At 44.3% G+C, this 72,089-nt stretch overlaps 1 protein-coding gene across 1 annotated transcript; it reads right to left on the bottom strand.

Moving 5' to 3' along the window:
• Positions 1 to 17,056: 17,056 nt before the first annotated feature.
• On the bottom strand, positions 17,057 to 49,835 carry CRYAB (crystallin alpha B). The gene is made up of 3 exons (XM_069225000.1): positions 49,580 to 49,835; positions 23,197 to 23,319; positions 17,057 to 17,420 (listed from the first exon to the last, which is right to left on the bottom strand). Exons 1-3 carry the CDS (start codon positions 49,775 to 49,777, stop codon positions 17,217 to 17,219), a joined length of 525 nt encoding a protein of 174 aa, XP_069081101.1. The 5' UTR covers positions 49,778 to 49,835; the 3' UTR covers positions 17,057 to 17,216.
• Positions 49,836 to 72,089: the final 22,254 nt, after the last annotated feature.

Here is a 72,089-nt window from a genome sequence, read left to right as displayed (position 1 = left end):
ACCCTATGGACTCTACATTAATGTTGGTGGTTGCCCTTGGGGCCTTGGTTGGGTGGCAGGATTGCTGATTGCTTCGGGTGGGTTTAAATATTTGGGTGTCTGCGTGTCCCTGGATGCGGCATTGGCGTAGCAGCTGAATCTGGAGCAAATATTGGTTTGTTTGAAGGAAAATATTAGGGTATGGTCGACTTTACCCTTATCCCTCACTGGCAGATCCACAATTTTTAAAACGGTATCACTGCCCTGGCTCTTTTACCAGTTGCAGATGTTTTCATACTATTGTTCACGGCAGTGGTTCCGTAAACTGAATTCTGTTCTCAGAAGCTTTCTTTGGGGTGGAGGAATTCCCTGCATTGCCCTGAGTAACTGTTTTCAGTCCACATACTATACGGGTTCACTGCAGCAGATATTGAAACCCACTATCAGGCATTCCATTTGCTGGTCATTAATGATTTGTGGTACGATCTCCAGGGGGATCCGGCCTATGCGTCCTAAAGGTGGGCAATGGGGGACTCTCCTCTTCTCTCATATTTATACGATGGGGACTTCTACAATGATCTCCCGCCGGCGACAAATAGTGGTTCTTAACTAATGGAAATATTGTCTCCAACAAATAGGGTGGTGGACTAGACTAACAGGGTGGGAGCCACTCTAGCGGGACAGACTGCTGCCTCAGGTTCCTGCTCTGGAGGGCTTTGGAAATGGAATCTGATCAGGATCTCCACCCTTTGCAATGTCATGTGTGGGACTGTCCTCAAATCCTTGCAGGAGGAATACCAGCTCCACCACAGTCAGTTTCATAGATACCTCGAGCTCTGCCAGCTCACCCCCTATATCGCCTCCCTGCCGGATCTCCCAGAGTTTCATGCCTTAGATGGTAAACTGCTTATGGGTGATCTGGGAGACCATAATATTACTAAAATCTACCATTCGCTTATCTCCAGTCATCCTGACCCCTTCTCCATTCTCTGTGGGGGGGTGGGAGGCAGATGTCAGGGTCCTGAAAAATGAGGACTGGACTGAGGATCTGGGGGCACTTCAGACAGCAGCCATTGTGGCCTGTCTTAAGGTGTACTTCACACATTGTAATCTATGGCGAATGGGGGTGATTGCCTCACCCTCATGTCCCCACTACGATGTGGCTGAGGGATGTTCTTACATACTGTGTGGCGCTGTCCTATACTTTACCGGTTCTGGTGTGGCGTGACGTCCTGTCTGGGGGAAGTCCTATCCTGGTTGATCCAGTTGGAACCCAGACTCTCTCTTCTCCGTGTCACTGACATACTGGGTGGCAGTAGGTATAAATTGTCTTTCTTATTCATGGGTTTGACCATGGCATAGAGAGTCATAGCGAGAGAGTGGAAGGTGGTGACCGCCCCCGTCTTTGGTGGTGTGGAAGAGGGGGATGAATCAGTGTATGGACCTGGAGGTGGCTGTGTACAGGGCTTGAGGCTGTCTTCAGAAGTCCTCCAAGATTTGGCAGGTATGGGTGGATTACAGAGACATTGAGTAAGAACCTGTGTGTTCCATGAGACAAAAAGTGAATGAGGAAATTTGTACATTCATGGAATTTGTACATTCATGGAATTCGTAGGGGCGGGTGGGATTGAATATTGCTTACACTCTCCTGTATCCTTTTTTCTGGTTTGTGGGTGGGGGTGGGACTGAAACTGCAGGTGTCCTTTTCTGTTTATGCTCATTTTGTGTTTCTACTATTCCTTTGTTTGTGTTTTTATCATGCAACTCAGCAAAAACTAATACAATTTGTTTAAAAAATGTATAACATAATATTTAAAATGTATTCTTCAGTACAATGCAAACAGGCAATAATGTATGCAGGCCTTGTGAACTAGGTTTGGATGGTTTTAACAATACAAATTACATGTATATGTTTGTAACTAAACTAGGTTCATGATTAAATGTTTCCCTTTAATTCACAATGTAAAGCTTTTTTTTTAAGATTGCATTACTTTTTTACACATGTACCTTTTATACGATGGCTCCATATTTTAAGTTATATGGTATGTTAAGTTTATATTTTGTTTACTAAAGAAAGTAAATGGAAATGCATTTTAAAAACGCACCAGGCTTTTGTCCCACTAAACTCTTGCTGAGTAACTTGGCAAGCAGAAATCATTATAATTATTTGCATGACTGTTCTTCGAGCCTGCGTGTTGAATACAGAATGTTATTGGAGTAGGCCTTGACTGAGAGCTACAATAACATGTAATATTTGTTAGCACTGAGGTGTGCTCGCACGCTCCCAGAATGACTCAGCATGAACCTTCAACGTGCCATGTATTTTCAAGCTCGGTTCACAAGGTGGTGTCATTGTACTGCACTGAACACTCTGGATTTTTCATATAGTTAAGCTTACAAATTTAACACCGGAAAGTACAGCGCGTTCTCTCCACTCCCACCACCATACGCAAAGGTATGCCGCCCTTAATTAAATTGCACCAGAGGGCGGGGCAGCTCTCCATCTATGAGCGTAACTAAGGCCCCCGCGGGAGATGGGGCGGGGGGGAGAGTTTCCTCACTCTGCACAGTACCCTTGGCACAGAGCTCCTGAGTGAGTCCGGCGGGGGATGGGGTGGCTCTATGTATTGTGCCTGGTGGGCGATGGAGGACGCCTGAACAACTTTCCTTACACCACTGTCTCCGAGCTGAAATTCATTCATTTGTTAGATCAGATTTTGAAGAGAGAACAAATCTGAAATAAGAATGAAGCGGACATTACACAGAAGATCTGAGGTTCCCCAAATACCATTGCAAATAACTAGAACACCGGTAAAGACACATTCACAGTGATGATAACAGAAGCACCTATAGACCAGCAATTTGGCTTTACTATGAGGAACCTAGATCCACCAAATGGTCAGTGGGGTAACAAAGGACCCCGGAGCCCCTGTGAGGCGTGGGGTGGGGCGAGCTCCAGAGGCCTCCTCTGCACAGCACTTGGCCTGAGAGAGTCCAGAGGGGAACCCCTACATGTTCTTTGCAAGGAGCTCCCCTCCAGTTTTGCTACACCACTCCAAATGCTTAGAGTGGACCGAACCATTGAGAATAGCTCCAACAACTCCAAAGAACTCTTCGCTGTGGTAAATGACTTCCCCTCCCCCACTGCCAGCTCCTCGACCTTCATCCGAATGCAGGAACTCTGCACCCAGCTTTCCCACTAGTTCAGTGGCAAAATCAACACCATTTACAGAAACTGTACTCCACAAATGGACCTATCTACCCCAGTGGCGGCCGGCAGCTTTAGGAGGGAAGGGGGCGGGCGGGAAGCACACACACACACTCTCATTCTTTCACACACAGACACGCACGCACATCCATGAACAACACTCATAACATTCAAACATGCACGCACGCACCAAACATTCATCACACACCCACACACACTCATTCTTTCACACACGCACGCACATCCATTAACACTCATAACATTCAAACATGCACGCACGCACCAAACATTCCTTTTAAAAGTTCACACACACTCATTCTTTCACACACACACACATGCACGCACATCCATTAACAACACTCATAACATTCAAACAAGCACGCATGCACCAAACATTCATCATCACACACCCACACACACTCATTCTTTCACACATGCACGCACACACATCCATTAACACTCATAACATTCAAACATGCACGCACGCACCAAACATTCATTTTAAAAAATCACACACACTCATTCTTTCACACACACACGCACGAACGCACATCCATTAACAACACTCATAACATTCAAACATGCACGGACGCACCAAACATTCATTTTAAAACATCACACACACACTTACCTTCATCCTCAAGGTCCCAGTGAGGGAAGGCAGCAGTCCCAGCCTCGTCACAGAGTGGGATGGGGTCAATGAGACTGCTGAACGCACCTCACTCTGTGACGAAGTGTCACTGATTGACACTTGCCCAGGGCGCATCATGGCTTAAACCTGAAGCGCCCAGGTCGAAGTCAATGGGTGACGCTTTCCTCGTCACCCAGGGGAGGGCCTCGAGGCACCTTTGCTGAGCCGAGGAGGTCACGCCCATAGGAGCTGTGACCTCCCCAGCCCAGCAAAGTTCAGCTCAGGCAGCCATGAGTCTGCGCAAATCACGCATGTCTCACTCCTGGCTGTCTGAGCTGAAAATGAAGAGTGTCTGTCAGGCTGACCTTTGTTCAGCCTGACAGACACTCTTCATGAGGGGCAAAAGGTGGGGGGGTGTGGCCCCTCCGCCCTAAAGGATGGGCCGCGCCTGATCTACCCACATCGTCCTCCAGCCCAATTAAACAAATATCCCAGTAACCATGATGACCTGCTAGCCCACGGGAAACATCACTAGCAACGCGGTCAACGCAATGCTATGTATTGACCATGCTGCCATCACCACGCATCTGCGTTTACTATTCATGCATTTAGCACGCATGCCTTTACCACACATATGCGTGGTAACGGCAGAGCGAGCAGTCCTGGTGGAACAGAAAGGAGCAGTGACCAGAGAAGAGAGGTCAGTGAGGGCAGTTTTGGGAGAAGGGGTGACGGGGGTAGTTTTTAGGTCAGGGTCAGGTTGTTTTTAGGACAAGGTGGCTTTTAGGGTTTAGGGTGGTGGTGGAGAGTTGTGGTAGTTTTTAGGACAGGACAGGGTAGGGATTAGGGTGGGGGTTCTGGGTAGTTTTTAGGACAGGGTGAGGTAGTTTTTGAGGACAGGGTAGGGTTTAGGGTGGGGCGGGCGGGTCGTTTTTAGGACAGGGCAGGGTAGGGTTTAGATCAGGGGATGGGTAGTTTTAAGACAGGGCAGGAGAGGTTGTAGGGTTTAGGGCTGGGGCAGGGTAGATTTTAGGACAGGGTGAGGTATGTTTTAGGACAGGGTAGGTTTTAGGGTTTGGGGTTGGGGGGTCAGGGTAGTTTTTAGGACAGGGTGGGATAGGTTTTAGGACATGGTACAGTAGCTTTTAGGGTTTAGGGTGAAGGTGGGGTGTCAGGGTATTTTTTTAGGACAGGACGGGTAGGTTTTTAGGTGCAGGGTGATGACGGGGGTTCGGGGTAGTTTTTAGGATAGGGTAAGGTTTAGGGCAAGGGGTTGGGGTTGGGGTAGTTTTTAGGACAAGGCAGGGTAGGTTTTAGGGCAAGGTAGCTTTTGGAGTTTAGAGTTGGGGTGGGAGGCGGGGTCGTTTTTAAGGAAGAATAGGTTTTAGGATTTATGGCGGGGGATCGGGGTAGTTTTTAGGACAGTGTGGGGTAGTTTTAGGACAGGGCAGGGTAGGTTTTAGGGTGGGGCGAGTTCATTTTTTAGGATAGGGAGTGGTAGGTTCTAGAACAGGGCAGGGTACCTTTTACAGTTTAGGGCAGGGGAGGGGTCGATATAGGACTGGGCAGGGTAGGTTTTAAGGTTTAGAGGGGGCTCAGGGTAGTTTTTAGGACAGGGTAGGGTAGGTTTGAGGACAGGGTAGATTTTAGGGTTTAGGACGGTGGGGTCGCGGTAGTTTTTATTACAGGGTGGGGTCGTTTTTAGGACAGGGTAGGTTTTAGAGTTGAGGTCGTGGTGCCAGGATAGTTTTTAGGACAAGGAGGGATACGTTTTAGGACAAGGCAGGGTAGCTTTTAGGGTTCAGGGCGAGGGGTCGGGGTCGTTTTTAGGACAGGTTCGGGTAGGTTTTAGGACAGGGCAGGGTCGCTTTTAGAGTTTAGGGTGGGTGGGGGTCAGGGTAGCTTTTAGGACAAGGTGGGGTAGGTTTTAGGTTTCAGGGCGGGGGTCAGGGTAGTTTTTAGGACAGGGAGGGGTAGTTTTTAGGACAGGGTAGGCTTTATGGTTTAAGGCGGTGGGGTCGGGGGAGTTTTTAGGACAGGGCAAGGTAGCTTTTAGGGTTTAGGGTGGGGGCGGGATACTTTTCAGGTCAGGGCAGGGTAGGTTTTAGGGTTTAGGGTGGGGTCGTTTCTGGGACAGGTTAAGTTTTAAGGTTTAGGGCGGGTGGTGGGTCATGGTAGTTTTTAGGAGAGGGCGAGGTAGGTTCAGGAGAGGGCATGTAGCTTTCAGGGTTTAGGACAGGGTAGATTTTAGGACAGGATAGGTTTTAGAATTTAGGACAGGGACGGGGTAGTTTTAAGGACAGGACAGGGTAGGCTTTAGGACAGGGTAGGTTTTAGAATTTAGGGTGGGGTCGAGGTACTTCTTAGGTCAGGGCAGGATAGGTTTTAGGACAGGGTAGGGTTTAGGACCGGACAGGGTGGGTTTTAGGGTTTAGGGCAAAGGTGGGTGTTTGGGGTAGTTTTTAGGACAGGGCGGGGTAGGTTCTAAGGTTCAGGGTGGGGGCGGAGAGTCAAGGTAGTTTTTAGGACAGGGTGGGGTAATTTTTAGGACAGAGTAGGTTTTAGGGTTTAGGGCGAAGGATCGGAGTAGTTTTTAGGACAGGGCAGGATAGGTTTTAGGACAGTGTAGGGTTTAGGACAGGGCATGGTATGTTTTAGGCTTTAGGGTGGTGGTGGGGGGATCGGGGTAGTTTTTAGGACAGGGTGGGGTAGTTTTTAGGATACGGCAAGGTAGCTTTTAGGGTGGGGGTAGTTTTTAAGACAGGATGGGGTAGGTTTTAGGTTTCAGGGCGGGGTCGGTAGTTTTTTAGGATAGGGAGGGATAGTTTTTAGGACAGGTAGGTTTTACGGTTTAGAGCAGGTGGTCGGGGTAGTTTTTAGGACAGGGCAGGGCAGATTTTATGGTTTAGGGTGGGAACGGGGTCAGGGTACTTTTTAGGACAGGGCAGGGTAGGTTTTAGGACAGGGTAGGTTTTAGAATTCAGGGTGGCGTACTTTTTAGGTCAGGGCAGGATAGGTTTTAGGACAGGGTAGGGTTTAGGACAGGGCAGGGTAGGTTTTAGGATTTGAGGCAAAGGTGGGGAGTCTGGGTAGTTTTTAGGACAAGGTGTGGTAGGTTTTAGGGTTCAGGGTTGGGACGGCGGATCGGGGTAGTTTGTAGGACAAGGTTGGTTCATTTTTAGAACAAAGTTGGTTTTAGGGCTTAGGGCGAGGGATCGGGGTAGTTTTTAGGACAGGGCAGGATAGGTTGTAGGACAGGGTTAGGTATAGGACAGGGTAGGTTTTAGGGTTTTAGGTTTTAGGGTTTAGGACAGTGTTTGGGGGTCGGGGTAGTTTTTAGGACAGGGTGGAGTAGTTTTTAGGACACGGCAAGGTAGCTTTTAGGGCGAGGGTTGGGGTAGTTTTTGGTACAGGGCAGGGTAGGTTTTAGGTTTCAGGGTGGGGTCGGGGTCATTTGTAGGACAGGCAGGTTTTATGGTTTAGGGCTGGGGATCTGGGTAATTTTTAGGACAGGGCGGGGTAAGTTTTAGGACAGGGCAGGATAGGTTTTAGGGTGTAGGGCGGGGTGGGGGGTCGGGTAGTTTTTAGGACAGGCCAGGGTAGGTTTTAGGACAGGGCACAGTAGGGCAGGGGGTTAGGGCTCAGGGCAGGGGGTTAAGGGGCAGTTTTAAGGGCTTGGGCGTGTGGAGTATGGTGTGAGGTGTATGGTGTGTTGGGGGGAAATTTACCACGCATGTTCCTTTACCAAACATGTTCTTACAATGAATGTTGTTGTAAATGCATGTGTGGTAAAGACGTGGTTGTTTTAGAGACTGCGTTGTAAAGGCATACGTGCTATACGCATGCATTGTTCCATCATGCATCCCTGGCCCACTATCACCACAGCAGAGATTACCACCACCCTGTGCTCCATTCACTCATGAGCCCTACTCTCTGTCTTCATCAAAAGATGCAACTGTTCTGTGCCACACTCACCTCAATACTCGCCAACCCCCTCACCATAACTTCTTTCCCATATGTCTAGAAATTTGCCACCATACTAGCCCTTCTGAAAAAACCCTCAGCAGACCCGAAGACCCTGGCATACTACATATCAACCTTCCTGCTCCTCTACCCAGGCAAAGCACTTGAAAAACTTGTGAACATATGGCTGACCACCTCATTGATAACCACCTTGTGGACCCTTCTCAGACCCAATTACAGCACAGAGATAGAGATAGCTGTCATCAATGCCACTGATTACATCCACATGATCATGGACAGAGAAAAGACTGTGGCACTCATCCTAAATTACCTCTCAATTGCTTTCAACACCATCTCTCACCACAACCTCATCCAATGTCTCCACGAAACAGGTATCTGAGGACCCGCCCTCTGATTGATTAGTTCCTTCCTTATAAGATGCTCCCAGTCTGTCAGCTTCTGCCAACTTGATATGCTGACTACCCCACAGAACCTCGCTTAGTGCCTCCATATTCCTTGCAGTGGCATAACGAAACCAGAGGGTGCCTGATTCACAGTATGTGGAGGAGCCCCTCCTCTCCAGACTCACACAGGAGCTCCGAGGCCACAGTATTGTGTGGAGGGGGTCTTCTGGAGCTCGGGGGCCTTTGTTACGACACTGATTCATGGTCTACATGGCACCACTGGCCAATATCGTCCATACACATGGCATCAAGATCATCTTATCTGCTGACAACACCAAGCTCATTCTCTCCCTCTCCAATGGCGACCCCCCCACCCAATTTATGGATGAGATTCATTACCTATATGTCTGAAATCACCAACTGGATGAAGACTAACTGCTTAAAAATCACCTTCTACAAGACAGAGGTGTTATCCTTTGGATAGGATACATCACTGTGGACCCATGCCTGGTGACCTGCCAAACTAGGACCAGCACCTAACCTGCCTTACCAAGCCGGGGCCTTTAAGATAATAGTGGACAACCAACTCTCAATGTCTAGCCTGATCAACAAAGTCAGCTCCTCCTGCTTCCCACCCTTCAAGCTCCTCAAAAAAATCTTCACATGGCTACCGCTCATCATCTGTATAATAGACACACAGGCCCTGGTTTCCAGCAAGACAGACTATGGGAACACTCTTTTTTCTGCATCACCATACATACCACCATTAGACTCCATATCATTCAAAACTCCCACCCATACTCACATATCCACACACCTATAAAAAAAACTCCACTGGCTCCCAGTTCTCAAGCATGCACCCTTCCAATTCCTCATGCACACTTACAAAGACCCACACAACCTTGGCCCAGTTATCTGAACAGTCACATCAAAAAACCTATAAGAAACCTACCCTCAGCTTGCCTCCTTCTCCTATGTCCCCTGCATCTGAAGAGACAGAACTTGTGGGCACACTTTCTCATACCTGGCTTCCAAAGCCTAGAAAGACCTCCCCATACACATCACAGCTGCCAGCTGCACCCTTAAATTTTGCAAGAAACTGAAAAACTGGATATTCCAATAGACCTCAACTAGGACTGCATAGTTTTTCTTTAAGTGCCAGAATACCTTCCTATGTGTGGATGAGCCACAACAATGCACATAACATTACATAATGTTTTGGACAAATCACTTAACCTACCAATGTTAAAGAAATATGTAATGTCTGGTTCTCATCCAAAGAGCTCCAGTGCCTTTGGGCTGCTGCAAATTGAGTTTGTAAAATTGCAAAAATAGGTAACCAGCAGGACACTAGCTGAATGGACAGTAACAAAAAAAGTAGAAAGAAGCTGAGTTTGGATTTTAGTGCATAAAGCTGTCACTTTACACCACAGCAGACTTCCTGCTTTTTGTGTCCTGGCAATTGTTATGCAGCTGCCCCACCCTCCTCCTCCTGCTTAAGTGTCACACAGCTGGGTACTATACATATGCCAAGTTCATGACCTTCACTGCTTGTTTCCCTTACTTCTGTTTTGCTTCGCTGTTCTTCTGTTAGTGGGTACTCATTAAGGCATGCCTTCAGCAACATAACCGGTTGGGGCTATTCTCACGCGAGTGACCTATAATTAGCCAACGAACCAGAAAATGACTTCGGTAAATAGTCGAATGAGAATGAAATACTTGTGGAATTGTCACAGTAATTAGGTACATTTTTCAGCAGCTGATGTTGTGATCCTTGCTGGCAAAAACACTCCTCTTTCTGGGTTTGTTTTTAGGTCGAACCTAGCCAGTGTGCATGCTCTGTCTGCAAGACATGTTGTATTCAGTCTATGGGCTTTAACCACTCCCACTATTGCGATTCATTCTTTGTTGTGCTTGTCTTAAATGCTTCCTTTTTATTGGTGCATTTTTCTAAATGTCCCTCTTTTGTGTCCTTAGTTTCCTCCCAGGCAATTTCACTAAGAGAACATTTTTGTTGGCCATCACATGTTGTATTCAGTCTATGGGCTTTAACCATGCCCACTATTGCAATTCTTTCTTTCTTGTGCTTGTCTTAAACGCTTTCTTTTTATTGGTGCCTTTTTCTAAATGTCTCTCCTTTGTGTGCTTAGTTTCCTCCAAGGTGATTTAATTAAGAGAACATTTTTGTTGGCCATCACACTACATTCACGCACTTTCACTCTTCCTCCTGTCAGGGCATGAGGAGACCCTCCTCCAGTCTGGGCATTACAGCCTTAGTGTTCTTTTGGTTGTCCATAGCAATGTGTTCACACCACGCCAGTGAATACACCATGTTTATAAAGGCACTTAAGGTTTCAGGTTTCGTTTGTTCCTCAATTTAAAGTCCTCTGAACAGTGCTGCTGCTGCTTCTCTGGTCCCATTGGTAAATCCTCATTCTTAATCCTACTGGCAGTGCTGCTAGCTGCTTCTCTGGTCCCAGTGGTAATTCCTCATTCTTAGTCCTCTAGGACATGCTGCTAGCTGCATCTCTTTTGATGTTGGTAATTTCTCATTCTAAGTCCTCTAGATATTGCTGCAAGCTGCTTCTCTGGTCCTGTTGGTAATTCCTCATTCGAAGTCCTCTAGACAGTGCTCCTAGCTGCTTATATGGTCCCAGTAGTAATTCCTCATTCTAAATCCTCTAGAAAGTGCTGATAGCTGCTTCTCTGGTCCCCTCGGTTAATTCATAGGAAGTGCTGGCAGCTGCTTCTCTGGTTCCAGTGGTAATTCTCCATTCTAAGTTCTCTAAACAGTGCTGCTAGCTGCTTCTCCGGTCCCAGTGGTAATTCTCCATTCTAAGTTCTCTAAACAGTGCTGCTCGCTGCTTCTCTGGTCCTGTCAGTAACTTCCCCATTCTAAGTCCTCAAGGCAGTTCTGCAGCTGTGTTTCTGGTCACAGTAGTAATTCCCCATTCTTAGTCCTCTAAGCAGTACTGCCAGCTGCTTCTCTGGTCCCATCAGTAACTCCTCCATTCTAAATCCTCTAGGCAGTGCTGCATCGGTCTCTCTGTTCATAGTGGTAATTCCACATTCTTAGCCCTATAGACAGTGCTGCTAGCTGCTTCTCTTGTCTCCTCAGTAACTCCACAATTCTAAGTCCTCTAAGTAGTGTTGCAGCTGGGTCTCTGGTCACAGTGGAACATGCTCGATCTAAGTCCTCTAGACAATGTTGCAGCTGCTTCTCTGTTCCCGTCAGTAAGTCCCCCATTCTAAGTCCTCTAGGCGGCGCTCGAGCTGTGTCTCTGTTATGATACTTCCTCATTCTTAGTCCCCTAGACAGTGCTGCAGCTGCATCTCTGGTCCCGTTGGTAACTTCTTAATTTTAAGTCCTCTAGGGAGTGCTGCAGCTGCGTCTCCTTTCATATAGCCACTACACTACAAACCAAAACACATAGAGAAAAGACTTTGTCATTTACAGGGCCAATAGCTCTAACTCTCACAAGTGAAAGACATTTGCATTGCAAATGCTTGTTTTTCTTTTTTTAAGAGGAGCTATGGGTATAGCAGGTGCGTGGCTACCAATGACACAACTAGAGCAGTGTCACTGAAGCATAGGGCTCTGAGATGTCCTCCGTAATTCAAGTTTGGACTCTATGACATGTTTTTATTCATTCATTGTCTGTTGATGCTGCACCCTGTCAATTGGAATCAGCATCCAGTCTCACCCAGGTGCATGCCTGATCTATGTGACAAAAGCAGACATTTTTGCAGTGTCCAATTAACTTTCAGTGTAACATCTACTTTGGAAACATTGTTGGCCACTCTATACCATAACTTCCAGCGTATTACCATGTAGGAGCCTGTGAGGCATGAGATCATGTGAGGGTGTCTGAGAAAGGCCAAGTCCTAATTCCGGCATAAATCCCACGTTTTACCCATTGCAAGGTAAGTCTGTCGTGCTCTGTTAAATTCGCACTGTACTACTCTTCATTGTTGACCTCTCAGCTCCAATTTCTTCAACTCTATTTTCTTGATCCATTTCTGGGCCTTTTCGTAATAAGTCTATTTTTGTTTCATTTTTTTCTCTTAAGACACATTTTGCACCACCACACAAGTTAGTAATGACATTTTTTTTACATGCAGCTATCTCAGATAACATTCACATTTTTCCTGTCCTGATGATGACCGTGTGATTGATCCAAAGAGGGTGAAACATCGAGTATATACAAGGGCTATTTGATTGTATTTTTTATTTTGAGTGATTTGCATGGAGTGGTTAGGTCACTTGCCATACTACTCGACTGCCATCTATAAATGACATTGGAACTAAATATTGTTTTATGTAAATTACTCATGCTCTATTGTTCCGTCTTATTTTTCATGTTACATTCACTGCCTGCACTTCTCTGAATCATTACGTATTTTCACAACACATGGGTAATTCTCCGTTCACTAATATGGATGCGTGTCCTTGCCTAAATGGGTATACTGTGATATCTAGTTTAAACTTGTCATATTGTTTCTGTGTTCTATTGCATCCACATTGATCCTAACCTCTTGGGTCGCCCTGTCCTCATTTACATTGCAGAAGTGCAAATGCAATGTATCCGTTGGCAAACGTTTGGCTACAGACTTGGAGTGGTATGCGCTAAGTATTGTACAAAAAATGTACATTTAAAATGTTTATGTGTGTACTTTGTGCAGTTGATTTTGTGGGTGTTCATATCTGCACCGAATACAAATATTCAATCCAGTGTAAAAAATGCAGTTTATCTTTAATCACCTACACACCCTCAATTCACTACCCCATACTAAGGATGTTTACTCCAATATCAAAGCTGTTGCATTTATACATATCTTCTTCAAAACATACACCTGCTAGCTTCAACAATTTCAAAGCAAAGCCTGAGAATAGAATCAAAGCCCAAGGCAGGCAACCCTGAAAAATGATTTCTTTACTGCATAATTCCATTCCAAGTTTTTTTTACTAAATTTAAAAATGAAATTGATTGGTTCCAACCAGTAGATGATAGGAAGGACTTCCATAAAGGGTTTAATTCTGACTGAAATACACAAAAAACTCTTTGCCTGAGGAGAGAGAGCAAAGAAACACACTAGGGCCAATTTATGAAGAAAAATATTTTTGTACAATGGCATGATCCATGAACCAACAAACTCCACAGTCTATTAGTGGAAACAGATTCAAAGTCTTGGCGTTAAGTTATTTCTCAGTAGTTGAAGGTGGCTTGTTGCTCTTTTTCATTTTTCTCGTACCTTGGGTGGAACTCGATTGAGGTTCATCTGTTATAGTCAGGCTCTGTAGTCACAGAGTGAAAACAGACATTGACAAAGTGCCCAATGATTCCACAGTAGAAGCATAGTACCCAGGACCACCTTCATTAATTTTCCAATATATCTGTAAATTGATGTACAAATGTTGGAAAGTTATGAAGCCAAGGACTTTGGTTCAGTTTTAGGATTGTCGACCAAGATAATGCACCTTTGCTGAAATAGGAAAGTTTAATTATCATATTGGCTTGATCAGTGCCAGATTTTGATGTTTGCCCATAAAATGTTGATCGCATTGTGAATGTGCTGGGGTGCCCCTGAAAATCTTTCAGGTGCATCTGCATCAACAGCTGTTGTAGGAAAAGAGGAACAAAGAAATCCTGATATGGGATTTTTGCCAACTGTGTCTGAATTACTTGTGGTAGTGCTAGGCCCTATATGTTGAGGGAGTTCGTCTTTGGATGTGTTGGAAAGATATCCACCATATAGCTGTTTACTTTTTTCTTACAAAAAAGAATGCTATTAAGGGCTATTTCCAGTCCCTCTTGTATCTTATTCATTGCCTGTGCCATAACCTGTAAGGTATTACCCTCAGTAAACATATTGTAGGACTGGCATCCTGTCTTGACCATGGCAAATCAGGCTGAAGGAATACAAAGTAAATGCTGCCTTTCCCTCTTCCCTGTGGTCCTCCTTCCTGTATCACACTCAAGGAAAGTAGGAAACACCTTATTCTGAAAAGAGCAGGATGGGTGTGGCATGGGTCAGAGAGACAACTCTCGTTTCAAGCAGGGTTGTTGTTAGAAGACCGGGACTGCCTCTCTAAGATACAAGATTTGACAGCACCACAAATGCACAATCCACCCCACTGTCAAGAGAGAAAACAGAAGACCGTGAGTGGTGTAGAACCGAGGAAGGATTCTTATAACAGCTACGTACTATACAAACACACGAGGCAGTCTATCCAGTGTGATACGAAGCCTTGATGTAACTAGCCCCCAGGCCAACCCGGAAAGACTCCAGAACTGAAGACGAGTAGTACTTCATTCCACTGGAAAGATGTAATCATAGTTGCCAAACCTAAAGGGAAATCCCAAGCTAGTTCAAAAACAGGTTCTAGTTGACTAAGTCAGTAATGCCAATGAGGTCAAAAAATAGCAGCAGAGTCAAAATACCACGGTCCACCCAAAAACTAAATCAGGGATTTGTACAAGGAAGCGGGAGAAGGGAGATCAAGAGAACCGACAAAGGGTAAAGAAACAAAGCTGTGGAAATGGATTTACGTGTGTAAATTGTAATATCAATCGATGAAGTCAAAACAACTGATGTTGCCAGACACAATCGTCTGTATTCCCTAACCCTCTATATAGCTCTCTTGTATCTGACCTGGAAGGAACTGCTGGCCCTCTGTTTTCTGGGGCAGCATGTTTGAGAGTCTACCCTGGAAGTTGTTGACATCCATGACTACAGTCTCCATTGCCACAACCTCCATTTCCTCCATGTGGTATGTTTCCCACCTCTCTTGTGCTATGTACTATCCCGAAACCTGAAAAAGTGCTCTCGCTTACCCTTGTCAGGAATTCGAACCGAGTCCTGGCATGCATTAATATTTTTACAATAGTGTATCTCTGCCATGTGTGTGTACAATTCTGCATCAGTAAGGTGCACCCAAGGTTTATGAAGTGACCCGAACAAAGCGTAGTTAGGCATGTAAGTTAATGAATACCCACAATTGTTGGAAATTTACTGTAGCTAAGGGCTTGGGACACTTCATGTCCAGGATAGGAGACGGTACAGATCAGTCCCCGATTCGGTGTGAGTAGAGAGAAAGTGCTTTTTCCACATAAAAGGTTTTCATTGCACAGGGGAAAAGAACCATGTGCTTTTGCATATGTACTGTTCCAACCAGGGAGAATAGGCAGCCTTCAAAAACTCAGGACAGGTGCAATAGTGCTTCTGGAACATGGATCATGGCTTTCCAGGCATACTTTACACGTTTTACTGATAATAGAACAGTGTAGTAGCACGTTGGAGCAGAAACGCCGCACTCACTTTTACTTCTGTTGAATGGATTCTAATTTGTTCATTAATTAGCATTATTACCCTTTCAAGTTTCCCTTTGCATGAGGGATTTGACCAGGACGCACTGAAGTCAGAAAACAATTTCAGTTTTTAACCGTTACATATGCTATTCCATTCAAATTCAAATTGTCTGCTGATGAAAAGCGCTACTTCCGAACTTCCTTCCAAGTAGAAAACAACTGGTTCGAAAGTAAGTGTTTTAGTCATATCCCATTCACAAAAAATAGTGAACGGGGGCGAGAATTTTCCCTAAACATGGTAAGCAGTAAGGAAAAGCAGATTAGAAGAAGGAATGTGCTCGCAGCACCAAGTGACAAAATGGTTGCCCTGCTTCTCCTCAAACAATGGGTGCCTTATGTGTAATTTCGAACCAGATTCATCAATCGACAGAAACCTTTTTGTATTAAATAATATACAGGTTTTCCACTTACGGCAATGGATTATTGCTGGTACTGCTGAACCTGCAAAGCATATGTAACATGCCATCGACCAGCTACATCCAAGTCACGTCCAGAATCAGTCAATAAGACTCTTAGGGACAGATTTACAAGAAAGTGGTGCATCAGCTGTGATGCGCCACTTTTTTGCACCCCCTGTACCCACAATGACACCGTGCGTGTGTGCACGTTAGGACAATAGCGTCAGAATTTATGACTTATTAGGGTACTTTGCAGGATTAGCGCCATAAATTGTGACGCTAATCCTGCAAAGTAAAGGGAGGCCCGTTGAAAGTAATAGGCATGTCATTTAAACGCCTGCTGTTAGCACGCCTTAAAAATTACGCTAAAAATGGCACACTGAAATGTTGTAAATTTCACTGCACGATTTTTATGGGCCTCCCTGTGGGGGAAGGCCCCCCCGCCTTGCATACATTATGCCTGGCGCAGGCATAATGAGGCAATGCTTGTGCCACTTTGTAAATACGGTGAAAGGGAATAGCCTCCTTAAAGCTACATTAGTGTAAAAAAATAATGCTAGTGTGGCGCTAAGAGATGCTAGGGCCGGGTAAATCTGGCCCTTACTCGGTATGGAAAACTGTAGCTCCTTATGGGCTTATTCATAAAGTTAAATGTACACTTCTGTGTGCGTTGATGATTGTTTCCTATCCACAAAGGTATTTTACTAGTAGTAAAGCTTTAGGACCCTGGAGTGTCCTCATATAAAAAGATAGGACAATTCTATCTTTTTATGTGCAGAGGCTCCACATACGTAAATATACTACTTGTAAAATGCCTTTGTGAATAGCAAACACTCGTAAGCTTACCCAAAAGCTGCAATTTCATATAGTGATATATTCATAATGTAATTATTGAAATCACACGAAGATAGAATTTCCACTGGGTTTTATGGACACACATCTCTGCTGTGGCTTTTCTCCTGGGTTTTCACTGATTTTAAAATGATTCCTTTTTTTAAATGATTTGCCTATCAGGATTTTAGTCATTTCACTGAGGCTTCACAAGTGCCCAGCATATCTGTCCCTCGTCCAGTGAAAGACAATCACAGCCAGAAACGGTACTATTCTATTTGATAACTTTATTGCGTTTAGTAAACCCGGCTCAAGACCCGTGCAGGGGCAGACACCGCACAAACAGAAGCAGCCCGGTGTTAAAGGTGCAACCGCCCCTTTCTGCAGATTCGTGCGCCCCAGCTTGACAAGGCTTGAAGTGGAAACGTTGCCCTATTTCTTTGGGATGCCGGCCACTGCCGGTTTCTCTTCGCGGGTCACCGGGATGACGCGCTCAGGCACATCGGCCAGCTTCCTCGGGCCTGTCACTGTCAGCACGCCATCTGACGACAGCGCAGAGGTGATCAACAGCGAATCCACGTCCAGGGGAATCTTGTACTTCCGGTGAAAGTGCCTGGAGACATAGCCATGCTCGTCCTTGAACAGAAACAAATGTTTATTAGCATCACTAAAGGTACATTTGTGCACATTTATAGGCAATGTACTCGTGTAAACACTGCAAGAATATAGGACAGGAAACCTATCGGTACATGGTGTGTAACAAAGTGAAACATTCTCAAGACAAATCTCTTGGAATGTTGTAGTGCATAGACAGTGGACGCATGTCTGACATAAAGTAATTTATTTTATTTAGCACATTAGGAAATTGACGTGATGTCTCGCCTACAAACTGACTTCTGCTCTGCAGGTATAGGTCATGTTGAATGCTAAGGTCTTCTCTTCTGGGACCATAGAGAAGCCAGTGTATCTAGAAATGGAAACAGATCCTTTGTTGTAGCAGCGGGAATCCCAGATGCCTACCAGATTCTCAGGAAAACTAGCACTTTGTACTTTGAAAACCAGCCCCATTTAGAATCAGAGGGTTCAATGTATATTTTAGGACAGCCTGAACATCTGTCCTCGTGTTGGCTCTTCCTGTGTCAGCTTGGACATCCCTGGTTTACAATGAATGTCAAAGAGAAAATCAGGGGTCAGTTCAACAAGGCTTTAAGAACCTGATATTAAAAACATGGCAGTGCACTCAAGAATTCAAAATTTTTCGGTAGAGAGTGCATGCAAGCATCTCAAGGCAAAATTAATGACATTTAAGCCCACAGGCTTAATTTCACTGGGTTGGAAACCATGGTGTACTCTCCAGCGGTCGTAATTTGCCATAGACTGATGTGACTCAAATTGTCATACAACCAGTGTCTTAACGTGCCCTGAGCATTCAGCAATTTAAAACATATAGGGCCATATTTACAAGGAGCTTGCGCTGTTGCTGCATCATTTTTTTGACGCAGCAGCAATGCAATCCGTGCTCCACACTGCTCCATATTTGCAAAGTGACACATTGGGCCCAATGCATCAGCTTGTAGAGGCCTGCGTCACATTGTACCTGTGCCAGGTTTAATGTATGCAGGGCAAGCATTCTCACATAAAAAGCCATGTAGAACTGATGCAGTGAAATTTACAACTTTTCCCTGCGTCACTCTATGTCTTCACTGCTTCAAAATCCTTATACCTCCTCAAACCAGGCATAAGGATTGACGCTGGGCTTTAAAATGGGACTCACCCCTGTGTTCTGACGCATTGATGGAGTTGTGTCAGTTTTACGACGCAACTCCAGCAATGCATCACGTTAGCGGCAACAGATGTGTCAGAATTTCAAACACATCCATGAAAAACTTGCACCATGGAGCGTTGCATTGTAAATACAGTGCATCCATGGCTTCGTTAGGGCATTTGCCGTAGGCGCAAGAAATCTGACGCATCAATGCTGATGAGTCAGACTCATGTAAATATGCCCTATTGTTCTCTGGAGAAGTGCAGTGAGAAGAAAAGAAAGAGAACAAAAAAAGTACCAACACTTTCAATGCCATATTCCTTATTCCTGAAAGCAAACATGTGTATCCATTTGAAAAATTTATGATTATTTAAAACTGGAGTCAAAGTGAGAAAATGAATGCCTGTTTAAACGCCGTTTGCGCATGATGACTTAATCCAGCTACTCTCACAACAACTCAAGCTAATCGCTCTTTTATCAATTCATGTCAACCACTCTCGTAAGAATGAAAGCCAACCACTATACTTATGACTCAAGCCAACCGCTCTCTGAACTACTCACTTAACCCACCCCAAGTGACTTAATCCAACCTCTCTCTTAACTGAAGGCAACCACTCTCATAACGGCTAACGCCAACCATAATAATAACAATTCAAGTCAATCAGGTCTCATAAAAACTCAAGCCAACCACAACCACTGACTCTTGTAATGACTCAACCCACCTTTCACTCTTTCTCTCACTGCCTCTGTCTCACTCTCTCTCGTTACATATCTCTTCCCTCTCTCTACGCCCGTCTCTGCCTCTTTATCTATCTCTCTCTTTATCCTCCCACACCCGCTTTCGTTACTCACTCTTCTATCCATCTCTATGCACCTTTGTCTCGTAATCTCTTGCGCTCTTTCTCCCATTCACTTTCACTTTTCTTCTCTTTCATATATTCTTTATTCTCTTTAAATACTTTATCGATATCCGATTACACTAACAGTAATCATCAATTTCAAGCAGATAACGTACAGGATGAGAACAGCATACACTTAGCATCAAGTCCCAGTTCGTGGGTGCCTATTATACTCTAACATGTCTAGCCTAGAACCTCCAAATGATATGCAAAATATTAACTATCATTTCAAGATTGCAAAATAAGCTGGAGTAGAGCTGTACATTTTTAACAATCAGCCAGTTTAACTACAAGGGAAAATGGTCAATTGTCTCATTAGAATCTTTAATGGTTTGGACTTGAATTCTTTAAAGGGTTTGAGGGTTTATCTGCTGGGTATTTTCTCAATGCACCACCCACTTGTCTATAGGTCTTTTTTTCTAGGCAATATGGACCAAATGCATCTGTCTAGTCACCGGAGTAGGCCATATCCGCAGCCATTTTTGGATCACTGGAGGGCCGATTCCACATTAAGCAAGAAGTAAGAGCATCACTGTTAATCTGCTGCCATGGAGAGGAAGCTTATACACGTATCCCAGCACAGCAACCGGTGCAGACATAATGTGGTAGTCAGTGAGTGCACTGATAGTTTCAAACATGGTCGTCCAAAACTCAGACATTATGGGGCAATACCAGGTCAAGTTAGGACATGAACAACTGCTGCAAAATGGCAGTAATATTTGGGTTAAGTTTACATATTTTTACAGATGTTATACTAAAAGATGGTTACGAATTTGTAATGCATGAGCTTGCGTCTATAATTTATTGGAAATAAGTTTGGTTTGTTTATAACAAAATGACCATGCTTCATCATTTACTGGAACATTGAGGTCTAAGTTCATCTGCTCCTGTGCAGGATGCAGATTGAAAGTATAGGTTTTGCTATACCTTTAGTATAACTGGAGTCCCAACCTCTAAGATTAGCAGATGCAATCATGTATTATAAAGGGGAAACATGTTGGTGGCTGTTTCCAGAAGGTGGGAATGTTGTTGCTTGTAGTTCAGTAAATTAGAGAATAGTGAAAGGAAATCCTTATCTACAAGTCGTCCAATTGAGATCAATTGACCAGTATTAAAGTAGGCATCCAGGTTCAGTAAGTTCGTGGCCATCCGTGCCTCTTTAATGACCTTCTCCTGAGTCAGTGACAACAGAAGGTTATCTGATAGCTGCTGGTTTGGGCCACATACCGATATATGCCTCACCATTCTGCTGATCTCCCATATGGTACGGCCCAGTGGGAAGTTTGCATCATGTGAATTTGTCATGTAAGTCTTGGAAGTATGATGGGACATAAAGTTTATAGTGTACATGATTCAAGCTGATCCCTTTCCATTGTCCAAAGAGGAGCATATTTTTTCTGTTTTCAGCCAGAATACTGCAAAGGTGGGTTGTGCAGCATGGAAATATCTTTTCATACCTGGAACAATAAAGACCCGCTTTTCAAACAGGATCGTGAGGATATCCCATCTGACGCTGGGATGCTCACCTGCTGATGCTAATCCATGTAGTAGGTTGGTAAGTATTGAGAAAATGGTGTGTTCAGTCTGATTTAGATACTAGTGAACATGTATAATAGTTTTGGATAATTACCATTTTGATGGTGCTAGTACGACCCACCATTGAGAGTGCTCCTACTGTAACTGCATTATTCTAAGCCTAATTCACCTCTTGATTTTGGATTCCCATTTGGAGGTTAAGGCCCATATTTAAGAAAAAGTGGTGCATCAGATTCTTGCGCCCCCCCCACCAGCACCTAACAACACCATGGTTGCGCCATATTTATAATATAGTGCACCATGCCGGTCATTAGCAAAATACTGTCAACATTTTTGTCTCTGGTAACTATAATACTAAAGAATTGTACTAAGCCTATGGCTAATTAAGATATTCAGAATTGATATCAGGTTTCAGTGAGGCCAAAGGAAAAATGTCTGATTTGTTCCAATTTAAGTTGATACCCAAATAGGCATCAAATGTAATCAATTTTCTGCATTCTGCAGCACCCATGGAAAGATAGAAAGATGAAAAAGCCTGCATTGATTCTTTTTTATGCAGGAAGGTGTCCCTTCCTGCACAGAAACAATCCTTTCTGTGATGCAAGCATCCTTGCACCTTGGTGCAAGTAAGCCTGCATAGGTGCTAGGCAGCCCACTGTGGCCAGCGCCAGGGGCAAAGGACAGAAATGGGCTGTATCTTGCAGATACAGGAATGGAATGGCACCTTCCCACACAAACCCCATCTCCGCAGTATTTTCCTCTTCCTATCTGTGCTGCAGAATGTAGCACACTTAGAAATAGAAAAAAACAAGGAGAAATAAACATATTTCTTCTAGTTACGCCTCACCGGGGGGGGGGGGGTCGGGGGTGGCGTAGCAGTTTTGGCATATTCCCAGGTCTACCACTTATGGTAAATCTGGGAATGTGTCAGAATCCATTTGTGTTGCATGAGAACACCAATGGGCCACCCATTGAACGCCTCCCTAGGGCAAAGTAATACAATGCAGCGATTTGTGCTGCGTTGCATTACTCTGGATTTATCAAGCCACTCAGGGCCACACAAGGGGGCCTAGCATGGCTTGATAAATCACACTTTAACAGTGGTGATATTTTTGCACCCTGTTGTGTGCTGCAAAAGAGACACAACCCTTTAATAAATCTGCCCATAAGTAAATAGTTTAATGTTATTGCTTCTCTCAGTTTCACAAATTAGACATTAGCTCACTTCTTGAGCAAGTTAACTTGGAAAGAGTTGAAGACAAAAGGCAGAAAGGAATTTCTTGAAATCTAATACATTCAATTACTACAAAGTGGTTACGTAATTACCTAACCCGTTTAAGACAAGTACATTTTGGGTGGCTAATATTGGAAGTACTGAAATATGTCCCCTTTCTGAATAACAGAAAACCAAAGCATAATTTGATTAAGCAGGTCAGGAAGTTAAATTACCAGCTTATAATAGCTGGGTAACACATCCCTGTATTTCATGTTTTAAATTGTAGGGGCATATTTGCAAGAAAGTGGAGCATCAGCTTTGTTGTGGCACTTTTTTCGTGTCCCCCTGCACCCTCCTAACGACACCATGTATGCGCCGTATTTACAATATGGCGCACCATGGCGCACGTTAGGACAATAGTGTAAAAAATGTTGATGCTATTGTGGCGCTTTGCAGGATTAGTGCCAAAAATTATGCCACTAACCCTGCAAAGTCAAGGGAGGCCCATTGAAAACAAAGGGTTGGTCACTTCAAGGCCTGACTTAGGGAGACATTAAAAATGATGCTAAAAAATGGCGCAGTGAAAGATTGTAAATTTCACTGCAACATTTTATGGGCGTCCCTGCGCAGGCGTAATGTGATGCTAGGGATTACAAAGTGGCCCAATGCATGTATTACGTCACTTTATAAATATGGCGTGGGGAAATTAGCTCCCTAACACCACATTAATGTAAAAAAAAATGATGCGAGTGTGGTGTAAGGAGGCGCAAGAGACTTGTAAATATGTCCCTATGGGTTTAAATTGTCTAATAGTTGGGAATTGATGACGACATCACAGTATTGGATTTTGGTAACATGGGTATGTTTCCTGTTCTCATGAGAAGGTAATATGTAAGGGCCAGAACTCTTAGAATTGTGGCTGTGTCCTGTGACGTGGCTGATGTCGCCATCCTTCGCCTGATACCAAATTAGTGACAGTCAGAAGCTCCTGCGTACCTGGCGTTCCTCGTGGTTCCCATGAATCTCAATGAAGTCGCCAAACACTTTCACCTGTAGCTCCTCGGGGGAGAAATGCTTCACATCCAGGTTAATGGAGAACTTGTCCCTGTCGAACCGCATCTGAAAAAGAAACGTGCACTTTGAAAAGTGTGTGTAAAACAACGCATGCGCGTTAGAAAGAACTATAAGTGGGTGACAGTAAGAGTGTGTGTGCGCCAGAAATTACCACAATTGCAAACATCATACGGCCACCACCAAATGGAAAAATATTACCCTTTTCTTTAATTAGGTCAAAGTCTTTATTGCTTTTTTTCTCTTCCTTTATTTTATTTTTATATCATAATACGCCACTGAGGGCGCCTTTATGAGGCGTAAACCAGTAGCATCAGGTAATCATATCAATATCTTCCTCATTGAGGTGACAACAGTCTCACACATACAGGGAGTGCAGAATTATTAGGCAAGTTGTATTTTTGAGGATTAATTTTATTATTGAACAACAACCATGTTCTCAATGAACCCAAAAAAACTCATTAATATCAAAGCTGAATATTTTTGGAAGTAGTTTTTAGTTTGTTTTTAGTTTTAGCTATGTTAGGGGGATATCTGTGTGTGCAGGTGACTATTACTGTGCATAATTATTAGGCAACTTAACAAAAAAAAATATATACCTATTTCAATTATTTATTATTACCAGTGAAACCAATATAACATCTCAACATTCACAAATATACATTTCTGACATTCAAAAACAAAACAAAAACAAATCAGTGACCAATATAGCCACCTTTCTTTGCAAGGACACTCAAAAGCCTGCCATCCATGGATTCTGTCAGTGTTTTGATCTGTTCACCATCAACATTGCGTGCAGCAGCAACCACAGCCTCCCAGACACTGTTCAGAGAGGTGTACTGTTTTCCCTCCTTGTAAATCTCACATTTGATGATGGACCACAGGTTCTCAATGGGGTTCAGATCAGGTGAACAAGGAGGCCATGTCATTAGATTTCCTTCTTTTATACCCTTTCTTGCGAGTCACGCTGTGGAGTACTTGGACGCGTGTGATGGAGCATTGTCCTGCATGAAAATCATGTTTTTCTTGAAGGATGCAGACTTCTTCCTGTACCACTGCTTGAAGAAGGTGTCTTCCAGGAACTGGCAGTAGGACTGGGAGTTGAAGGAAGGTGGCGTTTGGTCTCTTTCATTGTATGTTTGTACACAAATAGTGCAATTCTGTTTACTAACTTTGGACATTGCCACATAATTGATGTCCTTACCACATAAAATATTGAGCTAGTACCATTTGCCCCGTCATTAAAAAACAACAGTTAGCAACATCCCTTTATAAAACGAAATTGAGATCTATCATTAGAAAATAAGCAGTTAGCTGCAAATATTTGCACCTAGGTAAGTTAAAAGTTTTGAAATGCAACAATTAATGTGTTAATTAGAAACAAAAGGCATTCTGCGGCATTGAAGAATTTTGAGCGTACAAACTCCAATAACAAACATACAAATGGGAAAAGTGACATTGATCATTTTTTATTTCGTTATATAACATGAAAATAGACAATCTCATTGAAAATATTGTTAAGTATTTCACAGTTAGTAAGGATCAAATAAGTAAGAGGGTAAGAGATAGGGTTAGAGAACTTTTAACTGTTAAGATTAGAGTAAACAATACTTACAGGGAGGGGGGGGTCGTTGTTTTATGCTTCGCCTTAACATTAGGCTCATGTTAAGGACAGCTTTACGGTTATGGTTAGACTTGGGGGGCAATTTAGATCTTGGAGAGGGTCTCACCAGCCTGCAAGGTCATAATGTGTGACCGGATGCTCTATGTTTATTGATATTCCTAACTTTCTGGGATTGCACTGCCATCAATGCATCCACAGTGCTGTAGCTGAACAGTTTGCCAAGCCGATGCCACGGTTTTACAACCTTTGCCCTCAAATATTTGTTTCCATAAACAGGGCATGTACACTGTCCCAATGATCTGTCAGCACAGTGGTAGATGGGCAGTTAGGTCAAGGGTTTCCACCTGCGGGGCCAGCTGAAGTTCCACCTTCGGAATCCATGCACCTACAAACGGGTGGGAAGTTGTGACGGCTGGGCGAGCCATCTGTGGTCTTAGGGGCAGCACTATAGTGAAAGTAACAATCAAAGTTGGGATAGGGTTTATATTATGGCTTAATCTAAGGATGAGGTTAGGGTTTGGGAGCAGCATTAGGGTCAAGTGTAGGATTAATGCCAAGGCCAAGGTTTGGGTGAGGTATTGTTTGGGTAAAGGTGGTACTAGTGCATATTCTCTATAACAGAATTGTTTACAATGGATATGTTATAGTAGAAAATACAATGTTAATCCACATTTTCACAGCTCAGGTTTCTTCAAAGGGAGGGGCAGGAGTAGATCCTTTTAAGTTGTGTTCTTGAGTCCCACGTCAATTTGAAAATTAACACTTATCAAACCTATCAAAGTGCTCCTGAAACCTAGAGTAAAAAAACATTACCCACAGTTTCAAAAACCATATATATATATATATATATATATATATATATATATATATATATATATATATATATATATATATATATATATTCACTGAAAGAACCAAAGGTTACAGGGACGTTATACTTAGGCTCACATTTTAAACATACAAACCATAGAAATTCACCTGTTATAGTTAGAGTTATCTCAAGTAACTATAACTCGTGCCCTAATGTAACTATAACTCGTGCCCCTGTCATGCACAGTTTTTTCATTAAAAATATTACCGCAAATATTACATTCAGCCATGCACAGCAGCAGTTGGCGGGTGGGAAGACCCTGCGGCCAACCCCCCTAACCACTCAATCCCACACTGCGCACAGCCCTTTGGCTGTGTCTCTGGGTGTGAGAATAGGTGTGCCAGGGTGTATCTGGGTGTGAGTGTGGCCGTGAGAGCGTGTGTCTGGATAGGAGAGTGGGTGAATCAGTGTCTTAGTGGGTACATCTGTGTGGGTCTGTGAGTGGGTGTTTGAGCGTTTCAGTAGCTCTGTCACTAGGTGTTTAAGAGCCTGAGTGGTTCTGTGAGTGGGCGTGTGAGTGTCTCAGTGGGTCTGTGAGTGGATGCATAAGGGTCTGAGTCGGTGTGTGAGTGGGAGAAAGAGACTGAAAAAAAGAAATTGAGAGAAAGAGTGGGAATGAGAGTGAGAGGGAGATAGAGAGTTTTTTAGGCTTTGGTGATTGATATATGTAGAATGAGATATTTGTGGACAAATTGAAAATAAAAAATGTATTTGTCAATTAAAAAGAGTGAGTTCACCTTTTATTGTGAACCTTAACATTTGAAGTTGAAAAGAAATCATGGGAGAGAAATGACCACAGACACACCTGGACTAGAACGTTAAATTTTTAGTGTGAGAGTCTGTGACCTTAACCATTATGCCCCAGGGCACTCTCTACTAAGGTGTGACTTTATTTTAGAAGTCCTTGCATGGAGAGACCATTGTAATGACTCTCTCTCTCTCTCTCTTCCATCCAGTTATATGATGAAAGATAGAGAGAGAGAGACGGAGTGACAGCCCCCACGGTCCTAGCCAGTTCCCCACATTCCTAGAAGTAGGGAGCTGCTTTAAATAGCTTGTGGGAGCAATGTTATTATCAGTCTTCCCTGCACACAAGACAGAAGAAAACACTGCTTTCTGCAAGTGAGAGCTGAAAGTCCGAAACAGAACCTCTTTTCTTTTTATAATCTTTGCCCCGGGGATGTGGTGGTCCCCAGGGTTGCAGGGGGTGGGGGGGAAACGGGGGTGGTGAGCAACCCCACGCACACAATATACATTGCCCAGGGGAGGTGGTGGCCACCGGGATGTGGAGGGGTCTGAAATAGACCCCTCCCATCATTTCATTTTAGCCCCAGGGAGGTGGTGGCCCCTAGGGCTGCAAAGGTGCGAGCGGGCCCTCCACATCACATTTGAATAGAGCCCCAGGACCAGGAAGGTGTCGGTCCTCGGGGCTGCAGTGGGACTACGCAGACCCCTGCATTCCATAATTAGACCCAGAGTTAAGAGGTCCTAGCGCCATCTAGTGGCACATTAGCAAAATTGCTTTGATGCTAATGTGGCATTTAGATGGCCAAAAATGCCGCGCCATATTTACAAAGTGCCGCAGTGCGTGCATTGCACCACTTTGTAATCTCCTGTGCCACATTATGCCTGTACCAGGCATATTGTGTGCAAGAGGGGGCCAAAAAATGTTGCAAAAAGCATTAAAAGGCGGCATGCCATTGTTTTCAATGGGCCCCTATGTACTGTTCAGTGTACATAGGGGCCCATATGGTGCGCCGTATTTTAAATACGGCACACACTTGGTGGCAGTAGGGGGTTGCAGGGGCTGCAAGAAAAGTGGCGCTACATGCAATGTAGTGCCACTTTTGTTAAATCTGGCCCTTAATTTAGCCCCAGGGAGATGGTGGTCCCCGTGGTGCAGGGGGAGCCGTGCTTCCCCACATTCTAATTACTGATTACCCTAGGGAGGTGGCAGCCTCCGGGCCTAATGAAAGCCCTAAGTTGGGGCCCTGGGCACCCCCCATCATAATCAAAAGCCCCAACGCCTCCAAGACTTGCCCCATCAGGGGGTTAATTAAAAGAGAAGGGCAGGAGTCTGATCCGGATCTGTGGCATTTTCTGACTTTTTTTTTCCAAAAATGCTTTTTAGCGCTGGCGAGGCCCATCTGGGGCGCTAACACCAGAGCTAAGGGGTTAAGGTGTCCCTACACTGGCACCTTTTCTTTTTTTTTTTTTAACTTTTTTTCTGGGACTCAGCTGAAGCCGAGTCCCAAGATGGCTGCCAACACTTCCTGGTTGAAGTGCTGGCAGCCAATCAGATATCTGCTCAGGAACAAATGGATCTGCGAAGGATCCGCATCCCTAGATATCTATATTTTTTAAAGTCTAATTTCTCAGAAACTACTCAACGGATTTACACCAAATCAGAAAAAGCTTACTTTCTGGATCAAGCGCTACTTTTCTGCCAAATATGGTGTAAATCCATGGAGCGGATCAGGCTGTAGTCATGTTAAAAAAAAATTAAATCCCATTGACATAGAATGGGGAAAAAGTGTTTTGGGATTCCCTTTTTTTCTCGGCCCCCAATTGACATATCACCCTGAAACTTTCTAGAAAGCAGCTGAACTGACCAAAGTATAAGTTTGAAAATTTTGTGAAGATTCGTCAAGCGGTGCCAAAGTTACTGACAAAACTAAAAGTGCTTCGTCTATGGTAAAAAAAAAAGTCGTAACTATAACTACTAACCGCCACTAGCTGATATGTATAGAGAGAGAGAATCACTGTCTAGCTCCTGGTTTTTGATTAAAACATATAGTTGTATGTGTTTTCACAGAAAATGTGAACATTAGAAAATTATTATTGCAAATACAGTGGTGCTTTTAAGAGGCTGTGCTAGAAAATGTTGTATTTTTTTTTCAACTTTCTTCCCTTAGTGGATTTTGGGTACGTTATTCTTTCCCATTGTTAACATAGATTTGGTCACACGTTTACTGTACTTTCTAATTTTTAAGTACAATAAAATAATATTGTTTAGTTACTTTACTGGGAAACATTGCATTTTTTAACTTTATCTAAAATCTGGTATTTTTACAATTTGTTAGCTTTCATCCCTAAATTACCTTTGATACAGGGTACTCTAATGTGTTTAATTTTAAGAATATGGCTTCTTGAAGATGTATTGTACTTAAAGATTTTTTAGTACAAAAATACTGTTTACCTTTCCTGTTTTTTTCGATTTTAAGGTGATTTATGATTTTAATTAGTTTCCTTAAATTGTCTTTCCTTTAAAATGTTTCATTGAATGTTCAATTTATTTGGCTATTTATGTGTTGGTTTCATCGAAGGTGGTTTCTAATTTTTCGTTTTTCCATTCATTTGGATACCTCATAGACGTTAATCGGTTGATTATGGTACAATGAGAGGCTTCATAACTGGAAAATATGCGTGACCACTCAATGAAGGTTAACAACGGGTCTGCCTCAGTGCCCTGTGGGGGCTACTCAGTGCGAATGTGTCAGCAGATTTCTACTGCAGTCAGCACCCATATCCATGCTGTCACTGAAATACCGTGCATAGAATATTTTCTAATTAAATTGAGTTCTCTGACACTTATAACAAGCTTTTTAATCATAGTCAATGAATTAATCTAGCAAAATCCTGCATAGATATTATTGGATGACACCGGCTCACGTTGATAGCAAAGATGAATATGTTACAACAAAGACAATTTTGACTAGGTGGTGCCCCAGGTGACCATAAGAGGTGCCATGCTCAATATAAGTGCAGTCATTCAGCCAATGACATACTAACAGATAAAGCGTGCTCCGCAGGGACAACATCAGTCTTCTCTTTGTCACAGAAGCATGGTTGATACTGGACGACAGCCACCCACATTGGTATGATATGGAGTGGACTTAGCACATTTTCAAATAATTGCCTCTTGACAGAGCCGGTGCTTTACCACCTGTCTGCAAAGCACCTATTTATCTCAGGGAAATGCTTAAGGGCCTATCACGACTTACAGTCGCCTCCCTTGTCCAGGCTTCTTTTGACCTTTGTACTCTTGCAACTTTCATCTGATGACCACCATTTTGCCTTACTACTTAGTTTACTAATGCTTTATCCAGTTCTATCGAAGATTTGTCGGGCATAGTGGGCCTTTTCTAATCAGAGGCTTTAGCATCTGCATCAAGACGATTAAGTTCACTGAGAGTTGGAATTTTTCAGCAGACCTCAAAGTTCTCAAATTTCAGGTGGTGGCTAAGGGCTCCATCCACCCAAGAAATGGCATGCACCACCTCATTTTCAACAAAGACTGTGCCATTCCTGTTCCATCTCCTAAACGAATTCCACTTGGGATGAGGAACGCCAGCATAAATCTGTGTTTTCAGACTGATTTCTGCTAGTTGTTCTGAAATTGTAGACCATTGACTTGGGAAAATTCCTCCACGATTATCCGAGTGAATTGTCACATATGATGTAACCGGATTACTTGAAATACCAATTTGGGCATGAACTCCTGCTTGTGCCCACGTCGATTTTAAACGGCTGCTTTAAATGCAAGCTTATTTTTTTGACCCACTGATGGACGTCTATTGATATAGCTTTACTTTTGCACAGACAGGGATAAAATGATACTTTATTTAAACCACCCATGGCATTCACTAGCAAACTAACAAATCCCCAAGACTGTGGTAAACTGAATCTCAAGAATAACTCTTCAAAGTTCCTGAACATTAACCAATAAAAAGAAGAAAGGGCCCATATGCTGAACACTAGAAGCTAGTGTGTGATACATCTCTCTCATAAACCAATACAGAACACCAACTCCTGCATACAGCAAGCCAAACAAAACCCACAACAGGATAAATGAAACAAGCAGACAGGGAAAAAGGAGATAACACAAACAGATAACATAAACACAACAGCTATTAATCCTAAACAAGACAAAGGGGGTCATTCCGACCCCGGCGGTCCTTATGCGGGAGCACCGCCAACAGGCTGGCGGTGCTCCTCAGGACATTCTGACTGCGGCGGTTCAGCCGCGGTCAGAACAGGAAAACCGGCGGTCTCCCGCCGGTTTTCCGCTGTCCTGCAGAATCCTCCATGGCGGCGCAGCTTGCTGCACCGCCATGGGGATTCTGACACCCCATACCGCCATCCTGTTCCTGGCGGGTCGCCCGCCAGGAACAGGATGGCGGTATGGGGTGTTGTGGGGCCCGTGGGGGCTCCTGCAGTGCCCATGCCAATGGCATGGGCACTGCAGGGGCCCCCGTAAGAGGGCCCCACTTTGTATTTCAGTGTCTACTTTGCAGACACTGAAATACGCGACGGGTGCCACTGCACCCGTCGCACATACCCACTCCGCCGGCTCCATTCGGAGCCGGCTTCCTCGTGGGGAGGGGTTTCCCGCTGGGCTGGCGGGCGGCCTTCTGGCGGTCGCCCGCCAGCCCAGCGGGAAAGCCAGAATGGCCTCCGCGGTCTTTCGACCGCGGAGCGGCCATATGGCGGCTCCCTCCAGGCGGGCGGCTCCCGCCGCCCGCGGGGGTCAGAATGACCCCCAAAATCTTTAAATTCTCCCAGTAATTTTGTAACACAAAGATCAACTCTTAACTTGCAACGGCCAGCTCCTTGGAGCACAGTTTTCTATACTACACATTCAGTTTCTCCTCACCATTTCCTGTTACTCTGTCACAAATTCCAAATCCCACACTGTCCATTCACCACTTTATATGCATTTTTCAACACTTTCACAACCTCCATTTCTTTATAATATCTCACTACTGCCTTAACGACATTTAATAGATTCTTCAACTATTTGGATGTGTAATGTTCTAGAACTATGGCATATTTTTGGCAGCAGGCAGTACGTAGAATGGAGCTTAAAGATCAATTTTCAGTTTCTGCCATACTTTTTCCAGCGTCCCGACCTCCTCCCTGGCCTGTGCAGTGTTTTTCAAACCTCTGCCAGACTGTTTGCAGGTGGCACAATCCCCAACCGCCTGCTAAACATCCTGGTACATTTTTCATGCCTAGGTGACCTCTGTGGGTAAATCTGGTGGCCTGCTTTTGACCTCTCCAGAGGCCTGAACAGCATCCCTGCTTCTATGGGAAGTTCCAATTTCACAATGCCAAAATACTATAATGTGCCTGGTAGGCAACCATTTCAAGGCTATCTCTTTTGACACATAACACCACTTCCTAATATTCTGGATCCTTCTCTGTAGCTTCTCTCATTGAAAACCTAACTACCACCCTGCCAAATTCAGTCAGATTTTGACATGAAACCCCACATAAGATGGTCAGGAAATGTACTACATGGATGGTGCAATGGAGGCTACTATTATGGACTACAACAACTTCCAGGGTGGGGTCCAGTGCACGCTGCCACAGTTACCGGAAGACCTCGACTTGACCTTTTTGTCAGAGAGGGCAGGGTACTCTAAATAGTTAGCGGATGCTGGAGACTCTACCAGGCAACATTTGTTGTTTCAACTGCTATGCTTGAAAATTGAGTTTTGTGCTGGTGCCAGAAGTTCTCCTTGGGACATGCGGCTGCTGCAATTAAATGCTCTCTCTCTCTCTCTCTCTCTTTCTCTCTCTCTCTCTCTTTCTCTCTCTAGCTCTCTCTCTCTCTCGCTCATCCCTTACCGCTTCTTCCCCTAAGTTCTAACAGTTACTGCCTATCCACTGGATCTTGATACAGGGATTGTGACCACGTCCAAGTGTGACTTTGTTGCTATCCCTTAAGCCACAGCCCAATTGTTGTGACAGTCACAAAATGCATAAAGCAAATGCCACAGTGCACTCCTTCGCATACTGCACCTAGTCCACATTCACCTGCATCTACTGTGATTATCACTCAATGCACAGGCTCAAACAGACTGAACACTGCTTCTAATACCGAAGCACTTTTCGTTTTGGAATACACCACTTGTTGCTAACAAACCAATAAACATTTGTCTTTTTTTCATAAATACCTTATTAAAGGCTCAGATAACACGCCATTCTCTTCAGGAACTTGAAATAAAGTTCTACCGCCCCTTAACATGACATTAACTGCCCTGTTAACTGGACTTAGGCCTCAAAAGCCTCCAGAAGCAGTTCCCTGACATCTAATAATGTGCTCAATATATTCTTCCTTCTGCGCCTTTAAGGCACATTTTCCTTTCTGAAACACAGCCTCTCGACTTTCATTCTTGCCAACATCTGCTGCAGTCTCTCTCAGATCCCTGCTCATCTTTCCCAAAGGTAAGCACTTCCTGGAAGACCAGAACTCTTTCAATACCTATGAGGCCTTCATCTTGCAACCTCTGAGAAACTGCAAGACCGCACAGCATTCTGCACAAATATGTCATCCAGGCTTACAGATACTGCACGATGTCTTCTCTCAGGTACTAACGCCACTTGCTAATATGAGGACAAAAGATCAAACGTTGAAGATACAGATTCACCGTGAAGTGGACCTACCATTTCTTCAATACATGGCAAAGGATGTCTGTCCACTCTGACTGCTCTGTTCTCAGTATAAAATCACATCCTCAGTTCATGGTTATTTATGTCTGCGTACTACAACAATTGGTGACAACCACAATAATGTGTGGCCGGCTTCGATAACCCCGTCCTCTCACAGCTTCATAAGCATTGTGACCAATTCTCCACAAACACTTAAGGGCGCTTCTTTCAATGTTTCCTTCCTCAGTAAAACATTCTGCCTGTCCCAATCAATCCATTCTATATTGCTCAACTTTGCCAACTTCTCTTCAAACCTCTCCCCATATTTGAAAGTGGTGTCCTGCATGGGTACATTCTTGTCCACGTCGCCAAGCACAGATAGTAGGAGAATAAAACAATTTCTAGCTATCGCGTCAAGAATTTTCAATTCTATTAAGGACACGGAGGCGAGGAATATGCTTTCTCTTTCTTTACTGACTTAAACAGCAGCCAATGAAATACAAGTAACAGAAAAAACTACAACACCCAGGATACCTAACATCCTGTCACATGGTCCAATCACCATCCATGTCTTCTGCTATGAGTCCTCTGACCTATGAAGTCACTTCCTCTTTCTTTGTTCAAACAGATAATGTCAACTTGAAAACGCAAACTTCTTACGCCATCCCGATTCCGGAGACATAAGCTTCTTCTCCATACTGAAGAACCGAACCTGGAGACTCAATGCCGGAGAAACAACCGGTAGAACATAAGAACTCAATCTTTCCATGAGGTTACGATCTTCAGGCATTCTTCTGATCAGAAGCTGTAACAATAAACAGGTAGGTAATATCTCATAAAAAATACGTTATCTACAACTTTATAATTGCAAATAATGGGAGGGTTAAATGACAATATATCATCATATATACATAATAATTGCAAATAAATATTCCATAAATATAACAAGGGAGGGATAATCCTTGCCTCCGTGTCCTTAATAGAATTGAAAATTCTTGACGCAATAGCTAGAATTTTTTTTATTCTATGTCAGGACCGGAGGCTCCGATTATGCTAGTTTAAAGCTGTTCCATCACCACACTGGCTACATCCAATACAGGTTTATGATAAAACTTACGAAAAGTATTTTCTGAAGACCAATCTGCGGCTTTCATTATGTCCTCTAAACGAGAACCCAAAGCAAATGATTTTGAAGCCATAGCCCCTCTAGCAGAATGGGCCCCAAAAACAGAGGTATCAATACCTGCTTCATTCATCAACCATCTCATCCATCTAGCTAAAGTAGCTGAGGAAACTGGTTTAAAAGGTTTTTGCAAAGCAATTAACAATTGACCTTTAGCATCCTGTCGAAACTTCATAATCTTTTAAACATTGAACTACACATAATTTTGAATTTTCCGTATAAACTGGATATTATACTGGCCTGCAATTTGTTTTAGTTCTCCTTGTCACCGAAAAGAATACCCCTTCCGGAGAAAAAGTTCTACCTGCCAAATCTAAAGCACTGACGTCCGATACTCTTTTACAAGAAACAAGGCATAAAAGCATGGTTAACTTAGCTGACAACTGCTTGCGAGACCAATATCTGTTGACAGGCCAAGAATCAAGAAATTTTAATATAACATTAACATCCCATAAAACAGTATACTTTGCCTGAGGTGGTTTAGAAAGACGTATCCCCCTCAAAAGCTTGCAAATTAATGGATGTTCTCCAATAGGCTTGCCTTCTAACTGTGAATGCCCTGCTGAAATGGCAGATCTAAAATTATTGACCGTCTGATAAGCTAATCCCGAACTGGCTAGTTCTGCTAGAAAATTAACAATCAAACCAATGTGCGCTTCCACTGGATTGGCACCCCTTCCAACACACCAACTAGACCATCTGCGCCAGGCTGAATCATATCTCTTATGGGTACTACTGGCCCAGGCCTGTTTAATGAATTCCACAGCTTGTTGCGAAACATCTGGGGTATTCCATCTCGACCTGAAATTAACCAGACTAGAAGTGTTAACTTCCCTGACAAGATCAGAGGATGTTGAAGGCCCTCTGGACTCAAAAGAAGATTCGGACGAGGCGGAATCAGAAGAGGAGAGGCACAGGCTAAATGTAGAGCACTGGGAAACAAAGGCTGTGCTCTCCAGAACGGAGTCACCAGAACAATCTCTGTTTTCTGTCTCCGCACTTGAGCCAGAACTCTGGCGATCATCAGAAAAGGAGGAAACGCATAACCTCGAAACTGGGTCCAGTCCTGAAGAAAAGGGTCTGTTTTCAGCGCATACGGGTCTGGACGCCAGCTGTAAACATTTTGAATTTGACAATTGAGACGAGAGGCAAAGAGGTCCACTTCGCAATTGCCCCATTCCTGGACTATCTGGGCAAAAATCAGAGGATCCAGCTTCCAGTCGCTGGAGTCTGATAGGTATCTGGAGTTCCAGTCTGCTTTGACATTCTGATCCCCAGGAAGATATTCCGCTATGACCACTAAACGCTGGGTTAGGCAAAAATGCCAGAAATCCTTGGCAATCTCCGCCAGAATTCTGGACTTCGTGCCTCCCAATTTCTTGACATACCTCACTGCTGATATGTTGTCCATCCGCAATAGAATGCAACAATCTGTTTTCTGCGGGGAAAGGCTCTTTATAGCAAATTATCCCGCTAGAAGTTCCAAACAATTGATGTGAAGGGTTTGTTCCCACTCTGACCATCTGCCCCCCGTCACTAGGGAGTTGCATCGGGCTCCCCAACCCCATCTGCTGGCATCTGACTCTATCACTACCTCCGGACGAGATCCGAAAATCGCCCTGCCATTCCAAGCTTCCATGTGATGAAGCCACCATTGAACTTCTGATCTTACCTCGGCAGTCAAGGGGATTTGTTCCGAGTAACTCAGACCCTGTTGTAGATGTCTGATTTTGAGCCTCTGAAGTGCTCGATAATGTAGGGGTGCAGGGAATATCGCTTGAATAGAAGAAGCTAGTAAGCCCACTACCCTGGCTATATTCTTCAAAGAAACGGTCTGGCAAGCTAACACCGATCTCAGTTCCCTCTTGATGTTGCGTATCTTTTGAGAGGGAAGAAGAAGCTGACATAAAATGGAATTTATCTGAAATCCCAGAAAAACTATCACCTGTGAAGGTTTCAACAATGACTTCTGTACATTGATCAGGAAACCTAAATCTTGTAGGAGACTGATGGTCCAATCCAAGTGTAAGATTAGGACTTGTGGGGACTGAGCCATCAGCAGAATGGATCTGAGGCATTCCATCACAGGTCTCAGAAGCTTCGTGAAGCACCAAGGGGCTGACAATAGGCCGAAAGGAAGTGCTCGGAATTCCAGGCACTGACCCTTCCACTGGAATTGTAGAAATCTCCTGTGGGGAGGAAAAATTGGAATCGACAAGTAGGCATCTTTTAGATCCAGTCGAACCATCCAATCCCCTTCTAACAGAATGTCCCTTAGCATGTGGATACCCTCCATCTTGAAATGTCGGTACAGGATCCACTGATTGAACTCCTTTAGGTTCAAGACTAAGCGGTGGCCTCCCCCTTTCTTGTCTACTACAAAAAATTGAGCTGAGGAAACCGCAAGGATGAGGGTAAGAAAATTGTACGGCTCCTTTGTCTAAGAGAGCTTGCACTTCTTTGTCTATAAAATCTTGATTTGCTTGGGAAAAACACATTATTATCGGAGGGGACAGTTGTTTGGGAGTGCTGACAAACTCCATTCGAAAACCTTCTACTGTTTGGAGAACTCATGGATCTCCGGATATTCGCTTCCAGTTTGCTAAGCAAGATGCCACTCTGCCCCCTAGTTTGACCTGAGAAAATTGAATAATGCTCACCTGTGAAACTGGAGTCTTGAATGGCTCCTTGTTGGCCTCTGCGATGACCCCTACGGAAACGGGGGCGACCCCCTTTGTACCGTGTGGGGTAGAAGGTGGAGTCCTGATCTCCCTACCAGCCACCTCTGCCTCTGCCTCTCGGATAGTAATTTTGGGGACTGTTGAAGGAGCTGCGGCCGGACATACGTCCTCTGAAACGACCGGCCCTGCAAAAAGGCCTCGTTTAAAAACCTTCTTGAGTGACATTTGTGCCTTGTCAAGCGAAGAAAAAGTGGAACAAAACTTGGCTAAGTCTTTGATAAATGATGAGCCAAATAAAAGTCCATCGGCAGAAGGACCTGCTTCCGATGACGCAAGATCTGATAATTTGGGATCTATGTGCATAAGCACAGACTTCCTGCGTTCTGCAGAGATGGCACAGTTAGAATTACCCAGTAGGCACACAGCTCTTTGTGCCCAGCCTATAAGGACATCTGTGTCCACCGGAGTGTTCGATTCCTTGGCCACATATGCCAACTCCAGGATCTTAGTTAAGGGTCCTGAAAGATCCAATAGTTTGTCCTGACAACTCCGCTAGGAACGGTCTAAACCTTTTTTGGGGTCCTTGGCGAATTTTTTCATAAAAGTGACCATAGTGGGGTCTATCTCTGGAGTATCGGAAACCTTACCCTCCAGGTCAGGTCTGGGGCATTCCGCTTTCAAGCGTGATCTAACCTCTTTATCAAAGCTTTTACGTAGATTAGCCTTGTCATATTGCGCTACCTCAGGAGGGGGAACCCAATTGGTGGACCTGGGATGAATGATTTCCGTGGGATCAAAGTCCAAAACCGGGAAGGGAGGAGCAGTTTTCTTACTTTTCTTACTCGGTATGGGAGCGTCCGAATCATCTGAATCATCAGAGGAGGAATCTTTATCAGAGGAAGAGGTAGTAAGGGTGGTCCCCTTTTTTGAGCTGTAATTATGTTCGCCACTGCGTTTTTTACGCAGTTTCTCAAAAACATCAGTATGGACACCACTGACCTCTGCACTAGACTCCAGATTTTTTGCTTTGTCTTTGACTTTTTTAGGTTCGTGTTGAGGAGTTTCTTGAGTCCAACCCTGTGAGCGAGCGAAATCAAATATTTGCCCTGAAAAGGGACCCAAAACCCTCACTAGAGCATCATTTACTGACTGCTGTACCCTGGTATAAAGGGCTTCCACCAGGTCAACTTCAAGTTGATTGCCCAGTTCCTCTGTATAGTACTCAGCTTCTTGTTCATCCCATCATCCCATTGAGCCATGGCTACAATATGTATCAGAGTACTGAGGAGGAAGAACCTTTTATTCAGGGATCCAACAGGGGGAGTGCAAAAAACCCCAATATCAGGCAAGAAAAAAAGAAGCCCCTAATATTAAAGTGTGGAGGAAGCAGCCTGAAAGGCACTCTAGGCAGCAGCCTAATATGTAATTTTACAACCCAGACAGGTTCTTAACTGGGCGTCAGGGAGCAATGACAACTATTTATTTGAGTGAGGAGGCACAGACAGGCACACAGCATCCACGAGTCGATCCTCTTCAAAAATGAAAGTGGATCGGCTTGAAAATGCGTGCGCGCGTGTGCGTGCCAAAAAATGGAAAAGAGACTGCCTTAGAGCAGCTCCGCTCCCGCTTCCACTCCACTTCACAAATCGGGCCGATTTGGCAAAATGCCATAAAAACGAAGCGCGCGAGCGCTTCTACAAATATACCGATAGCGCGCTGAATTGCGACGCTTGGATCGGTAATCCTTTAATCCTTAAATAAACAATGTAAAATGCATAACATTCAGAGAGTAAAATAAAAGTGTACTTATCTGCTGCTAAGCAGCAAAGAAAGAGGAAGTGACTTCATAGGTCAGAGGACTCATAGCAGAGGACATGGATGGTGATTGGACCATGTGACAGGATGTTAGGTATCCTGGGTGTTGTAGTTTTTTCTGTTACTTGTATTTCATTGGCTGCTGTTTAAGTCAGTAAAGAAAGAGAAAGCATAATCGGAGCCTCCGGTCCTGACATAGAATCTAATGTTTATCACGGGGTCTCAGCAAGATGCCAAGACATCCTTGATGATGCCATACTGGAAAGGATGGGCCAAGCCTGAAAGCATCCTTTTTTCCTCAAAAACTGCATTTTTAAAGTTAATCTTCCCTTCAAAGAAACCTCAATGGTCTAGTTAGTCCCCCTTACCCACCAGAGGTTAACACCTGGAGGGAATATATTCACGTCTCAACTTTTAGTACATGGGTATATTCAGTAATAATGGCGATTATACAAATGGAATATATTGACCGCGGCAGGCTTAGACCCCTCCACAGCAAAACTAGTGACACGGTCTTTATATTCCAGAATGTATTTGTAATCCATTTTAATCATTATGAGAACACCACTCATAGTCTCAATCAAATCATTTTACTCCGAAGCAACATTCACGGACACTTTTCCTGAAGGTTTTTACGCCTGTGCGATATGTCCAACCAGCCCACACCCATTACAGTCTTTCTTTTCCACAAGACAGTTTTTTTTAGGCCATATGCGATTTGGGCCCACACTTGCAACATTCTGTTTTGTCTTTATGGCAAATTTAGATGGCAGTCCCTTGCCACTCCGGGTGGCAAAATAACCATGGGCACATAATATACCTTACTTGTACCTGTATCTCAGCGAAAACGCTACATTTATAAAATTAAACGTTGTCGAAAATATCGGAATCAAACTCATTAATTTGCTTGTTGGAGGAAAAACACTGAAAAAGTTACACGAAAGTTACAGCTGAAGAATCTTCAGCCATGTTTTATGTTTTTACTGCAGCACGAGACTGAGAAGTAACAGGGTATTCTGATCCAGGTCATGCATTCGCATTTACAAAATTACTCACTAGATGGCACTGTCTGACAAGTTAGATCCAAGGAGACTCAGCTACTGTAACTCAGACATTTGTCCACTTAAAGGAATGAACGGTCAAAATGCGTATCCAACTATTGATAGTATTAACAGAAGCGCTTAATTCTGTTAAAATTCTGTTAAAAAGTGCCGGTGCCCAAAGCTCTCCTTGGGACACACGGCTGCTGCAATTAAATGTGCGAGCACAGAATACTGAGGCAGCGTAATCCTGAAGCCATTTCGTGTCTCTTTAATCAATTTACAGCCACTCCCTGCTTCTTCAGCTCACTCTTGCAGCTTTCTGCTTTCTACCTTTGTGAAAGTTTTGTCATTTCTCTCTTTCCCCGTCTTTCCCGTGCCTTTTGCTCGCAGTAAATGCTCGAGGAAGAAAAATAAGTGCCAGCCCTCAAAAATAATTGCCGGTGCCCTCCATCGGAAACCACCAGCTCAAATGAAACACTGATTAACAGTGCTCATTTTATCAAGTTAAAATGATGATAGCCCTAGCAGGTTCTTTGTTTTTTTAAGTTCACTTTGATCACTGTGTTAGAATCAATATCCTAATTCGCAATCTCAGCTCCTCAATGAAGAACCTTATGCCATTGCCATCAAGTCAAAACAGGATGTTCTGGGTGAAATGGGATAAACTGGGACGTTTCTAATGCAGACTTCCACATGTGAAATGGAATATAGATACCTTGGCTGAACCAGAACCCGCCCCAGATTGGCTGAGGCAATGTAACCCGTTTTCTATGTGCTTGGAACCAAGGAAAAGGGACATCACTTCAGCTACCTTTGTGACGGATGTCCCTGCCAGCATGCTGACAGGAGAGATAACAGTGTTATATCGTGTATGAGACGCACCTTATGGAATCCTTGGGATATTCATAGAGTTTGTACCTATGTGCAGGGCCGGTACTAGGGCCTACTGTGCTATTACCATTGGCAAATCAGGGACGTGCACTTTGCACACCAACTGGTTTGCGAATGGGAACGCAGCGTGCGATGCGCCCTAGAAACTAATTGATCGAATCGTAAATTATAGAGTCGCAAGGGGTCACAAAGCAATGCCCTGTGATTGGCTCCAAATGCAGGGATGGAGGCCTGCAAGGGACAGCAGACATCTGTACCTGCTTGTGTATGCCTAAACGGTAAACTTGTTTTCGAAAAGCAACCGGAGCCAATTAAAGGGACCGGTTATGTTTTTTTCTAAAAATAAAAACTTTTTGGGGAAAACAGGGGGAGAGGGCAGTGGTCTTTGGGACCACTGCCTTCCCTTCCTCTCAAACACACCCTCTACCCCCTCCCCCCCAGGAGGCTGCTGTCATTATTCAGTAAGGTGAAGGTGCCTCAAGGGGGCAATTTCCTCTGTGCAAATCACTTACCACTCCAATTCGGGAGAGGGCGGAGGGGGAGGGGTCAGTAACTCATCAATGGTTTGAGGTCACAATTGTGGTCATTATCCATCTCTATATTCCTCTGTGAATCAGAAATATGAGGGGTGTGCCTTTCACACGCCTCCAATTTGCCAAACTGCAGTTTGGGCAAGATTGCAAAAACCCTTCTAAATTTTCTAACTCGCAAAAATGCTTTCACATATAAAAAGCTGTTTTGTGGTTGCAAACCCTGTTTAATTTTTGAAATCTCAGGGTGTGGAATCCTAAAATGGCTTTGTACATAAGGCCTCAATTATGTGAAAAGGCTGATTATATTATAAAGTAAAAACAGAGGCAAATTCTGAGGTATGACGTTAAAAATGCATGCGAAGTATTATTTTCCTGTTTTTACATTGCAATTCAAATTACTATTGTTTGGGCAAAAGTTTCATCTCATTAGTACTAATTTAACACGTAAAGACATCAATCAGCAACTGAAAGGAGACCCGTTACACCTTGTAATGCGTCTGCAGTTGTTCGTCCCTAAGTGTTGTTCTTCTGTTTTTTGTAACATTTGATCCATTAGCCGCAAAAAATATTTTTTAATTAAACTTTCAAATTGTACAGCGGATGGTGAACTGTGTGGGAAGTGCAATAAGCTCTGAAATATGTGGAAACTGCCATTGCCTTCAAACGCCCATGAGCCTTGAGTCTATTCTGAAAAGTGGAAAAGGGAGGTGGGTCGTGCAAGGGCAGCAGCCCCTATTCAGTTTTTATCCCTCAGACCCTAATACTTTCCGCCAGTGTCCACAATGAAGAGTGGTGCCTTGCCTCGAGTTGCTTGCAAAATTGCCACAAGTGGTCTGATATTCTCCAGCATTCTCACAGACACCACCACCATCAGGAACCGCTATTGGCACAAGTAGGATTTCAAAAACTGCCATCTGGTAAACGGGCAATTATGTCTTTTAAATACCACTCACGTGTAACTTTCCCACAGAATTTTACAATCTTGGAGCGAAAGGGTGTGGCTTTGACCTTGAGTAGGCCCTGCTTCTGACACCATGTTTGCGTTTACTCTTTTACAGTCATTTCGCATTTTTCATTTTTTTAAAGTTGATACTTTCGTTTCAGTCCAGTTTAGCTGGCAGTAAGCACGACTGCGGCATAACCTCCTAGCAGTTGCCTTCCCAGTGATCGTGTGCTAAGCTATCACTGATGACTAGAAGAGTGACAAAGTGGGATATTTTTGGCATGCATTACATAACAAATGGAGGCCTTATTTTTACATTAAAACACAAAAAAACAATTATTAGAGAATGCTTGAATCAATCTAAGCCAATGATGACCACAGCCCTACATTTACATTAAAGGCAGCGCAAACATAGCACAAAGGCCTCAGGCCCTTATCACGAATGGTCTGGTAATTTGTGTGATATTTATTGTACCTGACAAAATCCCAGTCTGTAAAGTAGGAATCATTTCAGGTGCACTAACTAGCACCAAATTGTGAGTTTTTGGAAAATAACAAGCAGTTTTGTGGTTTACTGCTGCAAAATGTGCATGTTTTGTAAAATACAGGCATTTTTTCTGTATAAATAATGACAGGATTGACCTGCCAATATTTATCACAAAATTAAAAGTTGCTTTATGTGAGGTAAAAGCAATCACAAACACATTGCAATCAACCGGGCGGCTCTTAATTAGGTCCTTAAACTAAATCAGCGATGATACTTGTATGATGGTACCAGTGTTTAACCTTGTTTTTTTGTTTGTTTGTTTTTTCGATTTTGCAATCAGCACAAATCAAAATCAGGGTATAGTAAAGAAGGGAAGCAAAACAAACTCAAATTCAGGTGCACACCAGACCATAATGCGTTTACCAACGTAATGGATACAAGTAGATTACACTGTCTTAATGTTTACTGTTGGGTCTCGATGGAGTGCATCCTTCTATGAGGTACACCATCACAATGTCTGCTAACATCGTGATTACTCTAGAGGGGGCCAAAAGAGAGGGCCAACATTTAGTACTGAACAGGGGCTAAGTTTGGATGTTGGTGCATCCATCATGATCCCTATATTAATTAACCAAGCCAGACACACCTCTTACAGGCAGATGCACAAACAACTTGCCAACCAGTTCGGTAAAAGATGTCCATGATATCTAAGCATGATAATTGGTTCTTGAATATTTTCATTCAATGGTAAAAAAAAAACCTTTGGCCATCAATGACACATCAAACTTCACTTCCTGTCTAGATAACAAAGGTTTGGATTTGGACAATTAATCACCATGTGAGCATACTAGACTCATCCAAAAAGAATGTTTCTAGAAATGGTGGGGAAGCCAAGAATTTGCTGTTTCTTGCATTTATCCCATTTCTTGTCTTTATTTGGTTCTCATAGCTCACTGCAGGAATAAGAGGCAGGTCTCAAATAAGACCTTCTGAAACCCTTGCTACCACTGCACGTGGGTGAATCCCTCTCTTGAGAAGTCAGATGTCTGATGTAAATTCTGAAGAACATTAGTGACTGAGGCATTGGGACAAATATATTTTTTGCAAAATGTTTGAAACCTAGCCTGAAAGAAGTATTTGCATACCAGGTCCTCAAGATGTAGCATTTGTCCAGTTTTAATTTCCAACCGTCTACAGCCTTCTCAGATTCACACTCTGAGAATGCTCCTTAGAGTGGCCCTTGGCTTATATGAACGATGACCCAACGTGGACCTGTAATTGTCCCCATCCATTGGAGATACTTCAAACACAATTATGTGATGTGTGGACAGTTTCTTATGTAATTATCCTTCTGCCTTGTCAACTTTGTCACCTCCAGATTTTGGTGTGCAAACACCTGACCAGTGTAAATAACTCCACATCAGTCTGCACCATATGTAGATCCACAATGAAGTAAATTAAATTAAGGGCCTCACTAGGAGTTTGGCGGTCCCACCACGGGGCTGCCCAACTCACCGGGAGGACGACACTGCCATAGCAGGGGCGTGCCCCCACCCTATTACAATGTTCCCACCAGTCTGACCAGTGGGAACACTGCAAAGAGCATTCCAGCTGGTCAGACCAGCAGGAACCATGCTACAAGATAGCACTCAGCTCCCTTAGGAGCCGAGTGCTATCTCGTAGCACAGAGGGGGCTGACCAGCACGCTTGGAATGCGCACTGTCTGCATCAGTGCGCATTCTGATGGTGCTGGGAAGGGGGCCCCTACACTGCCCATGCCATGGGCAGTGCAGGAGCCCCCCTGTGGCCCCAGCACACATTCACTGCCAGCTTGAGAAGTGTACAAAAGCAAGCCTGTGTTGTGTCTGAACTTGTGCCACGAGGTTCAACCACTTTGAAATGGAGTTCACAGCCTATTAAAATGAGCACTCTTTAAGAAAGGAGTGAGTGCTGAGGCTGGTAAGCAGTCACTCATACAGTGGAGGGCAAGACTGGAGGTGGAAGGGCGCAATAAAGTTGATCGACTGCGCACAACCCAGTGAGATATCTATACAGCTTGCATGCTTGTGTGTTTTTGTACCTTTGTGTTAAACGAACTTTCCTTGCCTGTCCTGTGATCAAACAATTCATAAACAGGAAGAGTTTAATTTTCACAGCCCCAGACATGTCGCCAGTCACAAGGAGTGTAATGTGCCTTGCAAACATTTAAAAAATCAAGCATATTCACCAAAATTAATATTCAGATATAATATTTTCTCCAACGAGGAATGAAAATGTAGACCTGGAGTGGGCCTCCAAATCTAACCCACTTGTCCTAAAAGAACTGATAAATTGTCGCCCTAAGAATAAAACATATTGTGCTCGTGTGACAGCACCTCATTTTGTTATATTTCGGAGCAAATTGTGTATAACTGCAAAAATCTTATGCTGAACACCACTAATTTTTTAAAATAAAATCTATACTTACTGATTCTAATTGTTGTTGTTCTAAGAAAGTCTTAGCTTCTCATATTTTTTCATCTGGGGCCAGATATATCAAAGTCCAGGTTTGCATTTCCTAAATAGCGATTTTTAAGAAATCGCCATTTAAGAAATGCAAAATGTGATGTATGAAAATTGCGATTAGGTAATAGCGATTTCTTAAAAATCGCAATCGCTATTACTGAATTGCAATTAGGGACTGGGACTCCATTCATCCCTAAGGGCCTGTAGGGCCATAGGTGCGAATGGTTTTGCATTACCTAATTTGTGAATTCCTGTTAGGAATTAGCAAATTAAGTAATGCAAACCCTAGGGTGCTGGGGGCCTAAGGCCCCCTTTGATGCACCCCAGAAAAATATTTGTGGACATATAAAGAGCACACATGCCCTAGAGGCATGTGTGCGTTACATGTCAATTTTAGAAATGCATTTATAATGCATCTTTAAAAATTGCACATGCTTACCACCAAATTGGATTTGGTGGTATTTGCATTTCGTAAATGCCCAATTCGCATTTAGGAAATGCATGATACATGTGCTTTGGAAATCGCAAATAGGAATTCCCTATTTGCGATTTCCTACTTAGAGAATCGCAATTTGTGATTCCCTAAATGGAGTTGCAATTTCAGGGAATCGCTATTTTAGCGATTCCTTGAAATTGCACTGCGAATGCCTTTCATAAATCTTGAAAGGCATTTTTGCATTTGCAAACGGTCGAATTTTGCGATTCGCACATTTTGAGAATGCAAAATTGTTTGATACATCTGGCCCCTGGTGAGAGTTCCTATTTTTTGCAGTTTATTTCCAACAAATAGACGAAGTTGTGTCGAGGCAGCCTTGCATGCGCAAGGAAACACTGTGTTTCGGTGATGGAAAGAGAGAGCTGACTGCAAAATATTGTTCTTGACCCAGAAACACATTTGGTTGTACCAGTGACGTACAGAATGGAACTATAGGGCAAGAGATGTGGTATAAGTGCTGTCTATTTTAAACAAAAGACGTGAATGCTAACACCAACCTCACACTTTTGCAGATATTGTGCAATGTATAAATGTATGTATGTGGGATTTGTTAAGTGCAAACCTAACCAAAGGCAGCAGAGCACTGTACAGTGTCAAAGGCAAGCATACAGTCAACTAGTGATTGGAAGGGTAGCTGGTTATTGGATCGTTCCTGCATTATGATGTATTGTGCTGTAAAGAGGTGCATTTTCAACTCTTTCCTAAATTGGATCAGCGTTGGAGTGGTGCTCCTGATGGATACAGGGATGTTCTTCCAGATTCTGGGTGCCTACATGGAAAAGGCCTGCTGCCTTTAAAAAGGCTTGTGATCTTGGAAGCACCAGTATAAACCCTACGCTGTCAGGCCAACAACTGCTAAAACTGGGAGCATGGAGAAATATGTTAAATGGCGCTTTGGATCAGTATGTAAACAACTGGTTACTTGTATATGCACAGTCTGAAAAGTATTAGGAAATCTAAGCTATTCTGGTGCTGTGGTATTACGAGCTCATCACATGCAGGGCCACTGGAACTATGCGATTCTGCTGCCGCAGTGATTTTCACATAATTATAGATTTTACGCATATGCCACATAATCCATCATCTGCTGCATAATCTGCAGATTTTAACAAAAAAAAATGTTTTTAGCTCAAATGGTTCAAAATTACTAACAGTGCAGCAGCATGTGTTGCCACACGGTGGAAGGCCCTTTGCAAAGCTGGACTGGTGACGTTACTGTTGTATATTGCTATATTTGGATGTTAAATCTGTACTATTGAGGTGCAACCAATGCCCATACGGTGTTCAAAAGTAAAAAAAAAAGACAAAATAATGAAGTGATACTATTACAAAATATGCTGCCTTATGCTGCATAAATTGCCTTTTCTTGCTGCATATATTTACTCAACAATGCCGCATAATGTATCTCTCTCCTGCCGCATAATTCCAGTGGCCCTGATTATATGGTATAGTGGTGTAGTACACACATTTTCGAAATACAAATACAAATGTATACATTGAAGCATTCAGTTGTTGGAATGGCGCAAGAGATCGGAAGGCTGGTTCATTTTCTGTCATGAGTTCAATGTTGCAAGTAGATACTGATATATATTTATCATCACATATTACTTTGCTCATCTTATGGACTGAGTGCAATCATGCAAGCAGGTGCCCACTTCTCCACATGTCCTTGTCACTTTGTATTAGTTACCACCATTTATACAGCCCCAGCTATGAGCTATGGAGCCACTTGTTGAGGTTAAACTCTTCTCTTACATGAGTGTGGAGTTACTGTGGTGCTGTGCTCTCCTGCATCACACCATCAGAGGGGCAGACGGGGTGATTTCCCCCAGGCCCGGTGGCACACTCTAGGCAAGGCGGTAGGCACACGCAGCAGGTCTCACTGTGCAGGTAATTTAATAGTAGTCACTGCTATGAAACAGGCCATGCCCACGCTGACAAGCCACGCGTGCTGCTGACCACGTGTCGGTGATGGGCAGACAAAGGTATTGCGAGGCCATGCTGTGCACCCAGCACCCAAGAATCTCCCACCTCTCTACCAGTGACAATAGGGCAGTGCTAGCTAAGGGGTGACAGCCGTGCCCCATAATTCTCCACGGCCACACCTGAGCTGCAGCCTGTCTGAAACAGCAGCACCACGTAGGCTGAGGAGAACATCTCCTAGTCAGTCTGGTCATCCCACCCTGCTGCACGTGTTGCTGAATGCCACTTTTTGACAGTTATGGTGAGAACTTTTAAATTTAATTTTTGGGGGGGATTGTTTCACTTTAGCACACTAGAAAATATGTCTGGACTCAGTGGCTGGCCTTTATTAGAATTAGTGAATAACACTCCTGCCCTGATGATATTACTAATACCTCAAGAGGCAAGACAGTTGTATTGGTCACCCTATCGGAGCTTATATTTTTATAGATGGGGCAACATTATGGTCTATTAAGCCATATACAAAAGGATTTTGTACGCTGTGCATCATTAACAGAATTATATAAAAGGTGCTTTCACATGTGATGATAATGACAAAAGAGGCACAGTGAAGAAAAATAATTGTCTAGAATCACACAGTTTGGTCATGCAGGGAAGCCTGGGCTGAAAACAGCTTTCCCGATTACACATTGTGCAGTTCAGCCACTGGACGGGTCTTGTATTCTTTTACTCTGCCCTGATTACAACTGGCACACGACTTGTCTATAGCTCCTATATAAGGCATGAATTGATGAAGATAGCGCAACATTACGGTCTATTATAGCACACATAAGAGAGGGTTTTGTACAGTACGCATCCTGAACTGAGTTATTGCAATGTGCTCCCAAAAGAGATGATCACGAAAAGGAGGTGCGGTGAAAAAAGTAATTGCCCAGTGTCACACAGTTTAGTCAAGCTAGAAAGCGGGAACTGGAATAAGGTTCTCTGGCTAAGGGCTTCACAACTAATATTTATTCCTGCTCCCACAAAACCTTCTAATTGGCCTGACCTTCATTCTCCAGTGCTGTCAGTACTGCACCCTTCATGGGTGCTCAGTGTGCACCATAACATATGCACTAGCATAGTGGTTCCCAACCTGTGGGCCGGGGACCCCTGGGGGTCCACAAAGCCTCATCAGGGGGTCCGCAGCTGCTTAAAAAATGTAATAATATTAGGCCCAGCTATCAGTATTTACTCAGTGGGGGTCCCCCGGTTCCAATAATGATTCAGTGGGGGTCCCCAGGCTCCAGTATTGATAAAATGGGGGTCCACAGAGGTGAAAAGGTTGGGAACCACTGCACTAGCGCATGGAAGCCTTTCAATCTGAAGTGGGCACTAGACAGAAATAAGAGCAGGACACAAACTCGCCTCTCAGTTATGCTATGTTGTGGTGTAGCACAGTATGGCGTGACACATTTTGCAGAAGCACACACCGCTAGCACTAGCCTGGTTAGGCAGCCTTTGTCTCAAGTCTAGAGCTGCATGCCTGTTCTGCCAGTAACAAAGTGTGTGATCTTGCTTATTCCACTTTCTGTGCCTCGGTTGATCAACAGTTAACGGAGTTCACTTGTCCCACCACTGATGATGCATATAAGGGCTTCTCTGGCCCCTGGGCTGAGCCATGAAGACGTCCCCCCTTTGCTCACTTACCGATGACCTTGAATATTCCCACGCCCATAGGTTATACTGTGCTCATGAGCTTGAATATTCCCCACACCCATTGGTTATACTGTGCTTATGAGCTTGACTATTCCCACGGCCATTGGTTATACTGAGCTTCCCTTCCAATCCTAGCAGCTGAGCTATAAGTGCATCAATAAACACCGAGGACTGTTACCTCCGAGAGGCCACCTTCCACCCAGCTCGGCGACTTGAAGAGCGGCAACTTGAAGTAAAGGGGGCCGCCCACCGCTGCGGAAGGGAGAAGGTCCGCCTCGGGCAGGTGGTCCCCGAAGCTCTGGTCGAAGATCCGGCTCGGCCTAAAAAAGGAATAAAAGGGGCGCCGAGCCCAAGGGTGTTGGATGGAGATGTCCATGGCCCGTCAATCAAAAGTGCCACCAGACCAGAGGGGAAAAGCTGAAAAGTGGCCAACCCGAAACCCGGGGCCTTTTTATAGGTCGCGCGCCCGCCGCTTGAGCCTTCTGGAACTGTGAGGTCAGGATTTTCATTATCTCAGCCACTGTCTCGTTTCAGTCAACCGGCAATGATTACTTATGGGGGGTGTCATGGGGCGGGGCGTTTAGGGACACGACTGTATGTGACTCCTTCACGAATGAGAAAAACATAGGCGTCGCGTGATTCAGTGAGGGGCACTGCTGACCAGCAACCCCGTGTTATTATAAAGACAATCCCCGGCACAACACGACCTGGCCGCGGGCCTTCTTGGCTTGGGTACCGCATGCCTTTCTTGTGTGACGAGGCTAACAGTGGGTAGTTTTTGTACATGATGCGTGCAAAGTAGACAGGGTCTATAAACATGCCCACGCACATAAATAACTCATTCTCTTCACGTATAAAAGAACACAGCCTCCACACCAAGAGTGACCAAACTACGTCCAGAGAGGGACGGCCCATGCCGAATTTGTGAAATATATTTACATACTAAGGCCCATAGTTATACTCTGTTTGCGTCGGATTTGTGTCATTTTTTTGACGCAAATCCAACGCAAACTTAACTCCATATTAATATTTTGGAGTTAACATTTTTTGCCTGGGGAAAACTACCTTGCGTCAATGAGATGCAAGGTAGGCATTCCCGGGCAAAAAATGCCTCAAAGGCCCTAGTGCCTTATTTATCCTCCTGTGCAAAAATCATGCACGGGAGGAGGAGGGCCCATTATTTAATGCCTGGGTCTGGGCAGGAGTAAGGGGAACTGTAGGCAGATTTCCAGGGTCAGACACCATGGAAATTGCCCACAGGTGCCCTTCTCTGTCCCCAGGGACACAGGGACACCCCCACCCACCCCTACCCACACCAGGAGGTCACCTACGGATGGTGGACCCATGCGAAGGTAAGTCCAGGTGAGTATTATTTTTTTTTGTCCAGTGCTGCTCCGGGGCCCTGACTTGGGGCCTTATGCACTATTCACGGCACTGGCGCCAATGGCTATGCCCAGGGGACTCTTGTCCCCTGGGCATGACCATTGGGGTGGTGGGCATGGCTCCTGTCTTTACTAAGACATGAGCCGTGTCCATGGGGTGTGTGCGCCAGAAAATGGCGCTGCACTTCTTAGAGGCAATTTTTTGCCTCTAAACAGTGTAGCACCATCATTTGGCACACAAGCCCCGGTTCCCCCTACTCCTCCCCAGCCGTGTTTGAGTCCTTTACAAGGACGCTAAAAGGGCCTTAGCGCCGGCTAGCGCCATTCCATAAATATGGCGCCCGGCTGGCGTCATTAAATGGCGCTAGCCGGCGCTATACTTTTTGCTGCAAGCTTGCGCTAACACCGGTTTGGGGCAAAAGTATAAATCTGCCCCTGAGATCCATAACTGCCCGACGTTACCTATTTTAATGTTTTCAGAAGAAAAGGCTGTAGGCCGTTATTAGAACTGCATTCATGGTTTGTTGGGGAAGTGCTCCTCAAACTGACACCCTCTGAGACCACACTCTTTTCCTCTAAACCTAATATATTGAGCACAGACTCCTACACCGAGGAATATCGACTGATTCATCAATGCAAACGAACTTAAAGTGAAGTCTGCTGACCTCGTTTCGACTGCGAAGTGAAGAAGCATTACAAAAGCTTGCTGGCCTATACAGGTACAGAACGAAATGTGAACTAAAGAAAATCCATGAAATAAATAAAAAGGTAGTGCAATCATGTCTAACCACTGGGCAAGTAGGAAATCAGTGTACAATTAGGAATAATAATTCATCAAAATGAAATTGTGTCCTGCCTTATTCTCTATACAGCCAGGATCATTTTCTCTGTGAGGAGTTGTGTGTTAAGGTAGGTATGACTCCCCAATTTCCAAGATATACTCACCTAAAAAAGCTGCAAGAATCAGGGACAATGCATTCAAATGGGGATCATGTACGTTAATTCGTAATATCGAAATTTTGGCATGTATCTTTCTCCTGCTTGACCCATGACCTGCACCTCAGCTGGACACACAAAGACGTATAACATACATGTATGCATGGGAATGCTTGAAATAACATTATTTCATTTAGAGGCCGACAGGATAACTCGGTGAGTTAAACCTCACTGCAAACTTAGTTGTGGCCTGCAAGATAGGAGTTCGAATTCTGAGAGGGCCAACAACCTTCAGGCTTTCTGGGGTTGTTAAACCGAATACCATAAAGTTATGTAAAATACTTTCCTGATGCTATAAATAAAATGCGACATAACCCAGTGTATAAAAACGAATTATTATCATTTAGGGACAGGGATAACTTTAGAGGATTCGGTCACTTTCTCCATTCTCTGCCATATCAGATTAATTAAAGAATCATAATGCTTCTAACTTCAGGCCAGAGCCTGGGTCGAAGGCCAAGCTCTTGGACTGCGCCACAAGGGGGGTCTCCCAATGAGTTCGCCCTTCCTTCACCGGATTGGCAGCATGTTTTACTGCGGATTACCGATCATCCTGTCTTCGCTGGACTCAGGTATAGTTTGCCTTGCACCAGCCGCCCTCTTGAACCAAGAGGGCACATATTCCTGTTGTCTTCGATGGTGACAAGAGGAGATGCAGCTATGCATCACTGGCATACCGGTGAGGGAGATGTGCAATGGTTCGCCCCTGTCTGCTACGTCACAAACACAAATAGAGCTACTGGGAGCATGGGCGAGGACCCTGCAGCACATACTGGTAATCGGACAGTCTCCTTTGGAGTCACCAAAGTTGCTGTCAGTAACAGGAATGCTGGACTCACACCATATTTTCATATTTTTGTAGCGTTTCATTTAGTTTCATTGTATAAATGTTTATCTTGTAAAGGCCAACTCAACATTTCATGGGGCTCGTTTTCTAGGCTCTTCAGTGGCCAAACTTGTCAAGAAGGAAGAAAACCAGCTCAAGACCCTTCTAGAAAAATCTCTCCAGCTTCTCTTGAGAGAGCGAGTTCCTCTTGTTCACTGCACCAGCGGTCCCCAGCAACTTCAGAGAGAGGCTGTTTCTGGGCAGTAGCTTTGGCGGCAATTGAGCTGGTTGGGCCTGAGCAGCGCTGATGCAAAGCTTTTCCGAACACCAGGTGAAATTACAGTTTTCCATTTGAGTGCTCCCTTCCCTACGGCATTAAGTGATTTATAGGCCACTTGCTTCTATCTGCCACCATCGTCTGGCCCTTTGCTGATAATACAAGGCAGCTGCACAAAGCTGCCCTAATATTGCATGAACCCTTGGCCACAGAAAAAGCCTATTGGCACCCACATTTGTTAGTTGTGCCAAACTAGAAGGTGTAATTACTTCGCTCAGGTTAGACAAGTGTGTTTTAGGGGTTTATAACTCACCACTGAAGGGTTCAAAGTGGATTAGCTTCAGATGTGGCATGCATGTATGTATTTATTTAGTTAGTTTTGTAGAGCGCTGACGAACTTCTTGTCACTTCACAGCACTAAGGAATCGGGAAGTAAAGGTCAGTAGTTGCCTACAAGAGGTCTGATTTGACATGCCTACCCAGAGTGGAAAATATCCTTCACTACGTCAGACAACACAATGTACCAGTTTGTGGTTATTTGATGCTGTTTGCATGGCTTTCAAATTTTGAGTTGCATGTTGTTTCTGTACTCCTAAGTGGCATTTATGGTTCCAAAGGGCCTGTGAATTGAGCCCACTGCGACAAAAATGTAGTGCAAATAGAATTTTCTGAGGTGTAAGAAACCACAGCAAATGAAAACAATGCAGAGTTACCTGGTACCAGTTTCTGTTTTAGGAGGATAAGAAACCGCAATGAGTGAAAAAACGGAGCTACTTCCTAAAGACGATTTCTGTATTGTTTGAATAAGAAGGAGCTACACTAAAGGAAAATCAAAACTACAAATACACAAATTTGTGCCGCTGGTGCCGGTGGAGAGAAATGGCTTTTATTTTTAGGGGACTGACACTTAGGCCTTGATTTATACTTTTTGGTGCAAAACTGCACCAACTCAGTTTTGCACCAAAACGTTTAGCACCAGCTTGCACCATTTCTGTGCACCAGCCGAGCACCATATTTATGGAATGGTGCAAGCCAGTGAAAAGGGTAGGCTAGTGGCTAAAAAAATGACTTTAGTCGGGTTGGGCTGGCAGAATGGAAGAAACGTGTTTTGCACCAAAAATGACGTTAGGCAGGTTAGAGTAAAAAAAAAATGGCTCTAACCTGCCTAGAGTCATTTTCTGGCGCAAAACTATCCATACCACATGACTCCTGTCTTTGAAAAGGCAGGATTCATGCCCACCATCCCAATGGCCAGCACAAGGGACCAGGGTTCCCTGGGCATTGCCAATGCATCCAGTGCCATGTAGGGGGGCCCATGTCAGGGACCACATTGGCACTTTAAAAAATAAAATACAATACTTACATGTACTTACCTGGTATGGGGTCCCCACCCTCCTCTGTCCCTCTGGTGTGGGTGGGGGTATCCCTGGGGCCTGGGGAGGACACCTGTAGGCTTATTGCATGGTGTTCCACCATGGAAATAGGCCCACAGGTCCCCTAATGCCTGCCCTGACCCAGGCATTAAAAAATGGGGCAAAACAAGCGTTGCAACATTTTTTGACCCCTCCTCCCTCCTGTGCACCATTTTTGCACAGGAGTATAAATATGGTGTTAAGGCCACAGAGTCATATTTTGCACGGGAACGCCTACTTTGCATCTCATTAAGGCAAGATAGATTTCCACTTCCAAAAAATGATTTTAACTCCATAAATTTGGCGCTAGACGGGTCTAGCACCAGAGTATATATATGGAGATAGTTTTGCACTGATTTAGAGTTAAACAAATGACGCCAATTCAGTGCAAACAGAGTATAAATATGCCCCTTAGTTTTTTCATCAAGAGACTTTGACTCAGAGGAAGGGAGTAAAGGAAAAAGAGGAAGAAAGAAGGAAAAGATAAAAAACAGTAACAAAGAGAGGGTGCTAGAGAAGGGAATTAAGAGAACCCGCAAGAGTGAGCTGAAGCAGCAGGTAGTGAAGTGTGGTGGAATAAAGAAGCATGAGGTGTATTTAAAACTAGCTAGCCTTGGTATTCAGCAACCCCATCACTCAGTAGTTCTGGTACGGGCTTTGAAGAAAAATATTAGTTTACACTTCGCATCCGCACATATGCGGGTAAAACACAGAGGCAGTTACTACTGTGCAGTTATCCATAGGTCAGAGTTTCCATAGGAAGAGCGTTTTTGTTTTGCTAATAATTTTGGTGCAGTTTGCAAATCTAAAAAAAAAAAACACTTTATTTACTTCAACTTCTTCAAGGAAAGTTTCACACTGATCCACCAACCAGGCCCAAGACAGCTGCCAGCAGGGTCCAAAAGTAAGATTTTCCGTGTTTGAACAGGGGAATGGGTTGGGAAAGAAGGGGATAAAAAGTTTGGTATAGCTGGACAGTTGGTGTCTAGATATGCTCGGACTTGCCTTTTTAAAGGGCCTAGATAAACCATATTGGCTGCCCACAATGCAAACAATATTTTGTGACAACCATTAGTGTACTCAGGGACATGGTCCCTGATTCCTGAAAATGAATTAGCACTATATATAGGGCAGGTTGAGGATCCCCTGACCCCTAGGCCACTTGGTGGGTAGCAAGGGAACTCCCCCTTGATTGGCTGAGCACAGACTAGACAACATGTTGTAGCGGCCCTTACAGGACTCTTCGGTCATGGTCCCCATTAAAATGCAATTTAGTCAGTTTCCTGTTTTACAACATATATGAAGGAACATATGTGAAGGGTAATAATCAATTTTAGTCACAACACAAATAGTTTGTTGGCGGTGTTATACTAATTTTAGGAATTCTGGTGAGTTCTCTGTTGATTTTCCCTCTGTAGAATGCCAACTATGTGCTGAGATTTGATTAAACATGTTTGCAAGAGAACTGTTTTCTCTCATGATTTTCTCATAGAGGTTATGGAAGGTGCTCCAGGAGCTAAAATGAGATCCTATTTTATATAGGATCACACTATCTTTGTCAGTCATGTGAGAATAAAGCCTGATATTCTGAGTAAAACAGGCACTCCCATCAATACACAACAGCCTGTCCATTGGTTCCTCAGTGTTCTACTGCAGATTCTCATAATGTTCTAATGAACAACTACAACGCTCGCTAACATTCTGTATTCCTTTTTTTAATAACTTTATATTAGGGTTTCTACATTGCAAAACAAGGAGCAATGCACCAAGCACAAGCAGGTTCATGGCATTACAACACAGCACAAGCATCAATAGTACATGTAGATCATCTTCAAACACAAAGTTCCATAGGAGCAAGCAATCATGCAACAAAAATGTGGTCCAAATCCCAAGATAACACTTGCGGACTCGGTCCCCAGCACCCTCTCCCTCTCATCGGCAGCCCATGCCCCCTCTGTGCCGGGGTTCAGCTGTATCCCTTTGTGATTCACCCAGTCTTTCCATAACTTATGTTTTTGGGGACATCCCGAGGACTGGTATATCGGGCGATCTAAACCCATGAAGTAGTCCATGTTCTTAGCCCACAGCTTCACTGAAGGGGCCTCCGTCACCTTCTAGGCCTTTGCTATGTCTTTCTTGGCCACTTCCAACGCCAACCAAAGAAGCACTTTCTGATATTGTTTACCCCCCAAATCCTCTGTGAACATCAAAGCCCAAAACCCCCTCTAGTGTCTCCAGCACTCCCTTCTAAAAATGAGTCAGCCCTGGGAAATACTAAAATGTATGTGGAAGGTCTCCCCAATGATCTCCGCATCTTAGGCAGCTCCCCGTAGGAATCACACCCATATGATGGAGCCTACCCCTCATGAAATTGACCCTGTGAAGTATCTTTGAAACTGGGAGGATATAGCTGCCTCTCTGGGGGCCTCCAACACCTCCCTCTAATCTTCAATCATAAAAGGTCCCAGCTCCTCCTCCCATGGTCTCCGGACTCCCACCATCAGATCTGGTGAGTTATGTAACAACATTTTTTGAGGAGAATTTTAGTCTCCATTGGCGAAAATTCGGGGATGTCAGCCTCAGTTTTTATCAAGGGGAGGAGAGCATGATGAAGCTGTAGGTATTGGAAAAACTGTGGCCCATATTTATACTTTTTGACGCTAAACTGCGCTAACGCAGTTTAGCGTCAAAAAGTTTTGCGCCGTCTAACGCCATTCTGAAGCGCCATGCGGGCGCCGTATTTATGGAATGGCGTTAGACGGCGCAATCAGACCGGCGCTGCCTGGTTTGCGTGGGAAGAAACCACGTAGACCAGACAGCGCCGGCGTAGGGGGAAAATGGCGCATGGCCGTCTTAAAATGGGGCAAGTCAGGTTACGTCGAAAAAATCGTCTTAACCCGACTTGCGCCATTTTTTAACGACGCCCATCCCCCATCAACATGACTCCTATCATTGTAAAGATAGGAGTCATGCCCCCTTGCCCAATGGCCATGCCCAGGGGACTTCTGTCCCCTGGGCATGGTCATTGGGCATAGTGGCATGTAGGGGGGCACAAATCAGGCCCCCCTATGCCACAAAAATAAAATATAAAAAATAAAAAATAAAACTTACCTGAACTTACCTGAATGTCCCTGGGGTGGGTCCCTCCATCCTTGGGGGTCCTCCTGGGGTGGGCAAGGGTGGCAGGGGGGGTCCCTGGGGGCATGGGAGGGCACCTGTGGGCTCATTTTGAGCCCACAGGCCCCTTAACGCCTGCCCTGAGCAGGCGTTAAAAAGTGGCGCAAATGCGCCGTTTTTTGCCACGCCAACTCCCGGGCGTCTCTTTTGCCCGGGAGTATAAATACCACGTAAAGGCCTGGGAGTCATTTTTTAGACGGGAACGCCTCCCTTGCATATCATTAACGCAAGGAAGGGGTTCACGCTAAAAAATGACGCACATTCCGGGAACTTTGGCGCTATTCGCCTCTAACGCCATAGTATAAATATGGCGTTAGTTGGCGTTAGTTTTGCGTCGAAATTGCGTCAAAAAAATCGACGCAATTTCGGCGCAAACGGAGTATAAATATGGCCCTGTATATGGTTCAAGTCATACTGCTCCCTTAAGTTCTGAAAGGACTTAAATGCTCAGTTGTGTAGCACATCACCTAGCTTCAAGATGCTGATAGTGTCCCATGTAGCGAAACCCCAAAGGGCCGCTACTTGCGGGAGCCAGTTGCCCCACCACAATGGGGTCTCCAGTGTGAGATGGCCCACCCATCCCACTCCTCTCAAGGCCTCCTTCCAAACACCAAGCACTACACAGGTGGCAGGCCGAAGTCCCGCCGGCACGCCTTCACCATGTAGCACATGGGTCTACCAGCCATCACCCATCCCTCTGCTGCATACGCTGGGTAACAAAATCCATGGAACCACCACTTGTTAGCTATGAGTAAATGTGCTGCCCAATAGTAGAGGTGCACATCAGGGATAGGTAACCCACCATCCATTGATGTCTACAGCATTTAATCAGGAACATGCAAGGGGTTCCATTGTATCCCATTGCCCCATAACAAGGCTCTGATCTGGACGTTGGTTTTGCCAAAGAAGGCCTTAGCAATTGGGAATGGATGGTTCTGTAGCTGATACAATAGACGGGGAAGGCAAACCATTAAAAAAAATGCCGGGCTCCCCAAAAGGGGTACCAGACCTTCACATCCCTCTCCAGACCCTCCAGCTGGGATTGCAGATTTTGTTCATATTAGCGAGTTATGGCATAGACCCCCAAATATTTAAAGCAGAGCAGAAGTACCAGCATTTCTTCCTCCCACTGCATGTCTGTTGGGTAGAGATCAATAGGGTATATGGCAGTTTATATACACTCTTCTGAAGGCCAGAGTATGACCCAAAAACATCCAACATCTAAAGCGTCTTAGGGCCTGATACATCTGGGTCAGTAATAAACAGTAATAAACAGCAGGATGCCATCGGCATAGAGTGTAGAGCTAGATTCTGTCACCTACCTGCTCGGACCAGTGGAAACCCCAGCAGAGCGCATCAACTCTTACCCATGCTGCCAATGGTTCTATCACCAAAGCAAAAAGCAAAGGCAATAGGGGGCACCCATGCCTAGTACCCCGTGCCACCGGGAACCAAGCCGATGCCACCCCTCCCATGTGCACCCTGGCCTTTAGGTTGGTATACAGGCGATACACGTATTGTATACATTTGGGACCAAATCCAATCTTGGCCAGAAGAGCTAACAAGAATGCCCAGTGCACTAAGTCAAATGCCTTTCTTATGTTGATGGACAGCAGAGCTCTGTTACCCTGGAAGGCCTTGCTTAGGGCAGTCGCATTTAGTGCTCTTCTAAAATTGTGTTACGTGGCTCGTTGAGCCATGGTCTGGGTGCACTAGATGCGTGATAACTCCCGTAAGTCGGGAAGCTAGCACCTTGGCCCAGATTTTCATCTCTACATTGAGAAGTGAAATTAGTCTAAAGTCCTTGCAACCTGTGCCCTCCATGCCTGGCTTGGGTAGAGCCGCTGCCTCAGAGGTTCGGAGATCTTGGGGCAGTTCCCCATTCTCCTGGGCCTCCCTGAAGGTTTCCAAAAACAATGGGCTGGTCTGTGGCCGTACCAGGCCCCGTTAGGGCCCGGCACTTTACATGCATGTAGTTGGGCGAGGATGGCTCATAATTCTTCCCCTGTAACATCAGCTTGCAATGCCTCGCTCTGCTTGGGGGTCAAACGTGGTCTCGGCTGAACGCCACAAACTGAGATAAATCTTCTCTGGGACTCAGCAGTTTGTCACTGTACAGCAAACTATAGTAAGCCGCAAAGGCCCCCCACAATATGCTCCCTCCCCGTTATTCGATATCCATCATCTACCAGTAAGAAGGCCACCAGAGCACCCGCCTCCAGCGGAGTACACGATGAATGCAGCGTTTTGCTGGCGTTATCTCCCCGCTGGTAAATTCTACTTTGGGTTGCCAACCATGTCTCTCTCTCCTCCTGTGTGAGCTCCTGACGAAGCACATTATGGGTGTGTAGCGAATCTCACAGCAAGGAATCCTGCTGCATTAGCAAGTATTGGTTCTCCAGCTATACTAAGCGATCCTCCAGGCCTCCCACCTTCCGCAGGACCCTGTTCCTCTGGCACTTAGAATAACTAATAAGACAACCTGCACTACTGCCTTCTCAGCATCCCTTGAGGCTAGTGCAAGAAGTAACATATCACCTATTGTCCTCAAGAAGTTGCTGACAAGCCTGTTGACACAGCTCTCAGGCCTTCTCATGTTTGAGGCATCAGCAATCCAGTCTCCATCTCTAGTCAATCCTCTCCAAACTCAAAGTCAGTTCTATTACCACTGGCAAGCCGTCAGATAGACTCCGAGCCAAGATTCTCACCTCTTGAACTCAGTGACCCATCCGACCATGCATGTAGAAATAATGCAGATGAGATAAGGAGCATTAGGCCCTGAGTAAATTGTATAGTCCCTCTTGCCAGGATGATGTGTCCTCCACAAATAAATCAGATTCCAGTTGCGTGCAAAGGACGCCAGTGGCGAGGGACCCCTACCAACTCCCCCATTATCAAGGCCCACGTCACCTACCCCATTAAAATCTCCCCATCTCCCACACTGCCTTTGGCATTTCCCTAATGAGATCCCCTAATGTAGCCAAGAAATCTGTGGCCAAATGAGGTGGGGAATAGACACGGACCATTGAGAGGGCTTGTCCATTGATAGTGCCCGAAACCACAACATAGCGGTCCCAGCCATCCTGCCACACTCTGGCAACTACCAGGGGGACACAGCTCCAAATCAAGATGGACACAAGAACCACAATAAAATCAGAGTGGAACACCTGATTGTAACCCCTCCGGGCCAGAAAGGGGCATTTATTGCCCATGAACTGGAGCATCACTATGTCAGCACTGGTCCGCAAGTCTGCTTTAAGCACTACTCCTATTTTTAAATTGTCCAGTATCCCATTGACATTCCAGGATAAGAGTGTGAGTGTACTCAGGGATATGTACCCCCCCCTTTTATTGTCTGTTGAAGAAGCAATGTCAGCCATTCCATCTGTATATCTGTGTGCTGAATCTAAGGAATTTGTGTAACCTGCCTGTAGCAATGCACAACATTTGCACCTGTAAAAGAAGCACAACCAAAAACAATTCCTCAACCTCTCCCCCAAAACACCCACGCCATACTTCATGGACTGGAAGTACCTGTCATGGTGCAACTAGGGACCATAGCCAATCGGGCTGACTGATGAAAATGATCATCCTTTCTGCCCAACCCGCCCTCCGCAACCAAAACCATCCCCAACTCAAAAGGAAAGACTGAGGATCCTAGCAACCAAGACTCTGAGCACCATGAATCAGGTAGTTATCACCTCATAATAAAATTGAGTCTTATACATTACTAAGCATCCTGTGGAACCCATGGTGGGTCTGCAGAGCCAATTTCTGTGGGACTGTCTGCTGTCGGCAGAGGCGGGCCCTCCTCAGAATCTCTGTGACCAGTGTCAAAGCTAAGGCCCTTTATTGCCCCTGCCCCTTACCCCTCTCCTCCCTCTCCGTCGAAGCATCCGCTGGGTACCGCATCAGTCGCTGCTTGATCCACTCCCAGACCGCTTCTGAGGAATCAGAGAAGAAGGTTCTGCCCTGAAAAATTACCTGCAGGTGGGCCAGAAATAGCAGCATGTAGTTGATCTCCATAGCCTTCAGTTTTTGCTTGGCTTCCTGGAAGAAGCGGCGCTGTTGAGGTACCTACAGGGTAGAATCCAAGAAAATCATCACCGGAGAGGATTGGTACATTAATTGGAAAAGTTTGCGCGCTGCCTGGTGGATGGCATCTCTGCCGGCATAGTTTAGGACTCTCACAATAAATGCTCTTGAGGGGGAACCAACTAGGGGATTAGCCAAGAGCAACCTTTGAGCTCGCTCCACAATGAAGCAGTTCGAAACATCTTCTTTAGGGCCCCAACTGGACAGCTATTCCTACATACTTTTCAATGGCGGTGTGCCTTCTGCCCCTTCCGGGATGCCCACCACATGGAGGTTGTTTTAGCGGGACATCCCTTCCAAATCCTCGGGTCAAGTCTCCAACGGACCCACCAAGCGCTGCAGAGTGGTCAGGCATTCACCATGTGATTAAACCAGCTCCTCTGTCTCTGCCTCCCTACTTTCTGTCTCTATAACTCTGTGTGAGGTATTGTGGAGATTCTGCCTGATTAATGCCAGCTCCACTTTGAGCTTCCCCATTTTGCCCTTTTAGTCTTGAGATCCTGAATAGACTAGGTCTGTGGGTCTCCATCTGCTTGGGGCGCACCCCACGTCACACCCGCCACACTCATCTGGGGTGTGTGCTTAGTACATTTGTCTATTTTTCGTTGTTGTTGAGAGGAAGTCACCACCGACCTGTCCCTCACCATCCCAAATGTTAGACAATCCCAGAGCAGAGTGCCAGACCCAGTCGGATGATAATTCACAGCTTTATTCTAGACCCGACTCACTGCAGATCTTCCATGTGTCTAAGGCAGATCAGGGCCCCAATTAACGTTCACAGCAAGAACATCTTACACTCCACCTCAATTAATCTGCCCCTGAACTGTTCAACTGTTGTTGCAATCAATTGGTGACGTCCCCTTGCTAGGGATAGTCCTGAAATGGTGCTCTCCCCAACTCGCCGCTCACTCTGGTCCTGCCCTCTCCCAGCCTCCAGCCATTTCCAGTTCGCAAGGGTCTTCTGGCTTTCCAAGAGGCATTAAGCCTCACAATGCTCGCACCCTGCAGCCCCATTAATACTATCGTGGCTGCACCAACAAGTAATGTTAATCATCCCTACTTTGTGCTGTGCCAGGGTCTAGACTTCACCTTTAAATTCCGTTGCTGTGAATTGGCTCTGAAAGGCCCCCTTGTATATTGAGACTTCTGACTTGGTAGTCACCACCGGTCTCTGACAGGGACTCCCCATGCCGTCCCAGGAAGAAGGAATCTGCTCACAATTCAACCATTGCGGGCACTGGAGAAATCCCTTAAAAAGGAAACTTCCAAATGGTGGGAGGTAGCCTCTCTCAAAAAATATCTTGAGAATGATCGAATTCCTCGTGGAATTAGAATCCTGATCTTCCCACCAATTGATACCACCTCACAGGAACACCTACAAAAATGGGAAGCAAATTTAAAATTGGCATCTACCAACATGATCAAACAATTGATCGAAATATCCCAAGATGAATATGAAAGACATCGAACAGAAGTGGCCAAATTGCCCCAAAGCATAGAGGAAGCCAACTGGGGTGATATCACCACCAAGAATTATGCCATCCTGAATAATATTATTGATCGTTACGAGGAGGACATTATCCAAAGAAAAAATTGCAAATTTAGAAGGGACCTCCATGATTACCAACAAGGGAGAGTTTACACCTTTAGCAAAAAATATGACAACATCAAAGATTCAAATCTCTCTCTGGAAACACAAAGCTGCCCTGACACCTTACCGTCCTCAGACCTTGAATCCTCTGATGACACTGAAAGATGCTCATCAACTAGACCTTTAGTAAATTTTAGCAAGGCGTTATCGACTAGGAACTCTAAAAGATATACGAACAAAACCACCAGATACTTCAATGGAAGAACCAAGTATATCCGGCATACAAACAAGAGCCCGCAGCAAGACCCCAAGGTCCTAAACTCTGATATACAACTAACAGTTAATCTCTCGGATCATGAGCTCTCTCCATCCGATCATCAAATCCTTAACAAAGACCTTTCTTTTTGCCCTACTAACTATTGGAACATTACTCAAACTAAGATTGATTTCTTCAAATTCACACGCCATCTCAAATTAAAATCTTTCTTTTCTAAATATTCGTCTTCTTCTTCTTCCATTTCAATACCTCCCTTACAAAACTCAGGTGACCTTTCAGTTCAAGACCTTGAAGATATTAGTATCTTAAGGAATCTATCCACTACTGATGAACCCGATTTACCCCTTTCTTCGATAGCTCAAGACCTAGACCTAGACAGTAACCAATATCATCCTTCTGACCTGCGACCTAAATCCACTTTCACCCCGATTCTTCCGGCAGGAAATTCCATTGACCTCTTCTCGACAGCGGTTTTGAGGGACTTAGACCGGGAATTCAAACATTATAGTGACAAACGCAAGCATTTTCGTCCTAACATTACCCAAACTCAAGTACATGCCCTCAAAGCACTGAGTAAAAACAACCAAATCATTATTAAAGAGGCCGACAAGGGTGGAAATATAGTTGTTTTGAACACCAATGACTATTTACAGGAAGCCTATCGGCATCTTCAGGACAATAAGTGCTACCAACCTTTTTCATATAATCCAACAGCTGAAATCCAACATAGGCTTCGTGATCTTTTGGAACATTGGCATTCTCTCCATATTCTTTCTACTAAAGAGAAAAATGCCTTATACTTACAATCTCCAACCATCCCTACCCTATATCTTCTACCAAAAATACACAAAAAAGGTCACCCACCTAAAGGAAGACCAATAATATCAGGCATTAACTCTATCTGTTCCCAATTGGGTACCCTAATTGATAAAGAACTGCAACCTTTCATGACAAACATACCCTCCTTTGTAAGAGACACCAAAGATATTCTACAAAAGTTACAAAACATTGATTGGCAATCTGATTATTTTCTAGTCACTATTGACGTTGTCAGCCTCTATACCTCCATAAAACATAGTGACGGCTTATCTCTGTTAGAAGAAGCCTATCCACAAAATCAGTGAAGTATCTGGAACGTAACTTAATGATTATGGAAATGTTACAATTTTGTTTAGAAAATAATTACTTTCTATTTGATGGTAGGTTCTATTTACAACTCCAAGGTACCGCGATGGGGGCAAAATTTGCCCCACCTTATGCCTGTATACTGATGGGTGCAGTAGAAAACCACTGGTTATGGAATGACCAAACTGAACATCTCTCCAAACATATAATTTTTTGGGGCCGGTATATTGATGATATCTTGTTAATCTGGCAAGGCCAGAAGGGCCATTTAAACCAATTTTTACAGTCACTAGTGCCAAAAAAATGGGGCATTGACATTACCTATCAAATCTCCAACTCATCAGTAGAATATTTGGACCTTTTGATCTTTTATAAAAGAAGACAAGTTACACACAAAATTCTTTCGTAAAACGACAGCAGCAAATCCAATCCTCCATGCCACCAGTTGTCACCCTTCAAGTACCATCCGGAATATTCCTCAGGGTGAATATAAAAGAGCCAGATTGAATTGCTCTACCACAACAGACTATGACATTGTTTCCACTCAAATGACTGAGAGACTAACGGCCAGGGGTTACAATAGTCAATCACTCAACGTAACTAAGGAAAAACTACGTGATATGGACCGCACTAAGCTACTAAACAAATCTCATACACCGAATACGAAGCCTGTTATCCGGTTTATCACTGAATTTCATAATGGTCATCATCTGATTCGGAAACTCCTTCGCAAACACTGGTACCTCCTACAAAATAACCCTTCCATTAATCAACACATAACCAATTTTCCACAAATAGGCTTCAGACGAGCTCCCAACCTTAGAGATAAACTCTGTCCATCCTTCTTTCAAAATCATTCCCCAACATCATTTCTACCTCCAAAACCAAAGGGTTTCTATACATGTAGCAAATGTTCAATTTGTAAGCGGGCCTCTCTAAAACTACAATAACTTCAATCAATGAGCAAAGGTTTTATATCAATGACTTTATAAACTGTGAAAGCCCAAATGTGGTCTACATAATATGGTGTCCATGCCACCAAGCCTACATAGGCAGTACCATTCGCCCGCTCAAAATAAGAATTCAAGAACACTATCTCAATATCCAAAAATTGGATATGAAAGCACCACTGGTTGAACATTTTGCAGAATTTCACTTTCATGAACACTATTTTACATTCTGTGGCCTTCGACGAATAAAACCAACCCCTCGAGGTGGCAACGTTGCATTACGCCTGCGTAAGGAGGAAAGTAGGCTCATTATTCGACATGATACAGTTAATCACGGACTGAACAAAGACTATGAGTGGCACTATTGATTATTGTAAAACTGAGATACCTAACTACAATGCCACCTAAGTGTTCTTTGTAACAGTGTTTCTTGTAACAATGTCATTGTAAAAATGTACTTTATTCCTTTGCTTTAAATACCTGGCTAATGTTCCTTTCTTTTCTCTTTAGCTCTCTGCTTATACACCCTTGTCTCTTCTCAAAATGGTTAATTTACATCTCTTTCATATGGTGCATTTTTGCCCTTGTTTTTCACGCCTTATTTCCTTCAGGTGTTAGGGCTACATCAAACACGTACAGGAAAAAAACATTATTTTTCTCTTTCAATCCATTTTGTTTTCTTCTTTCTTACTCTCTAACCAGTAATCCATTTCTTAAAAAGACCATCGACACTTAAGGTCTCAATAATTTGATTGTATCTTTCAGTCACCGTTCAGGATATTATCATATGCACTGCTCTATTTTAAGATGGCGCCGTTCTTGGTTACTACCAAGATGACGCCATCGAAGTTTGTGTGCTACTAGTATGCCGGCAGCACTCCTAGTCCTTTTTCACTGTCCATGCCCGATAGTTTACATCGAGGCAGGACAAGAGACCACCTTTCTACAGGCCGCGTATAAAGACGCAAGCCGATTTCCGGCGCGCCACTTGGCAGGACAAGAGACCACTTCTTTACCGGCCGCATATAAAGACGCGAGCCGGTCTTCGGCACGCCGCTTGTATTTTGATTGTTTTCTTCGGGCGACGTTTGAGACTGACTATATACCTAAAGAAAACGGGTGAGTCCTGTCGCGGGGGAGCTTTTCCCCTATCATTAAATACTCAGCTTTTTTCTTCATTGTCATTATCTAACGGTCCAAGTAGCTGACCATTTCACTGATGTAAAGTGTATAATTAACTTTAGAACATACAAAACGGGTGGTTTTCTTATGGTTTTGGTCCTTCATAAGGCATAACCAATGGCACTTAGCTTTATTCTCAGCTATCTTTTTTCTTGAGAAATCTCATTGACTTGGTTGCTGTTGCTTTTTCTTCCTCTCTCATTTTTCTCTTGAGTCTAGTTTTAAACTATAATTGTGCTCATTCTCTATTCAATACAGATAATACTTTGTTCCCTTACAAACCTTATTACTTGATATTTTTCAGCCGGAAAGGCTTTCCCTGACTGTTAATTAGTGTATAACTTACTGATATTAGTTATGTGATGTTATATACATACACTTATATTTCAGGATATTTGCTGTATTACTACTTATACTTTCGACTGATCATTTGACCATCTGAACAAATAATGACTTGAAATGGTATGTCTGCTCTCCCTTTCTTCTCCCTTTTTTCTTCCTCTTTTTCTTTCTTTTTCTTCTTTCTTCTTCCTGCATGTACAGCAACATCTACCGTTTCTACTCACATTTTTGTCTTAATATAACAATGTTTCTCTTCGAAAGCATGCCTTTTCCATACTCTAGTCACCTTAGATAAAATTAAAGTTTGGTCTCTGACTATTTCTACTAGTTGTAAAGGATACCTATATTGGCCACTACTAACAATATATATTTATTTGTCCTGGCCTTTTCCATTTACCAAACCTTTCTCTTACCCGGTACTGTTTCGCCACTTGCTCGGCTTTTGATTTCTTACTTTTGATAATTATCTGGATTTTGAGAAGCATATCTTTAGATAGCATGACTATTCACATGGGCCAATCGGGCCTTATTCTTAGTAATCTCTCTGGACTTTCCTGGCACATCACCTTGGCTTCCTCTCACCGGTGTAAATATAACCACACTTGTCTCTACTTTTTCCTCAGTCTTATGACATCTTTTTTTCTTCCCCAGCCTTGAGAAAGCCCTGGCTTACGCGCCCGTGGGGCGAAACACATGTTGGCTGGCCCAAATTCATACACCCTCTTGGATCTGTGTGTGTTTACATTTTCACTGAGAATCAAAATGTTTTCCTAAATAAAATTGGACTTGGAGCAATATTGACAATATCTCTAGTATTGTAGATGAACGCGACACACCTTCAGATATTTGGATATTGAGAAATAAATATCTGCATTCAAAAAGTGGGACCTCACTATTTTTCCTGAATCAACCATTGCGGGCCTCTGTTCTTTCCACCGCCTGCCGTGTCATTTGTCACGCTCCCGCTGAGGGAGCCAAGTTGGCCACCTTGACCCACTCTCTAGGTTCCCTGGGTGCAAACAACCCAGTGGTCCCAGAAGGGCTGTTCCTCCCAGGAAAGCAATCACAACAGCGGCCTAGTTTGCCAACTCTGCAGCCGGGCCAACTCACCCCCAGATTGTCTGTCTGCTGACAGGACACCCACAGCCACAGTCGAGTGTTGATGGTGATGCGTTTACTGATCTCCACTGCCAGAGGCTCAACCTGGGTTAGATGGCACCGGGGAGCGGCGGTGATGGCTGGATTGTATGCCGGGCTAGAGGAGCTCCTTCACCGAGCGTCCAACATGTTCAGTGGCCCAGCCACACCCCCAACATTCTGTATTTCTGACGAAGTATGGAATACATGCACCACCTTGTTGGAGTGAAAACTGTAAAACATAAATCATTTACTTCAGAAATTATCAAAATGATAACATAAATCATTTACTTCAGAAATTATCAAAATGAGGGGGTTCTTTTTGTCATAGAAAATATGGTTAGTAGTCTAGAAAGTTAAAATGAGGACACGTTTTCTATGAGTTCTCAAATATCTTTCTCATCCTGATGATCTGCAGAACCGACAGACCTCAACCTGAGATCTGATTGGCTGCCACCACATCAACCTGGAAGTGGTGGTAGCCACCTTAAGACTCAGGACTCAAGTTTTTTCTGATTTGTTTACTTTTTATGTTTATGATTGTTTGCCTATATCTAGGCAACCGTGTCAGGACTACTGAACTCTGTAAACATTAAGATGCCTAAGTATTCTTGGGGATGTATGTTGCGTTGTGAGATACAGGAGCATGGGCAAGGGAACACGTCAAGCAGCACTGACAATCAAATCTGTCTGTATGCAACTAGTGTATAAAGACTGCTTGTAATCTCTCTCATAATAAAATGGGCTGACAATGAGCAGAGGTTGAACTGCTGGAAGGGAAGCAGCTCCACAAATACTTGTATTAACTTGTTACACGTTTGGGAACATTCAATAACTCAGTTATTGCATTGTCCTTCTTAGCTACACGTGATCGCTACCCATGAAAATGCAATCCTTCTAACTAAAATTGAAGTTTCTTGCAAAACATACTGTATTCATACAGACAATTGTTATGACACATATTTTAAATGGTTTGCAAAGAAGGATATAGAAGTCTAAGAAAAATACAAAAATGTGATAGAGACTGTAAAGCAAAGGGGCTAGGCCTGAGAAAATATCCCCTGGCTCTCCAACTGAGCCTGAAGTCTCCTCTGCACAGCGCCAGGCCAACGACAAGAATTTTGACATCCCCAAGCAAAATTACATTTTTATTTGGGTGCTCACATTTCCATAGAAGCAAATCAGTTTTTTAAGGTAATTTCTGGCATTCCTGCACCTCGTGTGTCCGTTACGATGATACCATAAGGGAGCTACATATAGCACAAATAAATATTACACCAGCCCTCAAAAGGGATACCTTCTAGGAGAGATTTGTATGCCCTCATTGCAGCCTCAACAAGTGACTCCACGAACGGCTCATTTGTGCTGCGTCACCTCTAGATTTTCAGCACCAGACGTATGAGGCTCATGTGTCAGCCAACTGAATAATAATACTATGTATGCCAAGCACAGGGTCAGTGTCAGTTGAAGATCTCTGCTCTATTTAAAGCGTGGAGAGTGTTTGATCTCGACTGTTCCCATCTCGTGATGTGCAATAATTGAATAAGGCGAGCACGAGCCTCCTTTCAAGTTTCATTGGTCTATTATTGACCTTTTTAGTGTCAGCAGCCTGGCCGGCAGCTGAAAACTCTGCAGCATGAATTCGTGAAAAGACAAATCTAAGTAACACTCCGTCACAGGGCCTTCAATCTTCTATTCTTTTCATTGGTTACCTTCAAACTACAGCATGTTCCCCTTTCGCCTACCAGAAGCAGGGACATGCATGTTGACATGTCAAAAGATTGTCACATCACAAACACAGAGCTAAGGGGCTTTGCAGTAACCCCTCCAAATCAGTACCTCTCCTTCCACAGGGTTTCTGATTTTCAATTTTACAGTTTTGGATTTAAGGTAGCTATTAAGAGCTACTCATCTTTTGCAAAGAAGTGAACTGTGGCACAGTCAGACAAAATCAGCTGTCCTGGATGCCAAATGTGCGCAAGGGGAAACAAGGGATAAGATCACAGGTTTCCCCATTCCCCGAGCAGCAACATAGTTGCCAGGGTATAGTACATAAAACTGAAAAAATATTGATGCGCAAAAATAGTGTTGTTTAAATATCCACTACCAAAATATTGAGATGGTAAGTGTATATAGGTAAGAATGGGTTTACTGTTCTTAACTCCACGTACACACTATTCCACGCTCCTGCAGACTGGTGTATGAATTTGCATTTCGAGAAATGATGCACAGTTATTGGGGGCCAAATCCCATGACCTTAACAAAGATGGAAAAAATACTAAGGGGGTCATTATGAGTCTGGCGATCTGAGGACTGCCATGTTGGCGGTGGCAGCCATACATCCTACAGGCTGGCGGAAAAGACCGCCAAATTATGGCTATGGCGGTATTCACAACAGAATACAGCCAAAGCACTGCTGGCACCGCCACTTCGGTCTTGCTGCCACGGACGACGGTTGCCAACTGCAGGCCAGAGGAGACCATGTTTCTGCCGGATAGATTACGAGATTGCATACCGCCAAGGTTTCCGCCGCTGTCACACCACCACGGAAACACAGGTGGAAACCAACTACTTAAACGAGACACTCACCTTCAGGAAGCCATACTCGTCCGGAGGCGTCATGGAACCAGAACTACACATCTTCCCGCTGCTCCTGCTCGCCCCAAAGACTTCGGAATCTGCAACGATGATAATGACAGCAACTGTAAGTACACACTCTTACCTGTTACTGTTGTATATTGTAAATTTTTGTACACACACAACTAACACACACAGTCAAAGCACACAAAGCCACACAGAACACCAACAAACACACCTCAACACAAACAACACATCATACCAACACAACAATACGTCTTGGACACACATCACACAACACATACCCTACCACTTTAAGACAAAAGTCATGCACACAACCTCACATACTGCCTAATCAACACACGAAGCCCAAGCAGAGCACACACACACACACACACACACACACATACAGACACACAACTAATGTCAGCCAGGAACAATTCCATCATAGGGAAAACAATGCATGACAAAGATGTAACCAGGAAACCAATGTCTGGTTGGTTCACATAATTATTAGAACCATAATATTTGTAAAACCAAGGCCATAGGCCAGGCCATCTTAAAAAATCTCAATGCACACAGTGCACATATGTGTGCCCCCAACTTGAATCCTGACTGCCATGTAACCACAACAGGTATGGGCATCTATGGGGCAGGCAGGCACCTCAGGGGTTATCTGGTGGGGGGCGGAAGGGAGGGTTTGGATTTCGGTCTTGGAGGGGGGCCTTTTGGATCTGGCTTAAGGGGGACATTTTGGCTTGGTCCTAGGTTTAGGGGAGGGTGGCATTAAGGTGGAGGGGCTGACTTTTTGGCAGGGGGAGGGGCATGTGAACTTGCTGGTGGGGCAGGGGAGGTCTTGGAGGTGGAAGGGCCAGACTTGGGGAGGGACACATGCCATTTAGGGTTATCACAGGGTGGGAGAGGAGTAGGGAAAAGGGTAAACTCCGAAAGGAAAGCTTTTTTTGACACACGGGGACTGTCATAGCAAAAGGGTTTGGGTGTGGAGCGTGAGGGAGTGGTTGTCTGAGGTGTTGGTGTGGATGTCTTGGATGCATGTTTGCGCGAGGTAGATTTGTGGGTGGTGGGTGTCTGTTGGGTTGGCGAGTGAGGGTGTTCATGTGTCATGGGACCAAAGTGGGTGGAGTGCTGCGGGATGCCGTGGTGGATGGGTGAGTGTCTGCTGGTATGGTGACTGCAGGTATGGTGGATATTCTGCATGTAGGCGTGTCTGTGGTTGTTGTGTCTGTGGATGTGGTGACTGGGGTAGATAGCTGAGGGTCTGCTGTGGTGCTGTTTGTGGGCAGGATAGGTGTAGTGGCTGGATCTGTGAATTCTTGTGTGT

The sequence above is a fragment of the Pleurodeles waltl genome, chromosome 3_1, assembly GCF_031143425.1.
Source record: "Pleurodeles waltl isolate 20211129_DDA chromosome 3_1, aPleWal1.hap1.20221129, whole genome shotgun sequence".
NCBI classification, from domain to species: Eukaryota; Metazoa; Chordata; class Amphibia; order Caudata; family Salamandridae; genus Pleurodeles; species Pleurodeles waltl.
This window is presented reverse-complemented; position numbering and strand designations above follow the sequence as displayed.

Excerpts from the sequence above, each read along its gene's own strand:
- CRYAB (XM_069225000.1), bottom strand. The coding sequence starts at position 49,777 with ATGGACATCTCCATCCAACACCCTTGGGCTCGGCGCCCCTTTTATTCC. Across the intron at positions 23,320-49,579 it reads TGGAAGGTGGCCTCTCGGAG|ATGCGGTTCGACAGGGACAA; the intron begins GTAACAGTCCTC and ends TTTCTTTTTCAG. Across the intron at positions 17,421-23,196 it reads GGAACCACGAGGAACGCCAG|GACGAGCATGGCTATGTCTC; the intron begins GTACGCAGGAGC and ends TTTCTGTTCAAG.